This window comes from Poecilia mexicana, unplaced genomic scaffold (genome assembly GCF_051168715.1).
Source record: "Poecilia mexicana isolate PSO_F unplaced genomic scaffold, ASM5116871v1 scaffold_3, whole genome shotgun sequence".
Taxonomy (NCBI): Eukaryota; Metazoa; Chordata; class Actinopteri; order Cyprinodontiformes; family Poeciliidae; genus Poecilia; species Poecilia mexicana.
The window spans coordinates 9187532-9246541 of NW_028263372.1; the positions used below are offsets into that span (position 1 = coordinate 9187532).

Genomic DNA, 59010 nt, shown 5'->3' on the forward strand with positions numbered 1-59010 from the left:
AACTAGATGTGAATGCTGCCATCCTTCCTCTGTCAATAGCAATCTTTAAGATGGGAATAATTAAATTATTGCTTCTGTGTTTACCCCGGGGCTTCAATTTTCACTTCACCTTGAGAGAAACAAAGACGTTCCGGTTTCCCTCGCATTTTTACAAGGAGGTTAGATCATTTTAGCCCAATAGGAGAAGCAGAAATGTGCCTTTTTTCTCACATTTTAAGGCAATATTGCTTTAAGATTTACATTTATTTATAGAGAGATTAAGAAATATGTCCTTTACTGTATCTGGAACACTTTGCCTCAACACCATGCCTCGTGTATCTCATGCCCCTTAAAAAATCTCTCTTAATCCTTCTCCTCTTTTTAGTATCTTCATTGGCTCCAAGCCACACCCCATTAGCTTCATGAATATACTTCCCTAACCCCCTCTAAACATTTTCACCCACAAGCTTTATAGGGAAAACGAAAAGAGGGCAAAGAGTAGAAAACCAGGGGACACACCCCATAGAGTCAGCTCACTCAGCGCTGCCAGTTCTGCTAAATTGGGTTTGAACGTGTGGCGTTAATCAATGGATACAATGTTCCCAACGCAGCAGGGCCCAACTACATTTATTTGTGGTGCACAGACTGCACAGCTCCTTCCTTTATGTCTGTTTGCTGCCCGCTCTTTGTGCTCCTCTTGTCCCCTGTGATTCAACACTAATAAGGAGCCGATCCTTGGCACAGGAGGATGTTGGAGCTGAAAGTCGCAGCTCTTTCTCCAGGCTCCTTTATTTGTTCATGGCTAATGTTGGTAATCTGGAGACCAAACCAGAGGATGTGTTTGGTTATATTATCTATCTAATTTTAGTGTATCTATATAGTTTCAATTATTTCAGACTTCAATGCACTGTGTTGGGATTTTGTCTGGCAGATCAACTCCAAGTGGTGCATAAATGTAAAATGAAAGGTAAAAGTTACATTGATTCATTTTTTTTTCCTGGAAATGAAATTTGGAAAAGTGTAGGGTGCATTTAACTTGTAGTCAATAATTTTATTTTGTCATTTTACAAAAAAAACCCAAAACAAAACATATCATTATTGATTATATGGTTATGAATTATATAGTGATTGAACTGACTTGGACAGAAGCAAAATGCTTTTAATAATGTAACTACTCATCAATCAAGGCTACCGATCGAAATATTTGAAAATAAAAAAATAAAAAAACCAACAGAAAACCATTTACAATTATGTTCAAAAATAACTTTACTGAGTAGTCTTTTTTTATACAAGTGAATGACTTATTTTTTAATGTATGCTCCCTGGGTTTATAATGAATTTATAATGACTAATCCAAGAGATTTACCTTAAAGTCTTTAAATATTTTTTATCAACAATGATAGTATCGTCACACATGGCTTGTTGATATCCGAATGGCAAACATTTAGTCTTAATATGCAGAGGTAGTCTATTTACATCACACCACATTTTCAATGATTTGGCTTCATCTACGTAGCATCCTTAATATTTGTACCAGAACAAATTGGGATTTTATCATTTTGCAAAGGTATTGCATTTAAAAAACCCTGTGAATTTTTTTTTTCTTTAAAATGTATGGAGATTTCACAGACTTAGTTGTCTGTGAAATCTTCACGGTCAGAAACATCCTGTCCAGAGAAACCGTCTCTGTTGCCTCAAGGCCAACCTGGTCTTCAAGTTCCCAATGAATGTTTCAACGGGTAAAGCATTACCTGTTAGAGCAGGTAATGCTCTAAAAGTGGACTGGGCCTCGTCGTCCTGGCCATCCATTTGATGTCCAGTTGGTCTGACCAACGTCTGGGTCAACAGGCCAATAGTCTTGGGCGACTCTGGCAACTTTTGGGTCTCACTCCCGAACTCCTGAACTAACAGGTCAACCTTTAGGTTGCTCTGTTGAACTTTGTTTTAGACTTAGCTCCTATTTCCTCTTTTGTTATTTCTCTATTTGGCTGATTTGTGGAAGTTGTTTTTTTTTTTCTACTTTCTTCTGAGACCCACATTCCCATCCAGCGTATGGTTTTGGTTATTTGTTTTGTTTCTCCTCTGGTTTGTTGGCTGCAGTAAATACATTCTAGCCAGTCTCACCTGGTACTGGTCCCTGTAAGTATCTCACCACCATCTGAATACTCTTTGAATCAGGCTGTTCCATTCCAGGTCCTGTTGTTATTATCTAGATGTTTAACTGGATAATCCTCCTCATGTGCCTCTGTGCTCTCTGTTTCTTTCATGTTTCCTTCTAAACCTCCAAGGTTTTATTTTCCTCTCAATAGTCTCCTCAAGATGAGACTATTGTTGTCTTTTTACTGCTTTGGGCCCAAATTGTGACATTCTGCTTGGATAATAACAAAATGCTCCACAAAGTTACACAATCTAAAAAAATAAAAGTGACCTAGGTTATTACTTCAGGAATGTTATGAAATATTCTGTCTCACCATAAACAACATTTCAGGATGCCACCAGACATTTGACAGGAAAATCTAGAAATGAATGAACGAATGTTAAGGAGCATTAACTGATGGACTGCTGGCAAAAACAGAGTATCAAATCACAACATGTCTAAACATGTCCGAGGAATATGTTTGCAGAAAATCTTCACATAGATCTCCCCCTTTCGTGGCTGACGGAACAGATCCCTATTCTTGAAATGTGTCAAGTGAGTGAGCTGTATGTGATTTTACCAGGTAGACATCAATTTCACAACAAAGAGCTGCATGTACTTTGAGAGGGCTGGAGAGGAGCTGTCGCTCAAAGTGATTTTTTCTAACAGACGGCTGCCAGCAGAAGGCCTGTCAGAGTTGCTCATCAAGCGACAATACAGTCTTCAGGAGTCTGCTAAATGACAGATGTTTTTCTTTTTTCAACACGTTATTTCCACTTTGCAGACCAAAAAGAGTTCATTTTAAAGGGGCAGTAGTATGTGTTTTCTATGCTACGTAGTGCCGTTTTCTACCACAATCAAGTAACAATGCTACTTTCAGTTCTCTTAAAAATTCTACGTATATCAAGTACGACTTAAAAGAAATCTGGCTTTGTAATTTAACGCCTTGAAATTGGGGCTCTGTCTCTTTAAGAAATTCCTGATCTTTCTGAAGCTCCGCCTTCAGGAAGTCATCACAACATGGCTCCTCTATTAACCCTTTAATAATGTTTTTACTAGCGTTTAACTGAGAAGGTGTGTTGTTCCAACAGGTGTTTGCTAATTGCTGCTGGCTAGTCTGAGGAGCTGAGAGGGGGAGTTGTGGAAGGGCCGCTCTGAGGCGGAAGCTTGGAAACTACAGCTCAGAGGAGGAGCTGCGTCTCAAAGGCGGAGCTAGGTCCACTCAGGTGTTATGCACAGCTGAATGGTTGCCATGGGAGATTAAAGGATTTCTGAATCAAAGCAACACTCCAGATGTGTTTTTGTTGGAAAAAACATTATAACATGATGTAAAGATAAAAAAAAGTCCATTTTACATAATACTGCCCCTTTAAAATAAGGTAATTGTCAGATTAGAAACTTATCTGCTGACTTTCAGTCTGCTTTCCTAGATGTAAAATCTGCTGATATCTCTGTTGTGTGTTTTGTCGTCACCCGTCTGCAGACTCTGTAATCAATCAGTAAATCACTTAGAGACTCTGGTTTGGCTGCATGGGCAAAAATGAGTTAAGCTTCAGTCGAGCAGAGAGACAGTTTAGGTGCAGTGACGTTAAGTGTTGTGGTTCTTATACAAGTCATACGATAAACTGCAGTCCTGCCGTAAAGCGCCAAGGAAAAAAAAAACACTTCTTGGAACAGATTCACGACGTTTCTCTGCTCAGCCGTGCGTGAATAATCCGGCTTTAAGTCGCGCTCTGGGCCGGAAGTAATTTATTTTATGTTTCCCAGTTCTTGATGAGAAATTGGCAATAATGGAGGGGGAAAATGGTGGAAACTGTTGATAAATCAGCATGAGACATTGGGAGGATTTGTGAGGCTCGTACTTTGTGTGTGTTTGTGTCTGTTTAGATCAAGTGAGCGGGGAGGAAACCAGAGCAGGACTTCTTTAACGTTAACTGTACTTATTCAGGTTTGACAGGAGCAGCTTGTTTTTTAGCTGCTTCAGCAGCTTGAGCAGGGACTAGATTTTTTTTTGTTGCACTTTATGTCTCAAAGTAAAATACCTTGGTTATGAATTTAATAGCATGGACGGTAGTACAGTCATTTCCAAAATTATTTAAACACCTTCAACTTTCTCTTATTTTCTCAAAATGTGACGCATTTTGAAATGAAAGGAAAATTATACCAGACTTTCAGATTTAAACGGGACAGAGCAGAGGCTAAAGTTATCATCCGTTCCTCTTGTAGAGCCACCTTTTGTCCTGCTGTCGGTCAGCCTCTGTCCAGTTTCAAGTCTTTTTCAGGTATTATCCATCCATCCATCCATCCATCCATCCATCCATCCATCCATCCATCCATCCATCCATCCATCCATCCATCCATCCATCCATCCATCCATCCATCCATCCATCCATCCATCCATCCATTTTCTTTACACCCTTGTCCCTTAGTGGGGTCGGGAGGGTTGCTGGTGTCTATCTCCAGCTAACGTTCCGGGCGAGAGGCGGGGTCACCCTGGACAGGTCGCCAGTCTGTCGCAGTTTTTCAGGTATTAAATTCTCTGAAAAGAATTGCAAAACTATTTATTACCTAAAAAAAAAGTATTTGTTTATTTTTATCATAATCTTTATCGTTATCGCAATAGCGCCACAAAATATTGCGATGAAATGAGTCTCAATCGCCCACCCACAAACCACATTTTATTTTCCTTCCACATAACAATCATGTGACACTTTATGTTGGCCGAATATGAGTAAAAGAATCGTGGAAGTTCTTCCAGGCTGTGTTTTTTTAAAAATTATTATTCATTTCTCTGTAAGCTCGGCACCAACGCTGACTGTGCAGGCCTCACTGCAAGGACTTAATTACCTTGTTTATTGAGTGGCTAATTAGCAAATTGAAAGCAGAATAATTGAGTTTCAAGGGCTCTCATGAGAACCTAATAGGCCTCAGTAGTTGACCCCTTCTGTAGATTTGTTGAGAGGTCTGCTCTTAACAAGAGAGGACTTCACAGACTGAAGAGGAAGACGACAACCATGTTGTTTCTAGTGGAATCCCGCCCTGTTTTAAAACTCAACCTGGTGAGGCTTGAATGACATGCATTCCTGTATATCACCATGGCATTGATGACTTCTTATTCATGAAAAGAAAGGAGATAAAAAAAAAACTGTGTCCCAGAAATGGCTGATTGTTTGCATGGACTTCCATAAGTTTGGCTTTTATGTGAAAAACTGAGACAAACTTGTGAAGTGAAATGAAATTTTAAAAAATGCATTCCGTAAACTTAAAGTAAAATTCAAAGCAACCAGTTGTCTTCACAAATCTCATAAGTAGCAATTATAATGTGTGTAATAATAAAAGAGTAAAAGAGCTGCAATGAAACTGTTTAAATCAAAGCAGCAGAGGTGGGCGAATCGGTCCAAAATTTCGATAATATCAGTATCAAGTCAGTATCAGTAAGTATCGATACTACCTTGGTAAGATCGATACTTTCAGCAGATGCTTTATTTTTACATCGTAGTTTCCCAACTCTCCCTCAAAAAAGATTTTGATTTGATTTGTAAAAACGCACGCAACTATGTTTTGTTTTTCTGTTATTTCTACGTATCATGTTAATAGGTTATCAAAGTATACTTTTGTGGACAAATATACACTTTATACAGATTCCATCTTAGGTTTTAACCAAATAAATCAAAGAAAAACTACAAAAACACCTATTGGCCAAAGGTTTGATGATATATCAAACTTAAATAAGAAAAAGAATCGCTATCAGTATCTGTACTCACTTATCAGAATAATTGTTAATTTGGCGTTATCGCACTTGAAAACTGACGTTGGCGCAACTTCTACATCTAACGTGTATGAGCTTGGATAGAAACTTAAACCTCTAGATGTTCCGACACAACCTCACTTTTCACCTTTCGATTTTTCCGTCCAATCTTACTGAGCTATTCTGCAAAGACGTGTCGTTTTCCTTCCACTTAACAAGTCTGCTGTACTTTGACTTGACCTCTCAGATAAAATCCATCTTATTTTTCACATCCTTGTCTATTCAAACACAAAAACAGCTGCACAAAGAAATCCAGATGCGTTTTTAAGTATAAAACTACAAAAGCACAGAGGTGACCCTCGGTTTTAACAGGTGACTCGGTCCTTACGAGATGGGTACAGGAGGAGATGTGTTGTCCCCTCCCAGAGGACACACCCCCAGGCTGTTTGCCTGTATCCGACACCTCGTGTCAATTACCTCCCGCCTCTTCATTTCTCCTCATATCAGCTCAACCTTTCTTTTGTCCTTCCCTGTCAAACACCTTGTCGTTATCAGACTGCAGAAATGTAACTCTCTTGCATTAACATTAATTAATTTAGCGTTGTTACATCAGTGTGAGCAAGTCAGGATCAAAAATGAACTTTTTTAATTAAAACTTTTATCCTTTTTTTTTTTTTTAATTAGTCTTGTTAACTTCTTTAAACATTGTCAACATATTTGACAGAGGACAAATTTACTTTCAGACGTCCCTTTTTTACAGAGTGTCCCCTCAGTGTTTCGGTGTTCTGTGGTCGGGGGCAGAAATTCACAAGTCGATGTTTACATTTGTTGTGCTAAATATATGAACACTGTGCGTGGGTGTTTCCTGCGCTTTGCGAGTGCGAGTTGAGTGTGTTTGTCAGCAAGAAACATTGACTCAGTTTGGTGCCAGAGGCATTAATTGAGGCATCAATTAAAGGAGTTAACGAGTTTGTTTAATGAGACGAAAACTCTGCTTGTGTTTCTGACGTCAGACTCGCCAGACGGGGGCTGCTCCTACGAGAAAAAGGTCAGCCTTTTTTTCATGGCGTCTCCTTCTAGTCACTGTGCTCATCGTCTCATCCTCTGTCCCTCAATCTGAGTTCTTCTTCTGCCATCGTTTGTTTCTCGTTCTTCTCTGAAAAGCAACATAAAAAATACTAAATAAACCCAGTTAAATGCAGTAAAGTGGTGGTCTTAGTGACTAAATGGGACACTTTTGCCTTGTTTCCACTGAGCAGCAGAGCATGCTATTATGTCTGTTTCGATTATAAAAGCATCCCGCACTTTCACTGCTTGTGACAAGCACAAGAGATACTAGCATTGTCGCACCAGTATGATGTAACATTTGACGTTTGGGTTTAAACCTGCCTGCCCAGAGTCCAGCTAATGGTGGAAACGCTCTCCGAAATACAACCAAACCAAAAATTTAGCATCAAAATTATTTTACTGTTGTAGACAGAAAAAAAATTCTATAGCAAAGCATCGATTTACATGCAGTTGTTCACTACTGAAGCAGCAATATGCCGCTTTGAACAAATGCTTTGGAGACCCAATTTGCTAGCAGCATCCTTGAACACTTTGGAGGTGTCGTAATGCTCCAGAACCTGAGCTAGCGGTGTCATGTGGTAGTAGAATAAATTGGAGCCTGAGAATGGAGCCTCGTGGTACACCACGTCTGATCTTTGTTTGCTCTGATTTATAATGACCAAGTGACACAAAGTAGCTCCGGTTTGTCAAATAAGATCCGACGCAGTTTAGCACAGTCACAGACAATCCTTTCCAAAATGTCAGTCAGGATGCAATGATAAACTGTACCAGTGAAACCAAGACAGAAGTGTTTTTATGCATTAATTTTAAAATGTATGTCATTCATAACTCTTACCCATCAAAAACCTAAAAATGATTCCTTTTTTTTCAAATAAAAAAAAAAAACCCTGTCGACAAACTGCCATTTTAATTATCTTTGCCAGAAATGTTGGGTTAGATATCTAGTCACAGTTATTGAGTAGTGATTAGTAGTGAAACCAGATTAGGTTTCTTTAAAATGATCCATGAGGTTTTAAGGACAAAACCAGGAGAGAGAAGAAACTACCATCTGAACTGTTTCAGGTGGAACGGAGTTGAGGAGGTTTCTGAAATACACCTGAAGGATCCATATCAAGGCTACAGTTAAGAATTTCATGACATTAGCAGATTCAATTAGAAATGCATAATTCATTTAATTAAACATCCAGATCCCTAAATACTCCAGAGTTTATAAAGACAAACAGTTTAGCAATGTTGGACCTTTTTTTTATTTGGAATGAATATTGCTGTTTGAAAACTCTGCAAAGCCATTTCAGGACTTTGTGGATAAAAGGTCAAGAGGGACAAATGGTGCAGACATTACTGAGCCTGCCAATAATAGCAAACAATATTTGGACATTATGACTATTTTTATTGACAATTTCAGAGAAATGTGACTTCCTTGTTCTTTTTACCTTAAAATTCTGAGAAGACTTTCTTTAAAACATGTCAAAATGTACCTGCATTTCCTTTCTGTTATCCAACTTATGTTACCTTCTTCCAAGATGACTTATTCTTCTATTATTTAACTAAATTAATGTTAAAATCTCCCGCTATAAGAATGCAGTCAGACTATGAATTGCAGATTGCTATTTGAGAAACTTACCATTACACTCAGCTTTGTATTTTGGTGACAATATGGGAAATGTCGTCTTCCGGTGGCTTGTATTGTGTCCTAATTTCCCTTATGATGCTCATATAGTTAAGATGGGGGTTTAATTAAAAAGCATAAATGAGATTAACAACAGAAGGAAATTGAGTCATGTTGTTTTTTTGTTAATGTTTAAAAATTACCAAAAAAATAAATCAACTCAAATTTCAAAAACTATCAAAAGTTTCCAATTACATTAACAAGACCTTTTGGGGTCCTGTCTGAAATTTTGTTGACAGTCATTTTTCAAGCCTTGCCACATATTCTCAAATGCATTTGGAGCTGTGCATTGACTGGACCGTTATAACTCGTAAAAATGCATTTTGATGAGTGTCATTTGTGTCCAAGTGTAAAGCTGCCATTAGGCTGACGTATTGGTCAAAAATTACTTTAGCATGTAATATGCAAGTTCATAAGGCTTAGAAATATCTTAGCCAACAATTATTATGCTCCAGTCCTTTGCATTAGGAATATTACACACACAAATGTCACAATGAATGTATATTTATATATGTTGACCAGTATCACTTTAAAGATGATTTCTGAAGGCAGATGGTTGCACTGTACCGTATTTTCCGCACTATAAGGCGCACCTAAAAACCTTCAATTTCCTCAAAAGCCGACAGTGCGCCTTATAATCCGGTGCGCCTTATATATGGACCAATATTGAGCCACAACAGGTCCAGCAACGGACCTTACCACAGGGGCCGCGTTTCATTGGCTAATGCCCATTTTAGGTCACAGTGCAGCTACCACGTGCGTGACCGTCTCACAAACACAAGCTACAGTAGTAAACATATGCTAATGTACATTGTGGACCATCAAAACCATGAATGCCGACTTACCCAGCCTTGCAAGAACAATAGGCATCAGTGATCTTGTCCACAGCTATATTTATGCTGAGGGTGTGAGGATCTGCTGTTTTCCTCATCTATCGGTAGCTTTTAGCTGTGACGCGGAGGCATCCAGTGGCTCAAACACCTTGATGTTGTCCAAAAAAGATGACATGAACTTGTTGGTTCCCCTGTCCATTGCCGTGGCTGATATGTTGTGAAAATCCGGCAGAAATGCTACGCTAATTAACTCAGATCGAAATGAAAGACGTCATGTTTACACAGACATGCAGTAGGCTGCTTACGTAGTTGGTCCACTACGGTAAGCAGCCGCCAACTTCTTTTTCCCCCGTAGAAGAAGTAGTGCGCGGTGCATGCTGGGATAGTTGTCAGAACACTGGTTTGTTAATAAAGTTTGATAATACATTTAAAGGGGGGGAGGGGCAGGGGAAGAGAGACAGAGACTGCAGCGGCAGCTTGTCGGTTGGTCTGTGTTACCCAGAAAGCAGTTGGGCATAATATCGCAACACCAACACCGTGAGTGAAACAACGACTGGGCCAGCCTACTATATAAAGTACTCGGGGACCATTTCTTTATTAATGTGGATGTGTAATAATAGAGTATGAAGCGTCTATTCTATGCGCCTTATAATGCGGTGCGCCTAATGTATGAAAAAAGTCCTAAAATAGGCCATTCATTGAAGGTGCGCCTTATAATCCGGTGCGCCTTATAGTGCGGAAAATACGGTATTTTATTTAGGAATATTTGTGTATGTTATACTCACTTTTCAGGTTTTATTTTGCAAAAATGTAACAATACTGGATTTTCTTTTAGGTTCACTTCGTGGTTATGTGCTGGGTTCTTTTGATTTATTGTGACAGTACAGATTTCTGAGTTTAAAAACTTGAAAATTTGCTAGCAAAGAATCCAAAATTTTGAGGTTAATCTAAAAGAAATGCATAAACAACTTTTTTGACATTCAAAAGTGGAACATTTCCAAAAGTAAAAAGTTTTCAACTTTTTAAATGTTCTCTTTTTTTCCCCCCAGAAAATGTCTGAGTTTAATCTCAAAATTTCTGCATTTTCTTTTTTTTTTTTTCCAAGGAAATTTTCCACTCCTTAAACTCAGGAAGTTTTGTATTTTTTCTACAAGATTTCTGAAATGAATCTCAAAATTTCTGAGTTTTTTTTTGTTGTTGTAAATTTTCAACTTTAGAAACTCAGAAATTTCCAAATTTTTTCTCAAATATTTTTAAGATTAATCCGAAAATGTCAGCGTTTTTCTCGCAAATTTTCCACTTTTCAAAATCAGAAATTTCCATTTTTTTTTTATTTTTTCTTGAAAATTTCTGCAATTAATCTGTAATTTTAAGAATTTTTTGGGGGGGAGGACATTAATTTACTACTTCTTTTGTTTTTTTTCCCCTAATGTGCTGTCGTGGATAAATGATGACACTGACCTTGTGCTTCCTCTCTGCCCTGCGTCACGCAGCAGACGGTGGGACCATGAGGACCGTAGTGGCTCTGCTGCTTCTCTGTCTGTGCGATCCAGGACGGAGTGACTGCCAGACTGACTGCCTGTCCTGCAGCAAAATCCTGCCTAAACAGCTCAGTTTCAACACTGTGGTAAGACAAACACACATGCACACACACACACACACACACACACACACACACACACACACACACACACACACACACACAGGCGCACGCACACACACACACAGTTTCAGTCTCAGTCACTGGGTGTTATCATTCTGAAAGCTCTGTTCAAAGTCCAAGAAGCATCTTTCAACATAATGTTGGTTGCAGACATTTTACATGTGGAGAATTGAATGCCACTTAACACGAATGAACTCGTGCGAAACCTAGTATCTCCTTCCAATTTGAAACTCTTCACCCCAGCATCTCGTATTTATTCTGCACTCCCAGCCTGACTCAACGAATTATCCTTTTGGCATTTGAGTTTTAATTTGTTGAGGCTAATTGATTCCCGGGGACAGATGTGTGTTTCTTCCCTCTGTGCCTGCTGGTGGTTTCTGTCTGGATAAAGACATGTCTGCGTCTCAGAAGAGTCTTTGTAGGTGGCACACCAGAAGACGTTTAAATTTTGACCGTTTAAAAAACGCTAAGCTCTGATGTATTAGTGTTTGACGCCGGGATCACGGGATCATTTGTGGCCCATTACAGCAGGACAACGCTTTCATTGCCTTAACTAGGACAATAAAAGTAGGTAATTTACCATTCTCTTATAAATAATTATTTAATTTGAAAGCGTTACTATGTTCATGTACATCATAACCGTAGACAAGAAATTTAGCTCGGATTCGGCTGTGAAGTTAATTTGACTTTTTTTTATAGTGTAAACATGGATCTGGTTCATAGCAGAAGCTCTGTTCAGTTTTTTGTGTCGTCTTTTTTGATTAACTAAAGCAACGACAGGGCAGGTTGTTCCCTGCCTCAGAAGTATAACATTTCTCCACAGTGTTTTTACTTTGGTCTATGTTTCTCCAAAAACGTTTTTAAAAGTCTTTTCTCCAGACATGCTTGCCATATTGTGAAAACTTGAGTAGATTAACTATTATTTTTTTGGCATTCATTATATTTAAAAACTTGATCAATTTAACTTGATAACCTTTTTTGTAGGAGTGCACCGATTGCAATTTTCTGCCCGATAACTAATCTTTAAAAAGCCTAACCTGCTAATTCCGACTTTTGCCGATACTGATTTTTTTCGTCTGAAAAGTTTCTAAATATAGAAAGTAGTTAAGTCGGTAACAAAGGGGTGACTACAGTTACAGCACACTTGCTGATTATACCAGTCAAGTCTCCCATTTTGGTCAGGAAACTATTGTTTTTTACCCCCCTCTCCCTCCTTGCTCCCCTCCCATATTATTATTTTTCTATACATGTCCCGTATTGTGCCACCCCGGCTCTCACGTTAATTGCTCCACCTCCCCGCTCTTACAGCAGAATATCCCTTACCTTAGTCTCCCCGACCATCTTTGACAGTAGCACCAGAAGACGACATTTCCCTTATTGCCAAGTCCAAAACTTGGCAGGTATGAAAACTTAACAGGTATGAAAACTTGGCAGGTATGTTGCTGCTGTGACCTGGTGGGCTGGGCTGTCAGTCAGCCATCTCTCATTACAGAGCAAGAAGGGACAGAGGCTGATTTTCAGATAAAAATCGGTGGATAAGATCGTTTTCCCATATAAGTATTGGCTATTCGCCGATTTCATAAAATCAGTTAAATCGAGGCCTACTTTTCAGTTATTCGTATGAAAGCAATTTTGAAAACCATTTTCCTTCCACTTCACAGAACAGCTCGTCATTTAGTGCTGCTTTGCAGTGACTTGTTATATGGACCTTCAATGATTAATTCGTCTTATTCCTCTTAACTCGGCTCATCAAAGGAAGAGGATGATCTCTTGTCTCTATCTCCAACAGGTGTGTTTGATTGGATGCAAAAGCAGCGCCTCTCTTTCCTCCTCCTGGGACATCTGCCGTAAAGCGCTACCTTCTTCTTCCCCTGATGGCACCATCAGAAGAAGATCCCAAGAGGAAGCTGATGTCCTACTTCCTGAGGAAGAGGAGCAAATGGATGGGGGTCTATTCCTCCCCATGGCTTTGCAGAGATTCAACCACGTGACCCGCGCACTCGACCTGAACGACAGGGGTCTGGTCAGCCAGAGCAGCCCGCTGAGTTCCCTCTATGGCTCCCAGGACGCCCTGTCGCTTGCCAATGAGTACGACGAGGAGGAAGAGGCAGGGCAGGAAGGTGAGGACGCCGGCGAGGCAGCGAGAGGGCAGGACGACCCGGAGCTGAGCGTCGCCAAGAGGTTCGGTGGCTTCGTCAAAGGGAGGCATGGCTACCGGAAGTTGGTCTCTCCGGGAAGGTCGTACCAGAAGAGGTACGGGGGCTTCATCGGGGTTCGGAAGTCGGCCCGCAAGTGGAACAACCAGAAACGCTTCAGCGAGTTCCTGAAGCAGTACCTGGGCATGAGCACCCGGTCCACCGAGTTCAACAGCGTCTCAGGAGAGCTCACCCAGCAGAACGAGGTGTGAGGGAGCGCGCCTCCATAAGGCCATGACAGACATACCAGATGTGTTTTCAGTTTTCTATTAGAGCAGAGAACATTTCACAGTTAATCTGGCAACATTACAGTCACACAATTTGATTAAGTACATGAAAATAGATAAACCTCATCACAGCTTCTGGTTGTATGAATAGCCTTTTATGTGTATTTTCCTAAACAGGAATCCTTCTTACAATGGAAGGAAACTAAATTGCGTTAGAAGTTACTTTCCATGTCTTAAAAAAGCGTAAAGAAGGATTCGAAAAGTGGAATTGTATTTAAACATTTTCCAAGTTATGCACATAAAAGAAAACCATGAATAATAAAGTATTTCATTTTCCCCTCATTTGTTCTGTTGTATCCATTTCATACTTTAAGGAAGGACAGGGAAATCTGAAAAGTGACATGGAAGTGTGTTGGAACCCTATAAAGCTAATGCCCTCTTGAGATTCTCAAAGAAACTAAATCTAAAATCCTTGCTCTTTGAAAAATTCTGTGGCTCCTTGCAAAAATACCGCTCATTTTTGTTTACATATCGTCTGCTTCGGGCCTTTTCACGGATGAAAATTTGAGCACTTTCGTTTTCGTGTGTCGCCATCTAGTGGACAAATACTTATAGCAGTCCAATATGAATTGTAATGTCTGTTTTTTTGTTCCTTCCTCTGTTTTTCATGTTCTACTCTCTTGATGATAAACATTTAAGCACCACTGTATCTGTGTGTGATTTATGTTGAATAAACTAAAATGCATTTACGTTTTGCTGGTCAGTATCTCCTACATCATACTCCCGATACAGATATATTAAAGTCATTTAACTTGAACAACTCCAGACAGCATGCAGCATTCATTCAGACTTTATGACGGTAATCAGTCTTGATTATGTTGTGCACAGCTGAGCATAAGCTTTGATGGCTTGTTGTGTTTGAATACTTGTGTGTAAAAATTGTCTCTGAACTGTTACAGATGTAAAATGTTTTGTCTTGTAAATAACTGAATTGAAACATGCCAATAAATATAGTTTACTATTTCCTTCGTGGCTTGTCATGCAGTCTGCGTCATGGAAGTATTTTGTTCCTAAGAGTAATTATTGCTTGTTATGGTGCTATTTGAATTTTTTGTTGTGTTTTCAAGTCATTTTAGGAAGGATGAATTTCTAACTTTTTTAAAATACTGTCTTCATTTGGTATTTCTTTATACATTTTAAAATGGAATAAGCACTTACCGGTTTCTTACTCTCTTGCAAACAAGTTAGAAAAGGTACAAATGATAAACGATTGAAAACTAGGATTGTTATTCTTTACTCACACAGTTAGCATCAGGAAATCAGTCTCCGAATGATCCAACACCATCAGATTTTCATTTACCCATTTCAAATATGAGAAAATAGTACCAAATATAATATTAAAACAGGACACTGCAATACATACCAGAGTAATACAGTTTTAGTGTGTCAGCATTGACACACAAAATACTGTCAGTACTGAGTGTTTTCAAATTTTGTTTGAATTTTAGTTCATTTTTTCACAGTAAATGGAGGAAGGGAGACACGCTAGAGTAAGGATGAAAAACACTTTCATTTATATCACTCTACAAATTTCACTTGAGATATGATTATCTCAAGAATGTCACTTTCCTAAAGTTTTGTGCCAAGTTTTGTGAGTGTATTTTGGAAATCCATTTTTCCCTTCAAAACAGTTTTCACATTTTATCACAAAATGTGCAATGAATAAAAACAAAAGACACAAATCAAGAATAACAAAATAAAGACTCTCACAGCAGATGATTACGACGGTGCAGCAAAATGCCGTTATAATGGCTTCATATAACAATATGTTAACAATGTAACACCCCAAAGTGAACACCCTCACCCTGTATCTAGTTGTAAATATGCCACTAATGTGCTGAATGGAGAATATACAGTTTGATCACAAAAGGTTAAAGTTAATTTATATTAAAAAGAGTTTGAGGAGCTTAAACAAAGCACCATGGTTTCTTATTACAACCTTCAAAATGTGTCATGTTGTTAGAAAGGTGGATCTCAGGATAAGTTTGTTGGTGACTGTAAATTACACAATCAGATAGTGGGCCTGTGCTGCAGAATATCCTGGGCTATTTTATTTTTGCCCCTGGATCTGAAGTATTCATAAAAATAAACCCAGCGTAATCAAAGTAAAATACACTTTTATATAGAAAAAACATTTCCCTATTTTTTAATTTTTTAAATTCATTTATATTTTAAATATATTGAGGGAAAAGCGGCCCGAAGTCAAATTCCTTGTTTGTTTGAACTAACAAGGGGAATAAAACTGATTCTTACATTTTTAAACGTGTAGATTCTATCCTACGTCAGCACGTACACATTTGGTTGGAAATTCAAATAGGCTAACTGGTGTGGCTAACATTACTTTCCAGTTGTGAAATACAGTTTTGACTATGTTGGAAATGGCATAAATGTTTAAAATGTGTATGGTTGATTTATAAATTTAAATATTTTAATTACACGGGATATTATCAAAACTGACCACAAATCAAATTGTGTTTAGTGGTCCTTACTGCTCTAATTATCTCAGTTCCGACTTGTTTATTAACGAAGTGAAAAGGAAATAAGAAAATAAATGACAAAGCGTGGGAATAAAATGGGGCGTGTGACTTTAATTTGAAGTTCCACCCCGGAAGTAGCGCTTATAATTGAAGCTAGCTTGATTCATGTTGAGACTTTCACTCCTATCAGTCCTTGCTCTTCCCCACTTTGTTTGTAAACCTATAGCAACGTCCTGACTTGGTTGACTAGGTGAGTTTAAGGCAGTCGTGAACAAACTAAATGTCAGTTATGTGTTTTTATATTCTGTCATTCGGCCGAGTTAATATACAAAGTAGAGAACATTAGCTAGCGTCTGCTACAAGCTACGCAGTGTAGCTCCAGTCAACCCTGATAAGTTAAACCCAGCCACCATAAAGCCTCGCAATGTCAGGGCGGCATTTATGTAACTTTAAAAAATGAAGCTTGCTTCGACCGTTTTACCTCTAAACTGACTTCGCAGAACAATTTATGTGTTAAAAGTGTCGTCAGCTAAAGCTAGCGGTCCAGCTATAGGGAAGCTTTAAGAACAGTGCTGTCTTCATGTAACTCAGAGACTTTTCACCTTGCTACTCCTCCAAGACTCCTGCTGCTCTTTAAATGTGGACCGCTGAGCTTTTCAGTAAAATAACCCGTGTTTCTTATGAAGGCTATAACCGTGTAATGACTGTCACGCTTGCTTAACTAGCATTTAAACTATAAGGAACAGTTCCCGTTGTCTTAAATGCCTTTGCGGCGTTGACCAAACCTCCCTCCCTGACGCTCTGTGTTTGTGTTTGTCTGCTGCAGAAAGCACAGCCATGTGCAGCTGTGTGCGGAGCTCCAGGGCCATGGCCCCTGCGCTGCTCCCCAGGCTGCTGCTCCCTCAGATGGGCTTCAGGCTGGCGGGCAGGGGGCTCTGGACCTCCCCGCAGTGTCTGGCTGTCAGCGGGGACTCCCAGCTCCCTCCTGTGCCAGGCCAGGCCCGGGTGGTGATCTGTGGAGGCGGGATTGTTGGAACATCAGTGGCCTACCACCTGGCCAAACTGGGCTGGACGGACATCGTTCTGCTTGAGCAGGGCAGGTGAGATGAAAACTCTGTTATATTTAAAGGGGCACAATTATGTATTTACCAGGGACATAGTGTCATTTTACTGCACCAACTCCATTAACTAACTAGCTAAGTTGCCTTCAGATGATTTAAATGTATTGAGCAGCTTGAAATCTGGAAATTGGACCTCTGTCTCTTTAAGAAACTTTTGCTCTTTCAAGACATAATCCTCAATTAAGCCTTTAGCATTGCTCTGAGGAGCTTTGTACAGAGAAGTAGATGTGAATCTCTACAAGGTGCTTGCTAATTGCTGCTGGCTAGTCTGAAGGAGCTAAGTGGGGGAGTTGCAGGGAAGGAGTGCTCTGTAATGTAGAAGTTCACCTGAAGACAAAGAAAAGGTGTCCCTTGGTGATAGTAAGGATTTTGCAAATGGTTGCCACGGGAACCATTTGGAGCCAAAATCATTTCTTAAACATGTATAAAAGAATCAAAGCAACACTCCAGGCAGCTTTTTGATGAGGGAATAACATTACAACATGATGTAAAATTCAAAAAAGTTGATTTTTACATCACACTGTCTGTTTAATAATTTGGGAATATTATTCAGGATTAAACTTTCAGATCTGAATCGTGCTGAATCCAGCCTTAAATTGGTTCATTTTGGTCTCCAGGAGGAGATCATAAAGTTGAATATTATGTTCTATTCATATTATGCATTTCGCCCAGGCTTGGTGCAGGAACAACCAGACTCTGCGCTGGCATTCTCAGCATGGCTAAACCGATCTCCATCGAGTCTAAGATGGCCAACTACTCCAGCAGCCTTTACCAGCAGCTAGAGGAGGAGACCGGCGTTAAAACAGGTTAGATGCTTTCACAGCCTTCACTCATAGCCAGCTTTTGGTGCTGGAAATAAAGGAAAAATTACAATGTGTAACTTCATCATCATTAACTTGAACTGACAGATACAAATAGCATTTTGCTCCACCTGTCTTTCCTCTGCATATGTCTTGGATATGATTAATTAAATTTGTGCTAGACATCCATAAAGGAATACAATGTGGCTCTAAAATAGTTTTTTGCATTAATATCTTCCTGTTTGCATTTTATATTGACCATATAAGATCCTTTTTGGGAAGATTATGCATTGGAATTTTATATTTTTGTAAGATTGTGTTATGGCAAAAATAAAGCTTGCAAAAATGTGCAACTTTGACCCCAGCTTTTGGAAAAATGTGCCGCAAAATCAGCCGTTTTAGGTTGCAAAAATCATTAAAAAAAACATAGCAAAAATTCTGGAGGGCCTAAATGCAGCACTATAGGTTTAGCACATTCATGAGTTATAATCAGTCCAGATTGAAATCCCGACCCTCTCTCATCAAATCCGACGAAGCAAAAACAAAGAGAAATGGTTGGAAATCTCCATGTCTAAATGTATAAAACTAGTAGAGACGTCATTTTTCTTCCACTTCATTGGCATTTCCTATCTTGTGTTAGCCTATCATGTAAAATCTAACTAAAATATATTGAATTTTGTGGGTTTTAACTATAAAACTATAAATATTTCTGACTCAATATTTGTGTGTGTTGGATTTCTTATTATTTTCCAGGTTATGTGAAGACCGGTTCTTTGTGTCTGGCGCAAAATCAGGATCGCTTCATTTCACTTAAGCGCCTGGCAACGAGACTCAAGTAAGACAGGCGGTTGAACTCAGTGCTACATGGGTGTAAGCGGATGCCACCAATTTGCTTGATTTTAAAGACGGTAAAGAACAATGAAGTTCCTAATTTCTCCACAGAGTGTTGGGGATCAACTGTAACATTATTAAACCCAAAGAGATCGCCAAACTCCACCCCCTAGTCAACATTCATGACCTGGTGGGGGCGCTGCATCTCCCCGATGACGCTGTGGTGTCCTCGCCCGACGTTAACCACGCGCTGGCCGTGGCTGCCGCCCGACAAGGTAACTTCAGAGGGAACCCTGACTTTGCCCCATTTTTGTCTCTCTCTTTATCTTCCTCCTCATGGTCCATTTCTGTTGGTTTTCAGGGGTCCAGATTCTGGACCGGACCGCCGTTCAGCAGGTGGTGGTGGAAAAGGGCCACGTTATGGCCGTGGAGACTGATCGTGGCTCCATTGAGTGTGAATACTTTGTCAACTGTGCCGGTCAGGTAAAACTCACGCTCTCTGGACTCGTGCCTTGTTTACTTCAGGAAGTTAGCTGCATATTATTTTCAATGACATTAAACAAGATTTCTGCGCATTCTTATAAAGCCTTAAATTCATGTATTTAAAATGGAGGCCTTAAAATGTATTAAATCCATCGGAAGATGCGTAAGTTGGCCTTACATACATTAACCACCAGTCTTAAATTAATCTTTAATCTTTTATATTCTATATAGTTTTCTCGTGGGACTTTTCTGTCAGGCTAAAGTTTGAGTCGCCATAATGTTCTGTGACTCAAGGCAGTTGAGGCTACTGCTAGCTAGCTGCTAATAAAATCTTGCTAGCTAACTAGCTTTACTGCGAATATCTTTGGCAGACTGAGGTGGGTCTGGTTTGTTAGGTTCATGCAGTCATCTGGTGCTTTTTCTCCGTGTGTCTCCACTAAAGTGGGCTTACGAACTGGGCCAGGCTAGTGAAGTGAAAGTGTCGGTCCCGCTCCATGGCTGTGAGCACTTCTACCTCCTCACCAAACCTCTCCAGGAGCCACTGGCGCCCAACACTCCAGGTCTCTAAAATTAAATACACTGATTTACATTTTTTTGCCGTAGCTTCTAATCCATTTGCAAAGTCTGATTTTACTTGAAACTGCAGTTTTGGTAGTATTTTAATACGTAATCCTCCTTTGCTCTGCTAGTCACAAGATGATGTCAGAGGCTCTGGGATCACAGGTTGCAAAACCAGAGATTAGGAACCACAAACATTCTCCTTGGTGGATTTCTGTTCTTGTGTATGAATTGTTAAAGTTGAGGTTGGTCTAATAGGACTTTTGTCTGTGATTTTATTTATTTATTTTTTCCAGTTATAATTGATATGGATGGTAGGATGTACGCGAGGCCGTGGCAGGGAGGCCTTTTGTCTGGTGGCTTTGAGAAGAACCCCAAACCGATCTTCACCGAGGGCCGCAACCAGCTGGAGATCCAGAACATGCAGGAGGATTGGGATCACTTCGGTAACGAGGACAGACTGCTATTTCTGAGCACTTTATTTGACTGCATGTCAATATATTACAAGGCTGCAGCGCATAATTATTTTAATTATTTTAAAATATATACTTTTATTTAATATGAATGTCTTGGTTTATTGTTTTTGACTCTGTGGGTCACTGTACATATGTCCAAACACACACGTGTGCTTCAATCTTTTGTCCTTGGCCTCATGGTAGTAATTTGAGAGCCTTCATGTAAGCCAACAGGTCGTCATAACTCCCGTCAACCTGATGGGGAGGACATAAGTTCTCAGCCAAACCTGAACCACAGCAGCACGCAACTAAAATACCTCGACTAAATTCTCACAGAGGGGCCACTTTGGCATAACAACATGCCTTCCGAAATCTGAACGCACCAATCCGGATTATTAGAACATGGAGATATTTGTCGGATAGCGAACTCCTTACCGTTGCGCTCTTCTGCTTCCAGAGCCGATGCTCAGCGCCCTGCTGAGAAGAATGCCACACATCGAAACGGCCGAGATCCACCAGCTGGTCAACTGTCCAGAGTCCTTCACGCCCGACATGCGCTGCCTGATGGGGGAGACGCCGGGTGTGTCTGGCTACTACGTGCTGGCAGGGATGAACTCCTCAGGTCTGGCCTTCGCCGGAGGAGCCGGGAAGTAAGCAATAAATCATTAAATGGGGGAGAAACTCTGTTTTAAAATATTGTTTTTAGTTTTACATGCATTATTTATTTACTTTTTCCATGTGTGTTGAATGGAAAGAAATGTTTTTCATACATTGAGGCTCTGCTGTGATGCTGACGTGTTCAGTGAAGCTCGAACAGCCTCTTCCTGCTCTGTGCAGGTACCTGGCAGAGTGGATGACCTATGGCTACCCCACCGCCAACGTCTGGCCTCTGGACATCAAACGCTTCGGCAACCTGCAGAGCAGCCGAACCTTCCTGAGACACCGAGTCATGGAAGTCATGCGTGAGTAGCAGCCGCTCCTTTAATTAGAAGTTAGTGGTGGCACTTAATTTAAATTTTTAGTCGAGTTATTTGCAGTCTGTATTTAATTAATTGAAAACAGCATATTAACAAAATTAGCAACATGTTCAATTCAAAAACCCTTTTTGCTACTAAGTTATTGAATAAATCTGTTATTTAGGATAATAGATTTACTGTGTTATCCCATTCAACTTTAACGTGTTTCAGGAACCTCCAATCATTCATGGAACTTCTTTGAAAAAATACTTCTCTAGAAATGTGGACGTCAGATTTACATGCGTACCAGAAACACATGAATGCAAACGTTTTGACCAGAACCTTTTGCATTTGTGTTTTTAAAGAAAAAAAAAAAGTCCTGATAATATTGTAATTAGATATCTTCCTCAGATCCACAAGGTCCTCTGAAGCCCAACACTTGATCTGTTTACACTCTCAACTCTAAGGTTTTTCACAAGGGTTCCTGCACATGCTGGAAAATAATTAAACTCATTGATATATTACAGTATTATCTAGTTCTGGGTAATTATGGAAAAGAAAAGAGTTCAGAAAAGTTTTGGATTCTTTTTCTCAATCCACATATCTCCTCCTAGCCATTCATCCACCAAACATTCATCAGTTTATCAGTTTCCTAACAGTGTTTATGTGAGTCACTCGTATTGAATTCTTTGTGTGTATACATATAGTGATAAGTTTTTTTTTATGTTTTTTATTGTTATGCTTGTGCGTCGCATGCTTAGCCCTGCTGTATGAGCTGAAGGTTCCTCGGTGGGACTTTCAGACCGGCCGGCAGCTCAGGACCAGTCCCCTGTACGACCGCCTGGACACCCAGGGAGCTCGCTGGATGGAGAAACATGGCTTTGAAAGACCCAAATACTTTGTTCCCCCTGGGAAAGGTGCATACTGCTCAGCATCCACACCAAGCTTCTCAACTTCCTAACAGATTTTTTTTACTAGCCAGTCTGAGAATCAACAACAGAGAGTGAAGTAGAGCTAAGAGGAGTCATTGCAGGTGCTGTTCCAAGAATACACCTAATATACTTCATTCTCAGTAAAGATGGAACATCTACAGAAATGCAGTGATTTTTACTGCAGATTTCCCAGAATTTGTCAGCAGAAACTATTATGACCGCTACCGAGAAACTGAATTCATAGAAACACATTGTTTATGGTGCGACGTTATCGATTTGAACCAAGGGTTCAAACTCATTCTTTTGAGTTTCTACAGTGTGATTTCTGGAGACGTTTCATGAATAAAGCCCCTGCCTTTCCTTTCTTTTCAGATCTGCTGTCCCTGGATCAGAGTAAGACCTTCTACAAGCCCGACTGGTTTGATATTGTTGGAGCAGAAGTGAAGTGCTGCAAAGAGGCTGTCTGTGTCATCGACATGTCCTCCTTCACCAAGTTTGAGCTGACAGTGAGTCACGTCTGACATTCGGCATCAAATTAGGTAGAAAAAAACCCAGTTTGGGTTGGATAAAGCACAACGGAAGTGATTTGTGAACTTTTGTCTCAGTCTACAGGTAACCAGGCTTTGGAGCTGCTGCAGTATCTGTGCGCCAACGACCTGGACGTTCCTGTCGGACACATCGTCCACACCGGCATGCTGAACGAGAGGGGCGGCTACGAGAACGACTGCAGCGTGGTCCGCCTCAGCAAGAACAGGTTGGAGCCAAGGAACGGCGCCACAGACTTGAGGTCTATGGCATGAAAATCTCATCTAAAACGAAAAACGATGTCCGTTTGCCTCCAGTTTCTTCATCATCTCTCCGACGGACCAGCAGGTCCACTGTTGGTCTTGGATAAAGAAGCACATGCCCAACGACCCACACCTCCACCTAGAGGATGTGAGCTGGAAGTACACAGGTGAGCCTCAATGTCCTACTACCCTCTCTGTGTCTCTTGAAAAGGTTACTTATCAAACTTTTCTCTTTCAGCTCTGAATCTGATTGGTCCGCGAGCAATGGACGTCCTGGCTGAGCTGTCGTACGTCTCCATGACGCCCGAGCACTTCCCCTCCATGTTCTGCAAGGTGAGAGAGACGAGTCGAAGCAAAGCAGCTTGTTGTTTGTTCTGTGCTCTTGCCCTCATGTTGCCCTGTTTGTATTTGCAGGAGATGAGTGTGGGCTACGCCAACGGGATCAGAGTGATGAGCATGACTCATACTGGAGAACCAGGTTTCATGCTCTACATCCCCATAGAGGTGCAAACGAGTTGTATTTAGACAAACGGGGTGTTTGAGGAAATGCGCTCAATTTTCTGATCACTTTTGACCTGTACTCATTGAATTTAACAACTTCGATTCATTTTCAAAAGAAATGTGACTGCCCAGATTTTGAATTATCCCTTGCGTTGTAAAATTTTAGTTACTTGGCTATGGACAATGATGGTGTTCTTATGGAGAGTCTGTCTAATTAAGCTGAAGTCCAGGCCATGGACTGAGTATAAAAGCAACCTTAAATCAAAAATGGTGCACCAAATTTATGATTTTAAAAATGAAATAAATTTATTGTGTAACCAACCTTCATAGAATGGTTTGGAGGTCCTCCATTAAATCCTAACATGACACAATAGGTTAACATCAACTTCTGATTGCCACTGCACATCAGGTCACATCTTCTCTGTGTGATGATTTATACCGGTAGGGATTTCAGGAAAAACACAGATTCCTGTGAAGTTTAACTCTGATGTCATCCATCCACTCCCTCCAGTACGCACTGCATGTGTACAACGAGGTGATGTCAGTGGGGCAGAAGTACGGCATCCGTAACGCCGGGTACTACGCGCTGAGGAGCCTTCGCATCGAGAAGTTCTTTGCCTTCTGGGGTCAGGACCTCGACACGTTCACCACGCCGCTGGAGTGCGGACGGGAGTTCAGGGTCAAGTTCGACAAGGTCGGTCAGGCCGCTGGGGAAATGTGCTCTAACCGCACACCCACGGCATTTATATTGGAGCGTGAAGCTTCGTTTCAGTCAGTTTGCCATCTGCTTTGCTCGAAATGTTCTGACTGCAGCTGCAGAAACAACAGGTGACACTTTAAATCAACAAGTTTACTGTTGAGCTCAGAACCAGAACCTCTGGTGAGTTGCAGCTGTTCTGGCGGTGCAGTATTGCTAAAACGGGCTGCATGGTTAATAATCCGTTCCAACACTCTGAGAGGGAACATGGCTCTGCAGGCGCCACAGCATGGGCTCTGGCTGCCTTTTTTTATAGAGCAATTATTTGTTTGTAAACACAAAGGACATGCACACTTTGCCTTTAAACTGTCACTAGTTGGTATGGTTACTTTCCATTGTCTTGTTGTTTTAACATTAATAAACTCATGCTGTGTTTATTACAGCATGAGAAAACAAGTTATTCTTCAGCATTAGTGAATGAGATGCTAAATAAGGAGGAAAGAGGCGGATCTGAGCTCACTGCGATCTGTAAATAATTTAATAATTGCAAATAGTTTGAATAGTACAATATATTCTGCAGGTGACACACAGCGACAGTGGGTGTGTACACAGCGTGACGTCCACTGATAATCCCTCCCTGTCTCTGTGCCTCTTCTCCACAGGACACTAACTTCCTGGGCCGCGAGGCGTTGCTGCAGCAGCGCCAGGAGGGCGTGTTCCGCCGCTTCGTCATGCTCGTCCTGGAGGACCACGACACAGAGCTGGACCTGTGGCCGTGGTGGGGCGAGCCCGTCTACCGCAGCGGCCAGCTGGCTGGGACCACCACCAGCAGCGCCTACAGCTACACGCTGGAGCGCCACGTCTGCCTGGGCTTCGTGTCCCCACCGCCGGGCCCCGAGGGCCTCCCCACGCCCATCACCCCCGACTTCATCAACCGCGGTGACTACGAGGTGAACATCGCTGGACAGCGCTACCCGGCCAAGGCCAAGCTGTACCCCTTCAGCTCCCTCTTCACCCAGCAGAAGCGGCGCAAGGAGGACATGGAGCTCAGCAACCTCCAGGGGAAGTGAGGCGAGACGCGCCTCCCCAGAAGACACTCCTTCAGTTCACCCCTCCTGACCCAACCCAGTGTCTGGTGTGAGGGCTGAACATACAAGCACTTATTGTTAGTACTCTAAAAATCAGTTTTGGGTTTTCATCCTCTGCTTTTAAAGTGCAATATTTAGAAAAGCACCCAAGTCTTGACCTTTCATCTCGTTGAAATCCAGTTTTCCATCCCGCCGTGTCGTTCCGACCCTGACAGCCCCGACTGCTGTGCCGCTGCAGTCTGTGGTTACATGGCTTCATCAAGGCGATATCAACACTAGCTGCTGCAGACTTTACCAGTTTGTTGACTTTAACCCAGGGGTGTCCAAATGACGATTTAAAAAAAAAAAAAAAGTATGCAACCTTTATAAAACATTTTTTTTACATATTTGTTGAAATTCTCACCATGTCGTAACAGTATAACTTGAGACAGATAATCTGTGAAAAGATCTTTCCTCTTCACCTCCTGCCTGAAGAAATGCACTGCTCCTGGTCATCATCCTTGTGCACGTGCTGCTAAACGTGCTAAAAGTGGAGAAAAACAACTTGCCGTTTAAGGACAACAGTTTTTCCACCGTCATCGGTGGCCATGCTAACTAGCATTAGCAACAGTGGCAAGATGTGCTGCAGCTGTATCGAAGGGGGAGGAGGAAAGCGGCATACAGACTTAATTGACAGCGCTAAGACCCTCCTCCTGGCTCTGATTGGTTGTTTTTAGTTAGCTATTCTGCCTTCTCCCAGTTTTAGTTTTTATTTTTTTTCTTCAGATTCTCACGCCGTCACAACATGGTGACAGTTTGAACAAATATGTAAGAAAACTATTTTCTTTTATAAAAGTTACATACTACAGCTTTAAGGAGAGAAACAAACTATCTTAACTCCATTTTTTACTTTCATCTTAATTTGATAGTACACAGCACCACAAGCATCCAGTAACTTTTGCTTGAATGTAGAGTTGGGTGCATCCATTTATTAAACTAGGCTAAATAAGTATTTGTTTTGTTTGTTTTTGTTCAAAAGGGACACATATCATGTTTTTGTAGCCTAGTGTACATCTAAAATTATATACAGATACTTCCTGTGTTGAAATCAGGCTGGTACATTTCATTAAAAAACTGTGCATTGTTTTTTTTTGTTTGGTGTTTTTACACTAGAATTGTTTTTGCATTTTTCATAACAAACGGCATTATTTTAGTTGTGCTCCCCCCCATTGCAAAATGTTTGGACACTCCTGCTTTAACCCGTCCTGAAGGATTTTACTCTGGCGCCCTTCTCCACTTCATGAGCTGTTAATACATTGTGAAGGAAACACAAGTTGATGTTGCACTTCTAAACACAAAGTTCTCAGCTGTAAATCTGCTGCTGACAAGGAGACCCATTTCAGAAATTTTCTGCTTGCAGCCTTATAACAATTTGTCAGAAATCATCTTTCTGTAAAAGGTGAAAGAAAAGCCTATGATAATTACCATATCACCCAGAGTTTTTTTTTGTCCACTGCACTTCATCCTGTTGCAAACACTTCCTGAAACTCCAAAGCAAATCAGAACAGCTTCGTCCGCTCTCTGTGCTGATGTTATCTGCTGAGAACTGGTGTAGTGTTGTTTTCATGTATGCCGCATTTGTGGAAAAGATATTTATGTAATTTTTTTTTTTTGATCTCTTAAAAAACGTTGACGCACTTTTGATGTTTTTGATTTAGATTTATTGAATGTGAGGCTGAGAGGAGAGCAAATCGGCCCTTCTTGTAGTCGTGCTGTTTTCAGTCCTCCATATCTAATTGTTTTGACATGTTTGTGTAAAGGAAAGAATTCATTGCAGTTTGAAATAAAAATGTATTTTTGTATAGTTGATGTGTATAGAAATCTTTTTTTATATTGGTTTTTGTATCAGTTGAGTTTGCATTGTCGCATAAAGAATTTCTTGATCAGTTGCAGCCACTCTTATTTTGAATCTTTAAATGTCTCGCATGTGAGATGTCAAAACTCAGAGGTAGTTTGAAAATGTAAAAAATGTAGAGGTGCAGCAAAAGCAAATGTGATTAGCAGTACCTAACAAGTGATTGTGTCATTCAGGAGATGTTACTGTGGAATATGTTTTCCTCTTAGATATCAAGTCATAACTGTCATACTGCTGAGGTCTTCAGTCAGAGGTCTCTTCTGATTTGTCGCAAGACTGACTGCTACCAGAGATTCTTGCTGTTCACAACATCACCATCTAAAACTCCATGAAGTCGAGTTATGACATTTCATCTCCCTTTTATGTATTTATTAGATGAATTGAATATTAAGATTATATAGATTGTCTTTATAGCCTGCAAGTTTATGGGGCTCTTACAGTGAAAGCAGAAGGCTGAATTTGTTTGAAATGTAACAGTGAATCTGTGCTGCTGCACATCCAACAGTTCATTTCAGTAGAAAGCTCATTAAAAAAAAAACATTTAACTAATTCCCACACAAGAACTTGCAGAACATTCTTCTGTGGTGATAAAAGTTTATTGCAAAACCACCATAGTTTGGGAACCATGCTTCAGTGTGCTTGAGGCATTTATCAGCCCCCCAAAAAGATCAGTCAGTACTAAGCAATTCAGTATGCTTGTATTTACTTGAAGTAAAATCAAATAAGCCTAAAAGCTACCCTTTATTATTCTGAACCAGCTGAACTCATTCACATTGACCAGCAGGAGTGAACCGTTTGGTTCTGTGTTGACGGATACAAGGACCTTTGAATCAGGATAGAAGAAAAGACAGGAGTTAACTTTTCTTTGAGTTGGTGAATGTTTGATACAGTTCTGTGCCGACACATTCCACCAAAACTAGGTAAACTTCAATGGTTACACCAAAAGAAAAGAATCCTCTGAACGATTCTGCAAATGCAATATTTACACTACTTAGTTTGAAAGTAAGAGAAATAGGAGAGCACATTGCTTCTTTTCCACAGTGTGAAAACTAAAGCAAATGAAGCTCTCTGCAGTGAGACTTTATGCACAAGTCAGCAGGAATTGCTTATTAACATCTGTTGTTTCCCTTCAAACACAATATGCAAAGTGAACCCAGAGGCAGCAGAGTTACATAACAAAACTCTTTATTAGCATAGTCCAAGTTAACAGCTTCCATACAAAGCGCTGCAGCATCGGGGCGTAATCAGATCCTTCTGGCTTTACGTGGGCGGCATCCGTTGTGTGGCACGGGGGTGTTGTCTGTGATCGATACCACCTGCAGGCCTCCCATCGTCAGGCCTTTGATTGCAGACTGCAAAACAGACAAGGACACTTTCAGTCACTAAGGAAAAGGATCAAGACGTCTCTGGTTGATTTAATTATCCCCGTTAAGAAGGGCCCTGCGGTGGCTTTACATATTCTGAAGGCTCACTCTGATTTTCCACTAGCAACATTGCTTCAAAAGTTATGGTTCACCAGTGCCCTTCCAGATTCCAAAACATTTGTGTTTTTTAATTTGCTTAAGGAAGAGCAAGCTGCTCAACACATCAAGTTTCTTTAAATCCCGATAGAATTATCCTCTCGACCCACATGAGGTCAGTTTAGTGTTTATACCCACTGAGCCCTTTCACACGTTTTGATTTTATAACCACATTCAAGTTTTAAGTAGTTACATCAACACAAAGTAGTGCGTAACTGTGAAGTGGAAGGGATGGAAGAAAGTCACAATAAATCACATTTAAAGTTTAAAGACATGTGAAAAACAACTCCAGAGCCAAAGGCCAAGAACTTGTGAAGATGCTATTGGTAAGGCAGTGTATTTATCCAAAGAAATGTACCCTGTACCAACATGGACTGAAAGGTCACTCAGCAAGAAGGAAGCCATTACTCTAAAGAAAACATAAAAAAAAGCCAGATTGCTGCTTGCCAATCCACAAAGACCTTCATCTTTGGAGACATGTCCTGTGGTCTAATGAAACTTAGGTGAAACTGTTTGGCCATAACAACCACCATTACAATTTGGAGGAAAAAACAGGATGCTTGTAGCAGGTGGTAGCATCAGATATTGGGGCTGTTTTGCTACAAACAGCTGGTGCAACTCAGCTGTTGGAGGAAGTGGTGCGATTCATAAAATATATGGTCTCATGAGGAGAGAACAAAGTGGCTTAAGAACAACAAAGTCAATATTTTGGTGTGGCCACCACAAAGCTCTGATCTCGGTCATGTAAAGAATTTGAGGGCAGATCTGAAAAGGGAGTGAGGCGACTAAAAGAGAACCATCAAGAATCCCATCACAAACTCCAAAATACTTGCTGCTGTTATTCCAGTGAAAGAGGATTCCACTTCACAATTATACTCTGTTTAAAGTCTATCACTTAAAAATGCATTGGAGTCAACAAAATGGGTGTGGAAAAACTTTTTAAGAGTGCAGGAACTGCTCACCAGACGTCCAGGACCAAGACCTTTGACCACAACACGAACAAACGTAACTCCTTTTACTGTGGCTTTCTGTTTGGAAGAACAACAAAAAAAAATACAGATAAATATACTGTGTTTATATAGAGGACATATTAGTCTTCCAACAGGTCGACAGTACAAATCATACTGTACTCATTAACCAGGAGTGGTGAACCAGCAGAATCGTGGGAGCCTTCACCAATACCAAAAACATTCTGCAGATATAATCAGCTCCACTGGTCAGGGACCACAGATCTGACCGACAGAAATCGGAGGAGAAAGCTCACCGCGGCAGCAGAGATGCCTGCAGTCTGCGCGGCGATGGGCGTCGACTTCTTGCTGTTCTTGAAGCCTTCTGTGCCACAGGACGTCCGGACCAAAGACTGTCCTGTGCTGTCTGTAAGCTGGATGTGTGTGCTGGTGAAGGATGGAGAAGTTTACTCTGTGAGCTGCTCTCAAAGTATTTATTTTTAACACTGTAATACAGACTTTTGACTGTATTTGGGCAGCCAGGTTAAAGAAAACATTGTGCTTCCTTCAGGAAAATACGTTAGAGGTAGGTTAACCCTCATCCCTGGAAAATTCAATGGACAAACAGCACGCGGGCGTTCCGCTGCAGGTTGAGGGCTTAACATAGTGGCCAGATGATAAATTAGATTGATGCTCACCAATAGCCAAAGATTCGCCTCAGTTTCAGATTAGTGAGACGGGAGTCAAACAGCAACACTGCAGGCGGCCATTGTCTTTGATTCCACAGGTGGTCAGCCCAATCTCTTTGATTTTGTAAAGTCACTAGATTACGTCTCTCCCATCTCATTTTAAAGAGACACAACTGTTTGTAATTGGAGTTTAGATTTGGCCTAAAAAATTCCAACCTAACCTGGCCTGAGCCTGTAAGTGTCTCTGATCCGACTAATTAACTTGAATTTTAAGCCTGGTAAACCCTACATATTACTTTAAGACTTTACTGAGGTTGTTTTTAAGACCTTCATTTTAGTAACTAGTGTAATTTCTGCTGTTTTTAACTGAATTTAATAAGTAACTCCACTTACTTGTTGTATGTTGCTTTTATGTGAATAATTGGTAACTCTTCAAACTTCTTCCCAGCCCATCTCAGTGGACTGTCTTCACCAGGCATCGGGGGAAAATAGCTGAAAGATTGAAATTGGAATGAGCAAAGCATTACGGAGTTTTTCTTCTAAAAATCATTCAACATCGATAGACTGTAATGTTTTAGTCTAATTTATCTCAATAACACATCAGTAATCACAACTACTCAATTTGTTTACGTCTGCTTTGCAAAGCCAAGATGTCCAGCTGCTAAATATACTTTTTTTTTCTTTTTGGGAACACAGCATAACAAGTGAGTAGACATCCTTCTGAATCAGCATTATGACCGACTGATGGATTACAGTGTGCAGACCTGAAGTCTTTCCCCGTGCTAGCTTCCGCCTCCTGATGTCTCACAGCGCTGAGGAACAACGGCCTCTGCTGCGGCAGCCTTCTGCTTCCACACCTGAACACACACCTTGTGATTAGCACACTCCGTAAGGCGCTGGTTCTGTTAGAAGTTGTACGGTTTTTGTGTCGCACAGTGCAAGTGAAGCTTCAAAACCTAGCAAACCCTTCCTTAGCGTTAGCCGTTAGCTAACAGGAACAGCTAACAGCAAACAGGAGCACTTACTGTGAGACGGTCCCGTTGACATTCAGCGGGGTGAGCAGCTGTCGGCATAAAGCGCTCGCTGAATTAAACGCACACCTGAAATTAAGCATAGTTCATCTGTATACACACACGTTCAACGTTCCCGTCCGTACAAGCGTGACATTGAAGGTGAAGGACGAGACCATTAATCGAGAATTGGGGGGGGAGAGGGGATTAATAAAAACATCACTCTGTCAATATTTGCATTGCAGCTGAGCGTTGAATAACATTTTACTTTTTTCTAAAACTACATAAATGTTAACAATGAGGTTGTGTGACATTTCATTCTTGTGTATTTTTGTTTTTACAAACGGAAGTCACTCCCCCCGCCTTGGGTCCAAACCATTTGTTCAGTGTTACGTACGCTCTCAACCAACACCACACACAAGCCCCGACTCCACTGTGAGGCCCAAACCTCTTCCGGTTGATGGATACTTGCGGACATGGTTAAAAAACACTATGCAATTTCAACAAATCATCAGTTTATTTGTCTTTAATGTTAGGGGTTAGGTGTCAAGTATGACAACTGACAATTAAAAATAAAAGCATAAATATGTATATATTTAGTTTTTCCTTTTCCTTAAAAGTCTGTTTTTGTGAAGAAATGTATACATTTTCTTTTGTGTTTTCCTTAAACATAAGCAAACTAACCGGCTGCTTAAAGACCTGGGGCTACTATGGAGCCCCCAGGTGGAACAGATTTTTTTTTTTTGTAATGATTTTTTGTTTTTATATTATATTAACAAAAACACTATTTCTTTATAAAGTTGTGCTTTTTTGTTACAATAATATATATCTGATCATGTATAAATCATTCATTCAATTCAAGAAAACATTCAATCAATTATTCATCATCATTCAAAAAGAAAAACAAAATTGCTCTTGGGCGCCCCCTTGTGACCGGTAAGATGAGCAGCCGTGCAATGTGCGGTGTTCATCCAAACCTCCACAACACCGGTGACAGAGAAGTAAGCAAAAGAATGTTGGAAAAAACAAAAAAAAAAACTTGTCCTTCAGGGACAGAGAAAAGAAAGAGGAAGAATAGAAAAAAGCCAAGACAAAGGTATGTTTGCTTGTGTCTTAATAATGTACAAGTCTATCAATAAGATTTAATAGAAATATGTTTCTATCCAGTTCAAGCTAAACATTTATGCTAGCAAATTTGTGTTAAACTGATTTTTAACTCCAAATGAATTGATTCTCGTTGGCCCTAAGATTTTTTTGACTTAGGGTAATATTTGACAACAGTAATTAGTTTCTGTATGCTTTGCAAAAGAAATACTTATCTGTGGTGATCTCTCTGCCTCTAGCAAACAGAGGCTGGTAAAGAAAAACCACTTCTTAGGCCGTAAATTAACGTTCAACCATATTTGTCTCCTTTTGAAGGTTGAACCAAGCAGACAAAAAAATGTTTCATTGCTGAAGGTTGTAACCTGCGCTGTTTGCATCTTTGAAGAAGAAAGAAGCCGTATCACATCCGTCAGCTTTATTCAAGTCATGATACAACTACTATGGTACAGCTAATTTACACCGGTCTATATGTACAACAGCAAATACAGTAACGGTATTGAGTCTCAGTAAATTTACAGACATGCCGATAACATCCAGAATCACACACACTCTCTCTCTCACACACGCACACACAAACTCGCGCATAAATCAATCATGCCGAGTACATACAATGCTCCAAAAAAAAAAATCTTGACACACGTTGTCAGAAATGTAGCAAAGTTCTGCAAATCAGTTCTTCATCAGAGCATTGAAAGGAGAGTGTCATATGAAAACGTCTAGTCTTACAGTTTTGCATTGCTCTCTCCCTTTGGAAAAAGACAAAAAAGAAAAAGAAAACAGACAGTTCCTTACACTTTTTCATGGCAAGATGTGACAGATAAAGACCCTAATGCTACATGTTACAATACAGTTTAAAACACTACAATGGGGAACAAACAGGACACATCAGAGACACAGAACCTGGTCGAGTTGCATCCGGATCTTTCGGGAAACCAGAGGAGAGCTAGAATCGTTTTTAGAAAATGAGATCTACTTTTCATAAATTGATTTTACCTAAAGAGAACAAACTGGGCAACACAAACTACAGACACCACGAGGTTGCTCCGAACAAACATTGGGTGAATGTTCAAGGTGTTTGGTTGTTTTTTTATTGATTTTTTTTTTTATCTTCAAAATTAGAGCAATATTGCTACGGAGACTTAGCAGCGAGTCTCGTCGTTTTCAAGTTATCACTAAAAGTCCTCTCTCTTTCATCAAGAGGGAATGAAACCAAAGCACAACATGGTAATGTGATCTCTACACAACCATTCAAACACAGACACATTGTTTTAATCTTTTACACCAACTTCAGACAGAACGGGTGTGTGTGCGAACGGAGAGCGAGGGAGACAAAGACAGGACTGACATGATGTGACAGAAAAACGCTGGGCAGCCTGAGGAGCTTTCCCATAGCGGAGAGCAACCGCAGGTCGATGTAGGCCACCATACAAGTTTCTTTAACTATTTCAAAAACAAGTAACCACATAAATACAAATCGCACAGTTTGCCGTTTGTGTCTGGGGATCTGAAGCAGCAGAAAGTTTGGCTTTTCAAGAGAGGATTTTCTCCTGTGTCTCAGGCAGCTTCAGGGCCACCAGGCCTCCACAGACGAGGGCGGCGAAGGCCAGGAAGATGGGGATGATTTTTGTGATGCCGATGAAGGCTGCAAAGATGAAGCTGGCAACGATGGCTGCGAACTTGCAGATCCCGTTTAGGATGCCGAACGCTGTCCCTCTGTGCAGTGAGAAAAAGTGCAGGTTTAAGCTCGACGGTTGGCTACAACGTGTCGAACAAGGATGCGCTGCACAAAATGCATATTGTTGCGGAGCTTAGATGTGAATTAACATTTTTTTGCAAATCAAAATTTGAACCGTAAAGTATGCAGGTAGCATTTAGCCCTCCTACATCAGCACCGCAATTAGCCAAAATATTCAGTGTCAATTTTGCAATCTGATTTTTCTACATTTTATTACTCTAAAATTGTACGAGTAGGGCACCCATAGTCAAAAACAAATGATGTGACATACAGTTAATCCACAGTATCCACAGTTGGAATATTTTTATAGTAATATGCTGCACTATATCTCTTTACCAGCTTTGTACATCTGGAAACTAAAGGTCTGGACTTTGACTAGGTCATTCGAAAATATCACTAATCTTTAGTCTGATCCATTCCAATAAAATCGCTCAGTTTAATTTCGACTTAAATTAATTAAGTTTAATTTCGTGGTCCTTCTAGAAGACGGACATCTACCTGATAGTCAAATGCGTTGCAGCCTCTGACTGGTTTGCCTTAGATTTAGCTCAGTTCATTTTTCCTCCTGGTCTGTCCAGTTTGTCGGCCACTGCTAGAGAAAGACGTCTGCACAGTGTGATGCTGCCACCAGATACCAGTGTATTAGAGAGTTTGTGCAGTTTGTGAAAAGTGGAAGACACCAGATGGAGTGATTAATGCTTTAGATTTTCATTTGAGTCATTTTTCTTCCATTCTGTTGGTTTATTGCATAAAATCCATATAAAATACATTTAATTTTGAAGTGGAAACGTCGCAAAATGTGAAGTTCTGGGGGCAAGGCTTTAGGAGTCCAAAATCCACTAATAAACGCAAACGTCGACAATGAGATGGGAAAACCAATCTTTTAGACTTATTTGCGCTCACACATTTGTGCTTCTACTGAATGAAAAGCCTTTGAGGGTGCAACAGACGCCATTAATGTCTACATCATTATCTGGGATAATGAGTTTTGGCTGGAGCAGCTGGAGAGCACACTGACAAGTTTCAGTCATTAGACTAATTTATGTTTTAAGAGGGTGAAACAGCGGAGGTTTTAGTTCTCCTCGTGGCTCCCTTAAATCTCTCAATTAGGACATAACATGGCTTGTGAAAGAAATGGGACTTTGCTCGGCACACAGTGCCCTGCAAAAGTATTTATGCTCCATGAACTTTTGTCACCTCACCACTACAAACCTCCATGTTTTCTATTCCAAGTTTACGAGCCATACCAACACAAAGTAGCAGATTACTGTGAAGTGAAAGTAAAGAGGTACCGTATTTTCCGCACTATAAGGCGCACCTTCAATGAATGGCCTATTTTAGGACTTTTTTCATACATTAGGCGCACCGCATTATAAGGCGCATAGAATAGACGCTTCATACTCTATTATTACACATCCACATTAATAAAGAAATGGTCCCCGAGTACTTTATATAGTAGGCTGGCCCAGTCGTTGTTTCACTCACGGTGTTGGTGTTGCGATATTGTGCCCAATTGCTTTCTGGGTAACACAGACCAACCGACACGCTGCCGCTGCAGTCTCTGTCTCTCTTCCCCTGCCCCTCCCCCCCTTTAAATGTATTATCAAACTTTATTAACAAACCAGTGTTCTGACAACTATCCCAGCATGCACCGCGCACTACTTCTTCTACGGGGAAAAAGAAGTTGGCGGCTGCTTACCGTAGTGGACCAACTACGTAAGCAGCCTACTGCATGTCTGTGTAAACATGACGTCTTTCATTTCGATCTGAGTTAATTAGCGTAGCATTTCTGCCGGATTTTCACAACATATCAGCCACGACAATGGACAGGGGAACCAACAAGTTCATGTCATCTTTTTTGGACGACATCAAGGTGTTTGAGCCACTGGATGCCTCCAACATTGTGCGCGTCACAGCTAAAAGCTACCGATAGATGAGGAAAACAGCAGATCCTCACACCCTCAGCATAAATATAGCTGTGGACAAGATCACTGATGCCTATTGTTCTTGCAAGGCTGGGTAAGTCGGCATTCATGGTTTTGATGGTCCACAATGTACATTAGCATATGTTTACTACTGTAGCTTGTGTTTGTGAGACGGTCACGCACGTGGTAGCTGCACTGTGACCTAAAATGGGCATTAGCCAATGAAACGCGGCCCCTGTGGTAAGGTCCTTGCTGGACCTGTTGTGGCTCAATATTGGTCCATATATAAGGCGCACCGGATTATAAGGCGCACTGTCGGCTTTTGAGGAAATTGAAGGTTTTTAGGTGCGTCTTATAGTGCGGAAAATACGGTACATGCTTTTTATTTTATATTTTTTACCAATGAACATCTGAAGGGTGGGATGTGCTTTTGCACAGATGAATGGTGACGTAAAGCTTAAACAAAATACCAATAACAAAATAACAATTTTATATAATACTGCCCCTTTAATTCCACGGTGTGATGCACTCCTCTTCCACTTGTGACAAAATTCACCTTAAACAGGCATATGAAGGTCATTTTCTGTTGGATCTGTTAAAGAACCAGAAATGAACTATACCTTTTAGAAGAGGGGTAGAGCTCCACAGAAATGACTTCCAGCCCATTCCAGGCGGCCACACTGACAGCATAAAAGAGACACTGCCAACAGATTACTGCTCCTTGACTGAAGCTCAGGAGCAGCAGGAAAGTACAGGCTGAGGATGCCAGCATAGAACCACCTGGGAGAAAAAAAGAGACAAATAATCACTGAGCTAATTGCTGCAAAATTCGACTTTTGTTCTGTTTCTTTAACGAATTTGCAGCCTTGGACACCATTGTGTCGTCAATAAACACCCAGATGCAGACACTAAGGAGGACGGTTAATGGTCATCTGCTCTGATGTTCTGCTAAACATGTCACCTATTATTCGGATCCTTCCTATCTTGTCCATGAAAAGTGCCGAGATGATGTTGCCAGGCAGCACAGCCAAGCTTCCCAGGAAGCTGACCAGATAGATTACTATGTCGTTCTCCTCCTGGAAGTTTAGATGACAGCCTTTCTTTGGATGGAGGAAGGTGGTGTTCTCCATTCGACAGTTTTTGAACTTTTCCTGCCACAGGTCTGGACAGAAAACACACACTGTTTGACACGAGACAAAAACCCCCAAAGGTATTACTTTGAGTAAAGATAACGCTACGTCAGGCTGTGGCAGCACCTGTGTTGTAGAAGACTGTGTTTTTGATCGTGCAGTTCTCAAAGAATGTGTTGGTCGACCTGATGTCCTCAAAGTAGCAGTTCTCAAAGAGCGAATCCTCAAACTTGACGGATTTAATCTCGATGTTTGCAAATCTTCAAAAAAACAACAACAAAAAAACAGAGAGAAAGAAATGGCAAAAAGCTGAATCTTAACTTTGCGGATCTCTGGGTTTATGAAGAACAGTGATAAACATACTTGTCATGGATGTACTCTCCCTCGCGGTGGACTTGGTTGACGAGGGAAAAATTAAAGTGGAATCGCTCCACGCGTTCCCGATGAAACACTCGGACCTTAGACTCGTACTCCTCGTACTGCATGTACTTTATCATGTCAGGGAACCACACTCCCAATCCATGGTAGCTATCACACACACAGAAAAGAAATGTCACACCTAAACACCTAAGTCATTTATGTACCTGAACTGAAAATCTCAGAAAGGCATGAACCTGTCATTGGTCTCTGTCATACCAGTGACAGGAAGAAATGTTCAGTTTAATCCAACAACGTAAATATGTAAATCAAAAGTTAAGGTTCAATTTTTTAAAGTATTCCTCTTATCAGACTTTGAAGGGTTAAAAAAAAAATTACAGATTGTACATTTTTATTTTATATTTTTGTGCTGACACTATGAAGCCAGCCCTCAAGGTGACCATGTGATGCGAATTTCAAACCGGTCCTAAGCTGTTATTCTACCTGAAAGCCATGCAGAACCACACGATGACCAGGAAAAGGCCCTGCAGCCTGAGCTCTGGAGCAGATAAAGACATCACATTGGCCATCACCTTCAGGAAAGAGACACAGAACATTAAGCCAGTCATCGAGTCGTGCTTTTCATACGGTTGTTTTTATGTCGGGATAAAAACAACCGAAAGCAAAGCAAAAGTTTCTGTTTGACCTTTTCACATCTATTGAATTGTAAAACAGAGAGGTTTTGAAACCTGCTGCAGCATGGTCATTTTTCGAACCGTCCAGCGCTGAAAGGCGGTTCCAGTGTCACTCTGGATCTCTATGAATTCGTCCTCCTGGGTTTGTGGAGTTTTAATATTCGTCACCTGCAATAAAGAGACGCAGAATGTGTTTTTATTTCTCTCAATGATTGCTTTCGTTCTTAGACCTCCGACTAGGTGAATAAACCTGGAATGATTGGCGGGGAAGTGGGGGGCGGGAGTTATTCCATCAGACCGTCAATTCCCGAAACAACACATGCAAAAAAAAAAAAAAAAAACACTTGTAAAAGTGTATGTGGGGTCAGTGCCACCCACTGGACCCACACAGAGTAAAAGCCTTGTGGGGTCTAAATGACCTTTTGTCTTAAGACCGGTGGAAGGTTACAAAAAAAAAGTCATCATTCTATGTTACTGTTATGCACATGTTTGTGTTGGTCTAAGTAATTAAAATACATTTAAAACACAGAGAGAAGTTACCTAGGATGTAATGTGAGGTAATGTAAAAATATTCAAGGGTGCTTTTGCAAAGCACTATAACCCAACGGAAAGGAGTTATCAGACACCATTCCACCGAAGAATGAGGCGCTTGATTAGTACTTTCTCTCAAGACCTGATGATAAAGATGTAACCGGCTTCTTCTTTCATTATCCTTTTAAATTAGTGGTGAAATGTGTTTGGCCAGCCATGCGTGTTGGTGTGAATGAAGGCTTACAGTGAAGACTCGCTCTGGCTCCCCCTTGGCCTTCCAGTTGGTGTCGTGAACCTGTCGCAAGATCATCCATGCCTCATCGTGCCTGGCGTTCTGGAATCCACAAACACATAGACTGAAAAATGCCTCTTTAGGTTTCAAGGTCGCTGGTGGAAACCACAAATTGCGTAGTGAATGTGTAGTTTAAATTCCACACACAGTCTACTAAGCATAATGTGGCTGCATGCTGATGACTCATCTGTGCAAGATGTGGATGCTTTACATATACCGCTAACCCCAAAGCTATTTAAAACCCAGGCAGACTTAGGTTTAAAGCAATCTTTTAGTTTTAGCATTATTTTATTTTTTGGACTGGAAATGATGTTAATGCTTTGGAGTGACACAGATAAAAGTACCGACCTGAATCTGTGAAGCAAAATGAGAAATTAAGGTAAAAGCAAGGAGGCCTCCCAATCTTAAAGATCTGTTGTCAACAAAGATAAGTCATCAAAATGCCAGTGGAAACATGGAAATAGTTGCTGAATGTTAGGCTCATATAAGCAGTTGCATGTTATAAAACGTTAAAATAGATTAAAATATAAAAATAGGCTAAAAAAAAAACCCTGTTCAGAATAATTCACATAATACATTTCAATGTAAAGAACAATATTATGGGATATTGCTGTGTTGATACAGATGTGGTAGTATAAGCTAATGTGCTAAGGTACCAGAAGCTACTAGTATGCTTCCGTAGCAGTAGTTATTCCTGGTCATGTTAGGAAACTTTTAGCTAAATTTGTCAGGATATAGATATGTTAAATAATAATGGCATGTATATTTGTTTGTGCATGTTATGATATTAATAAGTTCTGGATATACTATAAGTCTTATACAGATTAAAGTTTGGGTCAAGGGTAATAGGACTGGCCACAGGTTTTCAAGGAGCCATTTTGGGTTTGTTGTGATATTGTGATATATATATATATATATATGTATAAATCGTTTTGCTGTTGTGATTCAGATACATATAATTGAATATTGTACAAAAATTAATTAAGTCGAATGTTGTCATTTTGGATTTGTTACGAGCTCACAGTAACACCAGATGTATTTGTTGGCTTTATTCAATATTGGGTGCTTTGGTGCCACGGCTCTAAATAGATGTGAAACAATTGATTAAACCAGATGTTGGTTGTTTAATATGTCATGGCAGAACGAACCCTGCAGCCAAGCGATGCAGCAGCTTTCTACATCCGCCTCTTTACTAATATTTTTCAGGGTTACCGTTCCTACCCCAACTCCAGATGGAGAGGGACAAAACCAGCAATTTGAAGAATGGTTTGTTTGCTGTAATACTAACAAAGAATTGTGTGTTGATCACTGACAAGAGTATAAATGATCTGATCTCTGAGCCGATTAACTATCCATCTTGCCATGTGACACCGTGCTCCATCACAGTTGGAGAAAAGGCACTATTCATCACCAAATTGCTCAAACATTATTGGGCAGCGTTGCTCCTGGAGGAAGTTTTGAGCCCATTCTTTATTTACGGCAGTGTTTCTTGGCAAAATTGTGAGCCCACCCCAATGGAAAACAGCCAACCCTACAGATAAATGGTCTCAGAAGACCTTAGTTCTTGATAAGTGTTCACCTTTTCATCTAAGGATGCTCCTCGTTCCCGATACTCCCAAGCAGTTTAAAAAGGTTTTAATCAAAGAAAATGGGGTTATCACACTCCTCTGTAGTCCAGTCCTGGTACTTCTTGCAGAAAACAAGTCTATCCTTGATGTTTTTGAGAGAAGTGCCTCTAGAGAAGTGCTTAGCAGACAATCCTAGAACTTGCTCTACTTTCTTGGGTGCCTTAGAGATTTTGATTCTCCTTTAAGTTATGGATAATGCTTAATTCAGGTGCAATTTTGCGTGCAGGAATATCCGTGAAGATCCCTTGACACAGGGTGATTATGAAAAGACGTACTTTCTCTTACTGACCATGGTTGAAGAATGATTTCACCCTATTCTGTTCTCGTTAATACTTTCCCCTAAGATTGTAATAACGTGAACAGTTGTTTTCTGTGCTAAAATTTATAACAGGTTTCAAAGGTTTTACACATGGATGGCCTTGGCCATCGGTAGACTCAATCATTGGTATATTTTTACTTATAAGGCTATAGTAGGACGTCTTCCTTCGTATGTGTTGACCTACATAAATAAAAAGTCCAAAGTACGATATTCTCTTCATTTTTATTCTTGGTGCCTAACGTCCAATCTGAAGTTGGAAAGAAATATTTTCAGTGTTCTGCTCCGTCTTCTTGGAACCAGTTTCAGAAATACATGAACCTAAAAGGGCTGTTGTTACTAAATATTTTTACAGATGTTCTTACTGATTTTGAGAAGGAATCAGCTGTCGGTGAATATTTTGACCGAGGAATCTTTTAGCTAATTTATTTATGATGTTGTCAACTTTTTCTGCTTTGCTGTAAATGATCTGTAAACTCTGTGTGATCCTCCCAGTTTTGGCCAGGCTTCTCTTGCAAAAGAGATTTTTAATTTCAATGGGATTTTAAGTTTTAATAATAATGCAAAGAAGACTGTGTGATTAATTATTTTACATTAATATTCATGACCTTTTTTATTTTTTTATCTCACCGCTCTTTGAGAAAAACTAGACCCTAATTGCCACCATAAAACCAAAACCTTCAGTGATTGTAAAGAATGAGATTCTTTACAGCCCTACAGTTGCTAAAAGTGTACAGTAAAAGCTTTTAGCAATGACAGTTCATTCCTAAGAATGAACTGTCATTGATTCTTTCGATCATCTGGCCCTGGGATCTGACCTCCAGCAGGAAACGTGGACTCTCGGGCATGAACACGACTCCGATGAGTGCAGCCAGCGCCGGGAAGAGACACACAAACATAAACAGTCTCCAGCTGTGTATCTGAAACTGGGTTCCAATGGCGAAGCCCCAGCCTGACAAAAACAAAAAACAAACAAAAAAACAAAGTTACAGCAAGTTAAAATTTCATAAAGATATCAGCTCCGATTAGACAAAAACTGCTAGGATTGTTGTTCAGAAGGGAGGGCAGTGTTAGCTTGTGGGGTTAGAGAACAGCCTTGAAGGAGCCTCATAGTCGGCCATTTTGACCAGAGCAAACTTAACTGAACTTCTCCCACTGGATGAAATGAAAACTAACCTAGTGGAACTGTGCTATGATAGTTACTGCCTGCAAAGTATGTCAGTGATTTGAGTTCACACTACATAATATTTTTATCTCTGTTAGTTGCAAAATTGTTTCAGCAAACTAATGAAGGAGCCACATAATTCCGAACAGTCGGCCATTTTGACCTGACCAAACTTCACTAAACTTCTCCCACTGGATGAAATATATACTGACCTAGTGGAACTCTGTTATAATGTTGGTACTGTTAGCTTATAAAGTACGCAAAAGTATGTTAATGACTTTAATTTAGCACTAGAAAACCTTTATTTTTTTCGTTGTTAGCTGCAAAATTGTTTGCGCTAGCTAGCTCTAGCTCTGTTCGACACATTCTTTGACCATATCAATGGTTATAAGCTAAATGTAGGCCAAAGGGGGAAAAAAAGATATATAATCCTGCTGTTTTCTTACGGTTTGGTTCAACATTATTATTTGGTTCAGCTGTGCTAAACTGTTTCATTTTGGAGTTGTACAGAGGAGTACAACATTATCAGGGATAGGTACAGAAAAAGAAGATAGATAATGGAAACATGTTTGAGGCTTTATTTCTTGCCTAATTTTTATCAGAAGCTGTGTATTTCCTTTGTTCCTTCCTTCCTGAAACAACCACTATTTATCAAATCATTGCTCCAAAAGCTCCTCCATATGAGTCGTATTTTTAGCGTCAACATTAAGCTCCTGCATTTCAGTCATGGAGACTGGAAGGCACATTCGCTGTGAATTCTATTTTGGTTCAACGTTCTTGTGCCTTTTACAGCTACTCCACATCTTAATTTGTGTGTCAACAAAATGCGAACGTGTTTATTTATGGGAGCCTTGACAACGTTACCATAGTGAGGGATGATTCCCCAGGCGGTGAAGGAGGCGTACAGGCCTCCCAGCATCCAGAACATGCAGAGCCAGCTCAAATGTTCTCCACGCTTATCCATCTGCAGGAACTCGGTGAAGTAGGTGTACACGATCGGGATGGATCCACCAATTCTGCAGCAGGAAAGATATTTTCCTCTTCAAACCACAGTACCAAATTACACATTGACAATTATGGTTCGTATTTACTCATAGATTTAGTTTTAGTTTAAGGAGACATGTAGACAACTCTCTACTTTAATGTTGATTCACAAACTGATTTTTTTTTTTGTGCAATTTAAAGAAGTAGAAAGAGGAATAAAATAAGTAAAATCTCATTTATTTAGGAATTTTTATTCAATTCCAGCAGGAACCCCCAACCCCCAAAATCTAACATCGTGACACTAATTCTGTTATTTATAGCACCAATTCACAATACATGTCTTCTCAAGGTACTTTGCACAAAAAAGTGAAATCAAAAGTCATACAAAACTGATTTCAGGTCAATTATATATATATTCCACATTGATTCTAGTTATCAAACAATGCCGCCAAGTTCAGTTTTTTTTAAAAATCCAAATTGGGTAAAAAAAATTTCCAATCACTCATGTAATACCAATGCAGAAGAACTCGGGTTTTAAAGTCGACATGAAAGAGTACAACAGTGTATTTCTCTAATCAGTCCAGATTAGAACTATAACTAATCCGGATTAGAAACATTATAGTTTGAATCTAAAAGCATGTCACTCTGTTTCAGTCCTTTAGTGTGATGTTTGCATCATTTCTTTCACCTATTTTTTTAGTTCTCAGTTTAAACTTTGTAATAAATGTTCAGATTATGCACTCGCAGCTGACAAAGATTCACATGAGTAGGTCAAACATTTGTAGAGAACTGGTGCACTTATTTTAAACTCTTTTTCCGCAGCTAGCATAGAAAGCACACTTGAGAAGTGCAGAGCTTTTATTGCACAATAAAGGCTTTATAGGCAGCAGCAGGAAATGAGCACTAAAAGTGAAATCAAAAACCAATGCAGAACTGTCGTCCCTTATCTTAATTTGCACAGCAAAAGAACTTCTCTGTTGGGGTAAATAAACAAGAGATCTCCTTGGGCGTAGCTTGCAGCTAGAATCTCTTTGAGGTGGCATCAACAGTAGGGGAACGTGGTGTGTGCCAGCATGCGACAGCATTAGAAGCTTCTTGTAACGACACGCTCCGCTACAAAATAAGCTGAGAGTGTCTTCACAACATTGTGGTGCTGTGATCGTCTGTCTGGGGAAAGGCTAAATAAGGAATAAAGTCAAAATTGATGATGAAGGCATACAGAAGAACTTTTGTTAATCTCCTCCCTGGTTAAAGGGGCAGTGTTACGTAAAACCAACTTTTTTCAAAACGCCTGGTCGGACCTAGCTCTGTCTTCAAGGACAAAGCTAATTTTTGGAGCTGCAGTTATGAAATTTCCTCTGCTACAATTCACCCATTCAGCTCCTTCAGACTAGCCAACAGCAATTAGCAAGTTAAATTTATTTTAAGTCATGTTTGACACATGTAGCATTATAATTACTGAAGGTAACATAGTTACTTGATTGTGCTATAAAAATGACACTCTGTTTCTGGAAATACATAAAACTGCTTCTTCAAGACGTGCAAAAAGTCTCAAATTAAACGAATCTGCTTATGCAGAAAAATCCAATCTTTAATTTGAGCAGATGACCTTAGTCTGGAAAAGATTGGCATGCTAGTGGACACCTAGTCTCCAAAAGAAACATCAGTTTCTACAGGTCAATTGGGTTTGTTTGACGTCTGTGATGTTGGAAAAAGCATTTGTTTGTCCTACCATCACAAACGTCATCATGTAGTTTTTGCCACACTGTGTGGGGGACTGGATTGTGCAGTGGTCAGTTGTGGGTCATTTACCAAACACTGGGAACCTTCACTTGCCATCTCAGTCATACACCCAAGTCCAGTTAGGACCTCAACTAATAATTATTTTGGTTATCAATTAATCTATTGATTATTCTGATGGTTATTCGATTAATCTGATTTTAAAAGTCGGTACATTCTGTGAGACTTTATTTACATAATATTATTAATGCATTAAAAGATGCAAATAAACCAATACACATTGTAAAGGTCAAATGGTAAAAATGCCACTTGAGGAGTGAACATTTTCAAATCTCCTATACATCCAAAACAAATATATTGTTTGTACAGTTATGGCTTAATTATTGCTCTGAATGTTCTTTCAGCAAATAACATTTTTTGAGTCTGTATACTCTAACTTAACAATCGATTACTAAATTAGGTTACAGTTATTTTCATCACGATTAATTTGATTAATCGTTTTATCTCTAAATCCAATAGAAAACCTGAAGAAAAGAGGGGATGGGAGAGGACTCTGGATCTCAACTCTTTTACGAGGCACAACTCTTGTACCTTTCCTTTCATACTTTCTTCCTGGTAAAAAACAACAACAAAAAAAACAACAACAACAGCTTCTAATGGATGTTTTTACAGTTGCATAACTTCTTAAAATGTCACCCATCTTATTTTCAAAGGTGTTCCCTTTAAGCAGATTATTCACAGTAAAGGTCAGTTATTATAAAAACCCAGTCAAGCTGTGCTGCAAAGACAAATGCATATTTGGAAAAAATAAATAAATAAATAAGGCGTCTCACCCGAAGCCGGAGCAGAACCTCAGAAAGAGGAAGAAGCCGTATCCCTGAGCGAAGCAGGACAGGAAGGAGAAGACCAGGTCGATGGTCAGGACGTAGATGAGACACTTCCTCCTCCCCATCTTGTCACACAGACCGCCCCACACCAAGGCACCCACCATCATGGACACATACACAAGCAGGCCTGCAAAATGCACACAGAGACGCACAATTACTAAAGCAGCAGTGACCAAAGAACCATTTTGGGCAGATCTTGGTTGCAATTCAGTAACGGTTCAAGTCTGGGTTGTTTGGTGCTGATACACATTTAAAAACAATGTTACAGTAACAATTTCATTGATGCCTCACCTTTCAAATAAAGCTACAGGCAATTTAGCATCTTACCATGGAAAATGTAAGGTGCAACACACGGATTCATTCAGGATTTTGCTTTGAATTTAATTTATTTTAATAGTAAAAAGCGACAACGAACATCCAGTGATTTTATACTAATATGCAGACACAGGCGTGGCCGTTTAATACACTTGGCAAAATAAACCCAGAGAGAGCTGTACCCTGTTAACAGAAAAATCTACAAACGAATAAAAAAAAAATAGGACATGTTTTTTTGTTTTTTAATCTGGCAAACTTGCAAGACCTGTTTTAAGTTCTAAATCTACATTGATTTCACTTATCTACAGAAATCTGACTGCTTTGTTTGTTTGATTAAAATGTTCAATAAATCAATCAAGTTCATTTGTATAGTGCATTTCAGCAAAAAACTGTTTAAAGTACCTTAGATCTTAAAATTACAGAAATAAAAAATCATAAAAACAATATACAGTCACCAATTAAGAAGCCAGCATTTTATCTACTTATAGTTTCAAAAAAAAAAAAAAAGACAAAAAAAAATAAAACTTGCAGTACTGCCATGCCAAAAGGTTTGGATACCACTGCACTGAAGTCTCTAAAACAGCAGCTGCACCACCAGGGGGCTCCCTTCACCCTCATATGAACAGAAAGTGCAGAGTAATCAGCAGCTTTCATGCTTTATTTCAGAGTGATCCATGCTTTTTATTCTGAGTCCATTCAGCTCCGGATGTTTCTGTAACATTCATTAAGACGTACAAAGCAAATGCACTCAAACTGGCGATCTGACGGACAGAAAGGTTCATGGTGTTCAGAGAACCTGCACCTTTTGCACTTATGTGACTAGTGTTGGTCTAGCTGTCATTGTACAGCACCTTTTTGAAATACAAAGACTTCCTGAGTCGTGGCGTTCTTTAAGCCTCCATTTCTACTGTCAGAAGGCCACCGTGCAGACAGAGTTAAACGTCTTTTTATTTTACTTTCTTTCTATATTCTTGTCAATTCTCAATCATCTTTGGTCAACTACTCCTCTTGAGGCTTTAGACCCGTACTTCCTGCCTGCCAGCCCTGTGTTTTTACTACACAGTCCTAATTACTGAGGGCGTAAGCGGCTTAACGGCACGTGGAGCCATAGTGTGCGTCGTGCACCTTCCCCATGGATTACCAAAGCGTGCAGATGCTTCATTCCGCTCCCCGCGCATCCCATTCAGCAAGATCATTCATCATATCGCCTATTAACGTTGGCAATTTGATACTTTAGACTAAATGTGTCAAACTGAAGGTTCGGGGGCCAAAATCTGGGCCGCTATAGCTTTTTATGTGGCCCTACAGGCTCCATGACGGATGCATAAAGATAGCAGTTGTTTTCTTAAATATTATTTTATCAATCAAATCAAAGTGATTCTGCGACAGACTGGCAACCTGCCCAGGGTGGAACCCGCTTCTCGCCCAGAACGTTAGTTGGAGATGGGCACCAGCAACCCTCCTGACCCCACTAAGGGAAATGGGTATATAGAAAATGGATGGATGGATGGATGGATGGATCAAAGTGATTTTTTTATCTGTTCACTGCTAAAACACAGCAATAGCTGCGTTTCCATTAACGTTATAAATGCATAAATTGGAATAATGAAAATAAATTAGCTTCATTTGAAAAAAACACACCTTTTTTGGCTGCATTGAAATTATTGTATTTTCCAAAACTGCAATGGAAACACATTTTTTGCATCACAAGAGTTGCGCCTTCAACAACTGGATGATACTACTGGTGGAACTGGTGGAAGGATGACGGCGTGGCATTTCTAAATGACGTATCATGTGAACAAACTTATTCACGTGTGAGGTTAGTTGTTATTCTTGCTTAATGGAAACACTGCAATTGGGAATTTTTTTTTTTTTTTGACAATAGAACATTGACAAAGTTTGATTGTCCTCCTCTTTTTCGCGATTCAGTGATCTTGGAGAGTCATGCAAAATCAACAGATGCTCACTTTTTCTTTGTTTATTGCAAATTTTCTGTAACAATTTTTAAAACATTGGTGTTGATGCGAACTCCCACCTGCAGGTGGCAGTATTTCTTACTTCTACTACACCGCTACTTCTGCCTCAGAAGATGTCAAGATATAGTCAGTACAGCGAATGACAAAAAGTCATGTCTACAGTCAAATATTGTAAAATTGGTTGCAGATATTTCTAAATTGGCTTCACAACAATCAGTGATTATAATTGCGAGAAAAAAAAATCACAATAACGATTGTGAAATGTTAGGGCAACTGATCAGTGTTGACAGATGTTGAATATAGTTTAATTTTAAATAGTACTTATCGAATCCAGACACAGCTATTTATTAATATTTTAACAGTTTGTGACCAGTTTATAGTGGCACAGCCGGCCCTTTGAGAACATTCATCATGTGGTCCAATATGAAAATGAGTTTAACGCCCAACTTTAGAGTGTGTGTGTGTGTGTGTGTGTGTGTGTGTGTGTGTGTGTGTGTGTGTGTGTGTGTGCACGCGTGTGTATGTATACATGTATGTACAGGTTGAGAGGATGGAACTGTGTCCTTCAGGTGGAGAATCAGGATCTATTCCAACTACATTACTTTTGAAAAAGTCTTCTTTAATATATTGAAGCTGCCAAATACCTTCAGGGTGAAGGAGAATTCATCGTTTCTCCGCCGCGTTAGAAGTGAAAGCGATATAACTCCATCTGCCACACGCAGAAGATGAAATATTGTATCCATGAATAGATACAAATTTAGACGATAAACCACACGGCTTACAGTGAGTCATGAAAACAGTAACCTTGTAAGCAGAACTTAGTCACCCAAGACAGATTAGATATCGCTATAAATTGCTTCATATCAAATCATTCGATCATATTTTTCACTGTTTGAGTAATGGCTTTCCCAGCGATGATGCTTTCCTAGTTTCCGTTCTTTGTGTGAGCGAGTCAAAGACAAAGGGAACAGCTTTGCCAGTTGGTCAAAGTGCTGATTGCACAAAGTGACAAAGTCAACAATTAGCAGAAAAATATTTAGGATTTGGAAGGGAAATGTTCCAAGTACAGATGAGAAATGTTCTGTTTTAGCTTTGACATGTCGGTAACCCAGCTGGCTGATCAAACTGTTTTCAAATAATTCACAAATGTTTAAGGTTTTTAAAATAACAAGTGAAAGGAAAATACATGGTTTTCAGGAAAATGATGCACTTTTAAATGTTTTTTAAAATTTAAAGTCTGAAAAGTGTAACTTGCTGAAAACCTGTTCACCTCCTCGCCTGTGGTGGTGCTGCAACAGGAACTACTGAAGGAAATGACACAAAAACTTCTGAAGAAGACACCTAGCACAACTTCCTTCTTCTCAAAATGTAAACAAAACTGGAGTAGCATCAGATTTTAGTAGTTGTAGAATTTCTCTTTTGTCTGGTAAAAAAAAAAAAAAAAGCACGAGTCATTTCTCCCTGTAGTGTGAGACTCACGTGTTTAATCTGGCTCTGTCGACCCAGAATGCCCTGCTCTTCAATGTGCTTCCTGCTTTTGGAGCGGTTTCTGGTCCGGTTGCATGCACGTATGCATTCGACCTGTGCCAGAGTTCACTTCAACCCAAACTGGGATCTAGTGTTTTAGGCGAACCAGAGTTCACTAATTTGGTCCACGTCAGAGTTTGTTTGCACATTCACACCTCCCAAAACGGACCGGACATTAGAGGTCGATTAAAGCAAATTAACAGGTCTGGTGTGAATGTATACACTTAATATATTTACTGTATAAGCTTAATTTGGTTACTTGTATCAAATTAACTCTTTTTTTTAAGTTGGACCACCTGTTTTCTCTATTTCAGTACAGGAACCTGGCAGCTGGATTTTCTAAAAGGTATCACACTAAGGGGGAATGGACACAAATTCCTGGCACGCTTTTCAGACTTTGCAAACCATTCACTAGCTCAACTTTTTAAAACCACATATCACTTTCACACATTCTTCTTCCTACATTTCCTCACTTCCATATTTTTAACTTTCTCCCCCCTCGTCCCGGTCTAAAATGTAATGTCAACCTCACTCTTTAGACAGTTGAAGAAAACCCAGAAGGTAAACACACAATCTCTAATAAAACACTTGGCAAACCTCCTTCCATCCCAGACTACAGGTGAAGATTAAACATATTTCCGCTCCCCATCTGTCCGGTGTGCCGAGCATGAGCCTGCATCCGGCAGCACCACTCTGCGGCCCTGCTTCATATTCTAAGCCAGCGATCATAGCTCTCCTCTTGCCCCGTACAAACAGATGCTGTGATTTCATTTTCGCCGGGGCCTCTTCCCCCGCTACCCCGCAGCCTGTCAGAGGCCCGACGCGTGTCTGACAGCTCTGCGGCGGGACGCGGCGGGGCGCCGGGCATCTCTGACTGCGGCAGCATGCTCCGCATTAGCTCCGGGAACACACGCTGAATACAATCAGCGGCCGATTCCTCATCAGCCTCTCGCCACGCCTCGTCCCAGGAGCCCGGTGTTAAGATGAAATGAGTGATGTGTAATCTGCTACATCGTCTCGCTACACGCCAGGTCCGGGAGATAAAGGTGAGGGGTTTTCATTTGCTGCTCAGCTATCCGAGCAGACAGTGAGGAGCAGATGTTTCTATGCTACGTTTTCCACAAAGCTGCATAGAGGTTGTTTTTTTTTTTTTTTTTTTTTTTTTTTTTTTAAGATTGTGTTTTGAAAGTTGCAACTGAATGGAGAGAAAATAAAGAGGGACGCATAATTAGAATCTTAAAGAAAGCAGCTGTGTGCTTAAATATTAATATATTAGTCTATCAAAGCAGTTTGTATCAGTTTGCTGCTAAATTATAGCTACCTTTCCATTGACATGATAATTGCGTAAATTGGAATTATGAAAATAAATTTGCTGAATGGGATCATACCAGTTTTGAAAAACAAAAAGCAAACGGTCATATCGAAACTAGTGTATTTTTGCAAAACTGCGATGGAAACACTTTTTTTTTTTTTTTGCGTCACACAAGTTGTATTCAACCACCGGATGTTACTGCTGACGGAGAAGACTCCGGAAGTGGCAGGATGATGGCGCAGCATGTTTATTTTTAATGACTTGTCGCCTCAACAAACTTTAATAACTTTAATTGAGTTTCATTGTTAATAGAAACACCGCAATATTGCAAAATGTTTGTTTGACATTAGTGGAATACCGACAGTTTTGCACACATTTGTAATGGAAACGCATCTAATTCACCAACTCCACTTTTTCTCAACTCTGCGGTAATTCACGCAAAATCAACAGATACCTGCACTTTTTCGTGCCAATACGTCGTTGTGCTTTTATTGCAAAATTTCCACAAAAATCGTCAGAACATTTTATTTAAGTGACTCCCTCCTTACCGTTTCTGTTACACCGCTGCTCGGTGTCTTCTTCAGAGGTTTTTTCCTTCAGTAGTTCTTGGTGCAGCGCCACCACAGGCGAGAAGGTGAAAATATAACCAACACAACGAGTAATAAAGTCACATTTACCATCATGTATAAGCACAAATACCGCAAAATTTTGTTGCAAATATTTTTAAGTAAGCAACAAATTAGCTAATTTTGTTGCTAATTTAGTTTGGCCCCCCTGAGACGGTCTCCTCCAGGTTCTTTTACAGACAGTAACTGTACCACATCCACGGCTCGACCAGGCTAATCTGGTTGTACACAATGAAGCATCTGACCACTGCAGGACACCGCGGTAATCATTATTTAAACCAAGCCTCCTCTCCTTAGGTGGAAGAGCAGCTTGGGGATATTTCAGTCTGATGATCGGCAGCCGTCAAAAGCCAAACATCTGTAGGATTTTTTAGTTTTATTTCCGCTAAACACCATCATCATTTCACCAACGAGTTCCACGTTCACCCACAGATGAGCGCAATTAGTAAATCTTGCGGATTATTTTAAAGTAGTGTTCTTTTTTTGTTTGTTTGTTTAAATGCTAGCATTTCACACTCCATTTGTTGCTAAATGTGTTGCTAATAAAAGATTAAACCCGTCAGAATGCCGGTGGGGACATTCTCACTTTAGGTTTTGAAGCAAGATGGAGCTGCCCTGCTTCGGCTTGTGCACTGATGAGCACTAATGAGGACATTTTGTGAAGGCGGCTGTAAAAAACCATAAAGTAAGTCTTCCCTGAGAGGATAGTAATGTGTCGCCTCTGATTGCTTGGTTAGAAATATATTCCTTGGCATTGTTGAAGAAGAAAATTGTATTGAATTTTCTCATCAGCTGTAGAGTTAAGGGGATTTTCTCTAGCGGTTCTTTTTGTTTGTTAATGTTGGATTGAGGAATTGCTGTTTTGGACAATTATTTCTTCTGATGTGCAAGTGGAAGGATTTTGGTCGTGCTTTTTTCTTTATTTACTTTCGGATAGTAGTTTTGGTGCGCAACTGTGGCAACGAGGTAATGAGCGAACCGTGAGCCGTTGATTAGTTAGCACCTCAAAACTCTCAAAACCAATACCTGAACAACGAATTGCTCTCTGCTTTCTAGTCAAATGACCAGAAAGAGGTTTAAAAAAGGTTAAGAAGCTTAGCAAGTTATTTTTTCTGAAAAACAAACAAAAAAACTGAATACCTTCACTTTCTTTTGTAATTTTGTTGCTTTGGTTGCTGCTGGCTGCTCATGCAGCTCCTCACCCTTCACTTCACCCAATGCAATTTAGCTCAGAACTCAATAGAGACTTGCCAAGTCCGATATTAACAAAAATATTGCATAAGAGTGATGCTGTTGACCTGGAAAAAAATCTCTGGATGCTGTAAATTTTGAAATATTATTGGCCAAACTGGTAAATTCAACTTCTCTGAAGGTGCAAAAATGGATAGAATCATATCTGTCACACATCGATCAGAGTCAATAAGAATATTTCACCTTCTGGTCTGTTTTATCGACAGGTGTTCCCCAAGGCTCCGTTCTGGGGCCTTTTTTATTTTCTCTACACAAAAACAGCCTCCCTTCAGTTTGTCCTGACATTCTTGGTTGTGCTTTGAAGCGACGCCGTTTGGCTGGAAAATGCATCACACTTCCCCTTCTGATAAATGTCGAGATTTCATATTTCACACTGACGCCCTCTGTGTCCCACCACTTTGCTTCTACTCACCCAAGAGTCCTTTGTCTGCGTTGGATATGCACATGTCCTTCTCAGCACTGGGCAAGACGAAGCCCACCACGAAGCCGTCCACGCCATCCGCCATCAGCGCCAGTCCCAGCACGAAGAAGAGCATCCACTGGAAGCGGCCATGGCCGCAGTCCTCCATGATGGTCTCGTACTGCTCCGGCAGGCTCTCCTCCTCCTCCTCCTGCTGCTGCGCGGCCAGACGGGCTTTCCTCTTGGCCTCCAGCCGGGCGGCCCGCCGCGCCTCCTTGATCTCGTCGGGGTGGGGGATGCCCTGGTACTCCCCCTCGTACATCTGATCGTCCTCATCGGCCCCCTCAGTGGCGTCGCTGGCGGCGTCCTCGTCCTGTTGATGGGGGTAGTCCGTCTGGTAAGGGTAGCCGTCCTGACCTCCTCCATCTTGAGTGTAAGTGTACTCTCCGCCCTCAGTCATCTGTTGGTTCACATTGTTGTGGTAGGGGTCGTCCATGGTTCCTGCCTGTGCAAACGGGACTCAGACTTGAAGGGTTTTGTGTGCTGCAGAAGCTCAAGTTCGTCAGCTACAATGGCATAATCTTCCTGCGGAGCCGTGAGTTTGTTTGTTTTTATTGTTTTTGTTTTCAGCTGTTTGAGGAAGCAGCAGATCTTCTGTGATTGTAGAGTCTCACTTCCAAGCAGTCACAAACTGTGTTGATTGACTGCTACCTGCTTTCTGGAGCACAGAGCTGCATGCTGAACCTGAAAAAAACACGGCAACATGTCTGTCAAGTCAACAGCAGAGACGGTAAAGCAGAAGCATTCCAGTGCAACAATTCACACTCACACATGTGTCAACGTAGATAGAAAAGAAGGAAATTTCTGCCAAGAAACTCTGAAATGTTGAGATTAATCTCAGGAATGTTCTGGAAAAAAACTTGGACATTTCTGAGTCTGAAATGTTGAAAATTTGGAAGAAAAATTTTCAGATATTATGAGATTAATCTCAGAAGTTTTCAAAAAAAAAAAAATCAAACTCAGAAAAATTGCAAAATTTCACAGTTTGTAAAAGAAAAAAAATTGAAATCTCCAATTTTTTTCTAGAAAGTTTCTGAGGTTAATCTAATAATTTCAGTTTTTTTTTTTTTTTTTTTTTTGCAAATCTTCAACTTTTCAAACTCAGAAACTTCCACATTTTTTCTAGAAAGTTTCTGAGACTTTTGGTGAAAATGTATTCCTCCTTTTTATTTATTTATTTATTTCGTACGTCTGCAAAGACCCTGATAAGCCATGGTAAAATAATTAGACACCACTACAGCAGCAATTTGCAAAAAACTACCTCAAACTCTGCGTGAAATATGAAACATACAAGACCTTTTCTTATTTCTTTTTTATTTATTTCTGTTTTCTACTTGCAGTTTAGCCACATTCATATCCCTCTTTTCTATGTTAAAAATATTTCTCTGCTCCAGTGTGAGCTCGTTATCATTCTAGGTGAACAGAAAGCGTCTTTTCGGCCGACCAGAGATATACGGAGGAAAGCCGTTTTTCCCCAGTGAGCAGTTTGTCCTTCTGCACAGGCAGATAATCTCTTCGTCTCTGCGCTCAAATGTTCTGACGCCATTTTGATCCGTCACACAGCAGCCCTCTCTGTGACAATGACGCATTCAAATCAGTCCGGATCCCAGAAGAAGACGCTTTTAAACGCAAAGGACGTTGAATACACAGCGTTTTCCCGGCACTGAGAATACAGGAAGGGTGATGATAGGAGCACATTCACAGCAAAATAAATGAAAAATCAAGCCGTCGTGAACCTTGTGGCACGTCCTTGGTGGTAGCTTGTTAGTTTGGTGGACATTGAAAGGTTAATCAGCTACAAACATTGACTTCCTTCTGCTCCAAGTGCACAAGTCAGACGTCTCACATCCTACTTATCAACGTTTCCTTCTTTAAGTTGACGCTTGTTGATGACTCAACTCCTGTGAAACATCTCAGACTTGAGAGCAGCGTTGATTACAGGTGAGCAGATCGATCCAAAAATATTGATACCAAATTGGTATCGGTATCCGATGGATACTAATGGAATTGAAGCTTTAGATTCCGATTCCCCTTAGATTTTTTTTTTGTGTTCTAGTGTTGCAACTTCGACATAAAAAGGATTTATTTTAATTTGCTCTCAAATGACTTTTCTTTTTGCACTTAGAAAAATGCACACAGATTGCTTTAATATTGTTTCTGTTTGTATCTGTATACATTTTTTATAATAACTTTTTTATTATGTTAGCAGATTTTGTGGACACTATCAAAATTCTGTCGTAGGTTTTGACAAAAATAATTAAAAGGAAAAATCACAAAAGGTCAGAAGTCATACTTAAATAAGTATCAGTATTGGTATCTGCAGTACTTGATATTTACTTGGCTTCGGATCAATACCAAATTTTGCAGCATCGCACACCTTGGAATTCCCTCAGCAAGTCTATAAAATGATTAGGGAGAATCATTTTACATCACCACTCCAAAAGTGAAATTAATTTTATTCGGGGGGGGGGCGGGTTTCTAACACAGAAAGCCTTCTTAGCCAAACAGCATGGCCGACTGTGAAGACACACAGTCAGATCGTTTTGGAGCACAGTGTTCTTTCTGAACAAGGCCAGTCACTTCAGAAAGACCTTAATGTTCATAACGTTAGATGGATTTCTTTGGACATCTATATGTCAAAGAAACCATTCAGTCTATTACATTACCAAATGTCACACTTAAAATTGCCAAGCTGTTGAAATGTGAAGGAATTTTCAGCACCTCTAACTTCTGACGCTGTGGTTCTTAACAGGAGAATCGATGGACCGTGCTCTCCAGGTCAGAGGTCGGTTTCATTCTATTATTCCCACAGTATTCACTAATTTTTATCACATATTGCATATTTCCCTATTATTGTGCCTGGAGTGGAGGAAAACATGCAATATGTGATAGTATTAGTGAATACTGAGGTAACAATGTAACAGATCAGTAATAACCTCTGTCTGATTGGGATTCATAGCAAACTTTGACCTCAGATAATGAGCAGCTTGTAATGTCCAACTAGATGTAGACTACATTTCTTAAGGATTTCATTATTTTTCTGTTGTTTTTTTCCAGAATCAAAATAAATAAGTAAAATAATATTGCATTAAAAATTAAATATTACCAACTTTTAAACATTTTTTGGAGTCCAGGCAGTTCTTTGTATTGCACACAGCAATCTAGCAGTAACAATACGGATGGATGGATGGATGGATGGATGGATGGATGGATGGATGGATGGATGGATGGATGGATGGATGGATGGATGGATGGATGGATGGATGGATGGATGGATGGATGGATGGATGGATGGATGGATGGATGGATGGATTATTTGTATATCAGAATTCAACAAATTAAAGAAGTTCAAAATGCTTTACACCATAGAAACATAACATAGAAACCAATTATGAGACAAGCAATAAACATTATATCTCATCAAAATCATCAAGCAAACACACATCAAATGTGCTGATCAATGTTCCAGGTATTATGAATCAAAGCAAACTAAACATGCAGGCCTTTAGCCTGGATTTTAAAGGAAGTCAATGTTTCGGCTGTTATGCAGTTTTTTGGAAGTTTACAGAACGCTGCTACAATGTCGCCTTTCACACAGAAATCTGACACAAAAATGATGTGACCATTGAAAGTTGTATCTTTTCAAACATTTGTAAGAAATAAAGCCTCACAGTTTCTCCCAACAGGATTTTCCTACAAACTGTTTTTAAAACTCAATATGCCGTGTTTGAAGCCATGGAATAACTTAATTTTACAGTAAAACAAAAACCACAACTTTTTTTTCCAACTTTCTCTGCGTTGGTCCAATCTAAAGCTTCAGTAATGATCATATTCTGAAGCTTTTCTTCAGAATATGATCATTTTTGAAGTTAATGTGCTTGTGATAAATGGTGCAGAAATGTTCTTTGTTTGAGGTCATTCTGGTCTGTTCTTGCATCCAGACACGATGACAAACAGTCACTTAATCCAGATTAAAACTCCTTTTTAAAAAAACAAAAAAAACATGTTGCCCTTCCTGAGACACATTTTTGCCAAAATTCTAAAAAAAAACTACAAATCATCAAATTGTTTGATGGCAGCAGTGTTTCAGCTGAGGCTCTGAAGTCAGTGCTATGGTGTGAATAGAGCAGTTTTTTCTTTTTTTTCTTTTTTTCAGCAGCACTACATGATCACCACCATCCATTTTTCCTTCAGCCAGTGTGAATAAAACATGAACAATTCAGCGGAGGATTGCAGCAGGATCGATGCTCGCTCCGGTTCGGGGGGAACTGATGTTGTTTCATCATCACGCTGCAGCTGGCACTTACATAACCCTCAGATTTTCACCCAGCTCCCCCCAGCCACCCTGCGTCCACGCCCCCCCCCCGCCACAGACACCGCGCGGGCTAATTCAGATGTCCGACGAGCTTTAAATGCGTGTGCGGACTTTGGATAGGTCACGATCCGCTTTTCAGAAAAGTCAAGCGAGTCCCTCTGAAATCGTAAGAAATCAATGGCGGCGCGAGGATTTACAGGATGCAACTTAATTTGCTGAAAGCGATTTCACCAGTGACCTTTCGCTGTTTTGATCTGCTGTTAGTTTGAACTTTACTGTCGCCACTTCATCAGCGGGCCTCGTGTCTCTGCAAGCAACGGCTTCCATGAACTTTTATTTTACAGTACACAATGCTGCTTTTCAACCTTACACTCTCCTCCACACATGCGCGCGCGAGCACACACACACACACACGCACGCACACACACACACACACACGCACACACACACGCACTACTTCGAATTCCATTTGTCATATTTCTCATAGTTCTCTGCTATTTTTCCCGCCAATTCTTCCTCAATTCAGCCATTTCCAAAACTTTATGTTGAGTTTTTGGAGAATGGTACACTGTTGGAGCTCTGTAAATACAGTCCATGCCGGTTATTTAAAATTGACCTTAATACAATAGGAATATAACTTTATTATAACAGGCAAATCCTATTAACACCAGCTGATTGTGGACAGTATAAATTGCAACATAGGAAAAAAATATATTTACCCAATTAATTTGGTTCTTTCATCGCATTACATGGCAGAAAGTAAAGTTCCTTTAAATCGATGCTTCAAACCCACCAGTTTAGATCCGCTTTTGGCCCACAGCAACTGAAACGTTGAGTGATAAAAGTGATATGTATCTGCTTGATCATTTTGGTGATGACATTTGACAAAAATGTTGCATGTTTCATAGTCGATGGATGCATTGCAGGATTAATACATTGCCAATTCAAACATTCTCTAACATTTTGTGAAAGTGCATCTATAATTTGAGCATTTCCAAACATACACACACAGTACATAGAGTAGTTAATTCATGAGTTAGTAAGCATGAATAAATACTGAGCATGTTGGCTTTGGGAGTAATTAGCCGTTATGGGTTAAGCATTAATAAATGTATTTGTTTTACAGCTCATTAAGTACGACTCATCCTTAATTAATGATGTTTTCAAGGTTAAATAGTGGTAAAGTGCTTCCCCTTTTGGGTGTTTATTTATTTATGTTGGCCTCTGTCAGAACATCAGAAGTCTTCTGAGCTGCATGGTGAACATTTTTGGCAATCGAATAGAGGTGAAACAGAAAATAAAAAATAATGATAATCTGCCTCCACTGCAGATCCTTTCGGCTGCTGGTGCGTCGGACTGGTTTTACGGCAGAATGAGTGGAGTGTGAGGGCACCGAGTTCATCGTGATCTTCA

General features: G+C 40.2%; 4 protein-coding genes and 1 long non-coding RNA gene across 5 annotated transcripts; 2 read left to right on the forward strand and 3 right to left on the reverse strand.

Moving 5' to 3' along the window:
* Nucleotides 1-6548: 6548 nt before the first annotated feature.
* On the reverse strand, nt 6549-10987 carry LOC106930314 (uncharacterized). The gene is made up of 2 exons (XR_001420829.2): nt 10896-10987; nt 6549-7020 (listed from the first exon to the last, which is right to left on the reverse strand). It is a non-coding gene; the product is annotated as an uncharacterized LOC106930314 (long non-coding RNA).
* Nucleotides 10185-14563, forward strand: pnoca (prepronociceptin a). Its single transcript, XM_015007772.2, has 2 exons — nt 10185-11061; nt 12887-14563. Exons 1-2 carry the CDS (start codon nt 10882-10884, stop codon nt 13502-13504), a joined length of 798 nt encoding a protein of 265 aa, XP_014863258.2. The 5' UTR covers nt 10185-10881; the 3' UTR covers nt 13505-14563.
* A 1632-nt stretch (nt 14564-16195) lies between these two features.
* pdpr (pyruvate dehydrogenase phosphatase regulatory subunit) lies at nt 16196-27109 on the forward strand. Its single transcript, XM_088004137.1, has 18 exons — nt 16196-16306; nt 16883-17156; nt 17850-17983; nt 18731-18812; nt 18920-19083; nt 19170-19291; nt 19734-19851; nt 20146-20295; nt 20762-20954; nt 21142-21266; nt 22022-22177; nt 22565-22698; nt 22798-22946; nt 23035-23147; nt 23219-23313; nt 23395-23484; nt 23993-24175; nt 24841-27109. The coding sequence occupies exons 2-18, from the start codon at nt 16894-16896 to the stop codon at nt 25246-25248; spliced, it is 2679 nt and encodes an 892-aa protein (XP_087860263.1). The 5' UTR covers nt 16196-16306; nt 16883-16893; the 3' UTR covers nt 25249-27109.
* Nucleotides 27110-28328: 1219 nt separating this feature from the next.
* On the reverse strand, nt 28329-31505 carry mrps11 (mitochondrial ribosomal protein S11). The gene is made up of 6 exons (XM_015007768.2): nt 31342-31505; nt 31081-31173; nt 30710-30808; nt 29945-30074; nt 29643-29708; nt 28329-28512 (listed from the first exon to the last, which is right to left on the reverse strand). Exons 1-6 carry the CDS (start codon nt 31428-31430, stop codon nt 28405-28407), a joined length of 585 nt encoding a protein of 194 aa, XP_014863254.2. The 5' UTR covers nt 31431-31505; the 3' UTR covers nt 28329-28404.
* A 1325-nt stretch (nt 31506-32830) lies between these two features.
* Nucleotides 32831-54210, reverse strand: sv2ba (synaptic vesicle glycoprotein 2Ba). Its single transcript, XM_015007773.2, has 12 exons — nt 53235-54210; nt 45762-45942; nt 43069-43220; nt 41858-41991; nt 39048-39137; nt 38327-38440; nt 38082-38170; nt 37584-37748; nt 37347-37480; nt 37052-37252; nt 36711-36870; nt 32831-34143 (listed from the first exon to the last, which is right to left on the reverse strand). The coding sequence occupies exons 1-12, from the start codon at nt 53716-53718 to the stop codon at nt 33960-33962; spliced, it is 2088 nt and encodes a 695-aa protein (XP_014863259.2). The 5' UTR covers nt 53719-54210; the 3' UTR covers nt 32831-33959.
* Nucleotides 54211-59010: the final 4800 nt, after the last annotated feature.

Bases quoted from the DNA above. Each gene is read 5' to 3' on its own strand.
- sv2ba (XM_015007773.2), bottom strand. From the start codon at position 53,718: ATGGACGACCCCTACCACAACAATGTGAACCAACAGATGACTGAGGGC. The intron at 39,138-41,857 runs GTCAGATCCCAG...TGTGGATTCCAG, and splicing joins GTCCACGTTTCCTGCTGGAG to AACGCCAGGCACGATGAGGC. The intron at 37,481-37,583 runs GTATGTTTATCA...GTTTTTTTGAAG, and splicing joins GGAGAGTACATCCATGACAA to ATTTGCAAACATCGAGATTA.
- pnoca (XM_015007772.2), top strand. From the start codon at position 10,882: ATGATGACACTGACCTTGTGCTTCCTCTCTGCCCTGCGTCACGCAGCA. The intron at 11,062-12,886 runs GTAAGACAAACA...TATCTCCAACAG, and splicing joins AGCTCAGTTTCAACACTGTG to GTGTGTTTGATTGGATGCAA.
- mrps11 (XM_015007768.2), bottom strand. From the start codon at position 31,430: ATGCTTAATTTCAGGTGTGCGTTTAATTCAGCGAGCGCTTTATGCCGA. The intron at 31,174-31,341 runs GTAAGTGCTCCT...GTGTGTGTTCAG, and splicing joins GTCAACGGGACCGTCTCACA to GTGTGGAAGCAGAAGGCTGC. The intron at 30,075-30,709 runs GTAAGTGGAGTT...ATCCTTCACCAG, and splicing joins ATAAAAGCAACATACAACAA to CACACACATCCAGCTTACAG.
- pdpr (XM_088004137.1), top strand. From the start codon at position 16,894: ATGTGCAGCTGTGTGCGGAGCTCCAGGGCCATGGCCCCTGCGCTGCTC. The intron at 22,178-22,564 runs GTGCATACTGCT...CTTTCTTTTCAG, and splicing joins CTTTGTTCCCCCTGGGAAAG to ATCTGCTGTCCCTGGATCAG. The intron at 23,485-23,992 runs GTGCAAACGAGT...CACTCCCTCCAG, and splicing joins TGCTCTACATCCCCATAGAG to TACGCACTGCATGTGTACAA.